The following is a 72,089-nucleotide window of genomic DNA, read 5'->3' as shown; positions in this document are numbered from 1 at the left end:
AATTATAAGGTACAATTGTGGTCAGTAAATGTGCTTCAAATGTTATCAAGAAATCAATTAACAGGACCTTATTAGTTCGTGGTTTCCTTATACAACGTTCAAACATAGTATTATGCGATCCTAATAACCCTTTTGATCTGCTCACACCCGAATTTCATGTTATAATTTATTGAGATACTGCAACAAATTGTGAAGATTACAAACTGCAACATTTTTTATCACAATTAAATTCTTATTTCAGGTAAATTTCAAGAACGTTGATCTTCATAATCGAGCACCAAGATACACCGAACAACAGTGATGCACGCCGCCGCCGGACGCCGCCGCGCCGGCACATTTTCACACGCCGCCACGCCGATACCTCTCAAGTCGGCGTGGCGTGAAAGGAAATAGAAAGAGTACGGAGCCAGTCGGGGTTGATTTTGAACTCTAGGAGATCCAAATTGTCCAACGACAATGTTAAGAATTTGATTTTTCTTAAATATAATTGTAAAAACCACCAAATATAATTGTAAAAACCACACTTATTACATCATTATTTCATGCACGCACGTACGCCACAATTTTTGTGGGCCTGGAAATTCAAACCTAAATTTTGACAAAATTATGTTCCACGCCGCCGAACGCCGCCACGCCGGGCCATTTTGGGCACGCCGCCGCCGGTTGGCGAAAAATGAACCGGCGTGCATCACTGCCGAACAAATTAAGTTGATTTTCAAGGGAACCAAGTTTTCCATTGAGAGGGGTTGGCAGTCAAAGGTCGATGATACCGCAGTGAGTAATTCAATATTTATTACAATTTTCTACAAATGTCAAGTGCTATAGTGTTAAATCAAAATTTGTGGGTTGCCACCTAGTCCCAAAATATTATTAATCAAGACTTTCGTACAAAATTCAAAATTGTGAATAACAGGCTTTCCCAAATCTCATAAAATATTAACCTGCAAATGGTAAACTTACCAGGTTCAAATTCCCTACATTAAACATTATAACAACGGAGATACGGTTGAAATCATCAACAATGGTCAACTTGAAATAAGGCTGCACAACAAGGACAGAAATCCGTCCGTGCGTCTGCGTGCTACCAACGGTGGTTCTTATATCAACGCTGAAATGTGGCTCCACGAATCTTGTGCAAACACAACGGAGGGTATGTGTGGGAACTGGAACGGGGACCCTAACGATGATCTGACGGGAGGAAGTGCAAACAGCTTGGGAATAATGCACCAGGAGTCTGATGAGAACTGTCCTGCTCCTCCTCCCGAACTAGATGTTTGCACGGAAAACGGGAACCTGCACAACGAAGCTGAGGCTATATGTTCTGCTCTCCTGAGTAAGCAGTCTCAATTATAATTTTCATAAAATTCACTGGACAAGGTATTAGGACAGTGAATTGTGTCTTAATCTCTGATAATATTCCCGAACTTAAAAACTGGACCTGTTTGACCCCGTTAACGGTTCAGAGAACAACTTATCAAACCAATCTCTCCTAGATGACCCGTTCAAGCAATGTAATGACGCAGTACCGGTTGGAGATAGAAACGGTGGTCCCATGAAGGACTGTATGATGGACGTGTGTCAATGTCATTTGGAAAAAGTTAGAGCACATTTATGCATTAATCGAATTCGTTTTAAGCTGTATACTTTTAGCCAAGCAAAGTACCCGGCAGTTGTTTTGACTTAAAGAATCAAATAGTCTCAATATGTTGTGTTGGTGGCATGATTCTGTCCAATGTTCCTTCTATATCCATACTAAAACACTTCCAGATTTACCTGTAATGATCTTTCTTCAGGCGTGTGCTTGTCCTCAATTTGACGTGTACGCCACGCAATGTCAAAATAACGGCTTTGATGCCGCCCATTGGAGAGAAAATGTAGCATTCTGTCGTAAGTTATTATTGGAAACCAGACGATGATATATTTGCAATGAAAAGTAATTTCTAAGTTCCAAAACCGGTTTTTTTTTCAAAAATCTTTTTCAAAAATTCAGGGAAAATATGCTGTTAAATGTTAAGTTGAACTTATTTATTCCGACATAATATTATGACAGAGCTTGGAACTGGGCCTATTTCTGGAATTAGATATCTTCAAAAACTGAACTGACTCTTATCTTTCCCTCAGCGTACGACTGTCCTGAACCAACAGTGTACCTACCTGACGGAGCCACCCCAGTACCAACTTGCCTCAACAGGGACCCGTCGAAGACCGGGACTGTTGCAGGGTGTTTCTGTCCAGAAGGCCAGTTCCTACAGGATGGACTTTGTGTGGAAGCTAGTGGGTGCAAGTGTCTCTACGAGGGACATATATACGATGTAAGTGACTATGGTCTATGACGACATTCAGTGACACGAGAAAATAACACATATTGAGAACCTTTTTCCAATTGCTTTTTAGAAATAAGAATTTATTCCTATTATAAAACCTATCAATATGTAGAACGGAGAAACTATAGAAAAGAAAGCAGAGTGCCAAACCTGTACCTGTCAAGATGCAGGGGAGATGACGTGTCAAGAAAAAGTGTGCCCAACTCTTAATTGTAAGGAAGACCAGCTAGAGGCTAGGAATGATGATGAGTGCTGTTCCTACTGTAAATCTATAAACTGTACTGCTGAAGATGGAACAGTCTACTCTGGAGGAGAGCAGTGGCCTGGAGAAGATGGAAAAACTTGTACTTGTTTTGAGGCGGGTATTAACTGTGTGTGTGGTGACGAAACTCTTGTCTGTCCGGGAAGCACTGAGAAATGGACAAATCCTGAGGATTGCGAGTCCACGTGTATTAAATGTAAGTTATAACTGATAACGGGGAGTAGAATATTGGGTTGGTAAGAAATGACAATTTTTTTCCTTTTCGAAAAAACAAAATAATTATATCATTTACCATCAATCAATTAATAATAATATAATAGCCAAATAAATTATTTCACTGGAGAGTGCCATATACTCATACTTTAAAAATTCCGTTCCATTAGTTGCATACTGGTTAATGTAAAAAGGCATAAATGATTTTTTTAAATCCGTTTTTATTCGATAGATACGACCACCTAAATACTGTTTAATTTCTGAATTAGTTTCATGATATGATATATCCAACACAGTTTATCGCAACTGTTAACAATTACAAATTCCATTTCGGTGACTTGTTCGATAGGGATACCATCAATTTCTAGACTCTCACTACTTTCCCTTTTATTTACATTTTTACGTTTCGTGGGCTAAAAGTACATGTAACAAGATTTTTTCATAACATTTAAACACAAAAGATTATGGCGCATATTAATTATTTTGATATACAACTTCAACAAAAATTTCATTTGCAATTCTATATGCCTGTCCTTGGTTTCAGCCGCTACTAAGATATTCGTATCGTCAGCAGACATGGTACAAATGCTCCGAGGACCTAATGTATTTTAAGATACTACATCTGTGAATGTTAATAATTTAATATAAATGAGAAATAATAAAGGACCCGACACAGATCCTTAAAAGACACGCTATGCTGATTTTATTTTTAACAGGTGGTACTCGTAAAATATTTGTTCCGAACCTTCGACGAGTCCAACTCGGCGAACGTCTTGGCAGGTTATTAAACTACAATTGTAAAATGTTGATAAGGATTTATTACTACAGTAAATTAGTGCTCACCAAATTAATTTCAGTACCAGGATATATTTGGGAGCCAAATATATTCTAGTCCTGTTTTGATTTTTGTGATTATCTTGTTCATTCTCTTCAAATCACCAATAGTTGGACTTTGACCCAATAAAGAAAAGTTGAAGGCATCAAAAGATAAGTCAGGGCGTGACTGATGCGCAATCCAGTTCACTTTGCCTAACAACTTTTGATATACTTTCTTCTCTGTGTCACTCAACAGTTCAGTAATCTTTCTGTTTTTCATGTCAGACACTTTTTCCACATCTATTGAGTTGATGAACTTCTTCTGATCAATCTTGATGCCAGAATCCATCTGATCTATCTTCAGGCCAATGTAATCGAAAGATATATCATGACTTGAACTAATGTCATATTTTTGTATGATGTTATCAATAACATTGTTTTTAAACTTATCATCTCCACAACCTCCATAAAGAAAATCATCTACGTGACAAATAAATAGACCTTTCAGCTCCTCATTATAATAATAGCAATACACTGTTGGATCAAGGATTGATTCAACACATCCAAGAGCCAGAAGTTCTGTTTTCAATGAACAATACCAGTTCTTTGCTGAATCTTTGAGACCGTAGATTGGCTTCTTTATTCTCCACACAATGTTTTTCTTTCTGATATCCTTAGGAGGATTGAGATAGACTGTGCGATCTAATTGATGACTTTGAAGGAAAGCAGATTTGACATCTAAAGAAGAGCATTTCCATTTCTTCATATTTGCTATTGTCAGAATGATTCTTAAAGAAGTCTTGTCAACTGTTGGTGCATCAACAAACAACATTTCTCCTTCCTCATAACCACGAGCAACAATCCTGGCTTTGATTTTTCCACAATCTTTCTCCTGTATAATCCATCTGCTGCTGATAATTGATGTTCCTTGATCAATGTTGTCTTTAGGAATTTCTTCATAAACATCAAAATGCTTAAAGTTTTCCAATTCAGTTTTCTTTGCACACTCGATCTTCTTGACGATTTCAGCATCTGGGTATTTTGTGAAAAATACTTCTGAATCTTCTTGAATGCATAGAATATTTGTTGTTGTTTTCTTTTGTAAATCCAGCATTCGATCAGCATGAATAGAGAGATCTTTTCCACTTTCAGATTGGATATTGTATCTGTTTTTGTTAACTCCATTAACAGTTCCTGCTTTTCCAAGAACAGTACCCTCTTTCCACGGATCGTCTTGTTTTTCTTTGTATCTGATTTCATCACCACTTTTCAACACAAATCTGTCTTTTTTATCATCTTTGGTAACCATTTTCCATTCTTCAGATTCTTGAGATGTATTTTGCCTGGAAGACTGTTGTGAAGATGATATTTCTTGAATAGTTTGTTCTATCTCAGTAGATTGTTGAGGAATCATTTCTTCAATTATCTGTTCAGGGATACTTTGTTGGTTCTGATTCAACTGTGTCTCATCCTGTTTATCATCTTCCTCTTCTTCATCAGATGAACTATCACTGTCATTTGCTGAGTTGATTGTGTCTTGCTTCTTATATCTATCTTGAACAATTTGCTCCTCATTTTCAATTTCTTCTTGCTGTCTGTCACAATGATCAATGCTCTTTCGCTCATCATCATTTAGCATCTTGTCTGCATCTGTTTTCAGGATGAGTCTGTTAGGGTAAACTCTCACAAATAAACCCCCTGTTTTCACCAAAACAAGCTTTTTATATTGACCAATTACTGTCCCTGGTCCTTTCCAGTGCTTATCTCCTGTTTTATAATATACAGAATCTCCAATGAAATATTTTGTCTCATAGGCTTTGTATACTCTTCCTTTCAATGCCCTCTTGAGTCTCTCTGAATTTTGAGCTGTTAAGAAAGCTGATCTTGCTTCGTACATCGCATTCAGGTTATCTGCCACAATTTTGCTTGATGTCACGTTTTCAATCTGACTGACCGATATATGTTTGTCATCCAGACCTGGACAGTACGTATTATATCCCAATACTAATTGTTGTGGTGAAAATCCATGGACATTTGCCATGCTATTTTTAGCGTTCGTTGCCCAACAGATAGCTATTTCAGAGCTACATCCTGTGTCTTTCTTGATTTTCTCAATCATTTCTGCCAGCAAACCATTGTGTCGCTCAACCACACCATTTGACCATGGGGCGAAAGCAGCTGTAGTCTTCATGTCTATATTAAGATTTTGACACATAGACACAAAATCATCATTACAAAATTCTTTCCCGTTATCACAAAGCGTCTTTTCTGGTGGACCAAATATAGTGATCCATATCCTGAAGAACTTTTCCACTATTTCCTCCTTGGTTTTATTTCTGACAAGCATAGCAGCAGAGAATCTTGTCAATAGGTCTATCACATGCAGTAATATTTCTCCATTTTCCAAGAATTTCAAATCAAGAGCCACAGTCTGGTTGAATCTATCTGCCATAGGCAAACATGTCTTTGGTCTTGGAGCCTCTTTCTGGTACTTTTTACAGAGATTACAATCCAGATTACCTATTTCTTTCATTATCTCTTCTTTCTTTGGATGCTTTGATTGACTCACAAATTTCTTAAGCTTTTCTGGTGAAGCATGAGCAAAGTACCTGTGTACTTTTAGAGCCATCTTTTTTGGGTCCTCCATCTGATAAAATACTTCGTTGAGAATGCAAACATCACTATCCTTCATTTCATTCACTTTTTCCAGTGCATTCTCATTCCTTCCTATTGCAATAGCATAGTGATTTGATGGTAGAGTTATCAGATCTTGAGCATTACCATCCATCACAAGTTGATCAGAATCAAAATTCAAACTTGCTTTAGCATTTTTTAGTGTCACTTTGGAAATCAATAAAGGCACATCATTTTCTACAATATTTGCCCTGATATATACTTCTTTTCCACATATCTTGGTAGGAAACAGTTTGGCAATATCAGATTTCACTACAGCCCCATCACCAAATCTAAATGTACACTTACTATCTTCCTCTTCAATAAGTTCTTTTTCTTTGTCTTTTAGGCTGTTTTCATATACTTCGTACCATTTCTTACCGCACACTGTCTTTGCGGCGCCGGAGTCTATTATACCCAAGTTTTTCGTGTCTGAAAATGCATTGTAAATCAGATGTTCATCATCTATTACCAACTCATGATCCAGTTTCAGAATAGGAGCTGGCTGTTTGTTCTTGTCTGGACATTCTGAAGCCCAATGATATATTGATTTGCATATCGCACAAACTGATCCATACTTATTCAGTCTACGGACGCTTTCGTTCTGGCTTTGTGATGTATTGTTTGTTTGACTTTTACTGCTTTGTTGTTGATTTCTTGGATTAAATCTTGAGTCAGATCTTCCTCTTCTTGATTCAAATTGTTCATTCAAATGCTTAATTTGTTCATGGGATCTTCCTCTATAACCTCCACGAGATCTAAAGCTATTTCCTCTCTGCCCGGTAGGAAATCCACGGGGACGATATCTGTTGTATCCTTGGTTTTGGTAGTAGACAGTTTTATCCTCATCATCTTGGGGTTCGTCCCAATCACTATCATAGTACTCATCTTCATGATATTCCTGAGTTTCTTCTTGATACATGATAGGTTCTTCTTTAACTTTGATTTTAGGAGTAATTTTGGATTCACTAGATCCAATCTCCATGATACCATCAGACATTTTTATCAAAGTCTTTTTCATGCTTTCAAATGTCATACTGTCTACTGATGTTCTAGCCAACTTTTCTTCTTTTCCAAGATTAGCTCCTTTTAATAGGTTATAAGCCAACACCATGTCAGGAATCATAATTTTGTGCTTAGCCAGCTTTCTTGTAAGTGTCTCTGCTTTGATTATATAATCCTTCATAGACTCTTTACTCTTGTCCCTACAAAGATTGGCGTATTCCTCATAGTCTCTGAACATCTTTTCTTCCCTTTTTAGACCAAATTTCTCATGCAGAGCTGTTAGAATTGTGTTTAATCCAGGAATTATTCTTTCCTTGTTACCCACAGTAACTTTCTTCTCAGGAAACTCTTTCATTTGATCATCAAAATATTTCTTAATGGCTGCATCTCTATCTGCACCAGTAACTTCTTCTCCAACTCCTGCCATTATATCCAAATTAGGATAGAGTCTATCTTCATCCATGTCCAGTATTAAATCACAAGCCTGATTGTTATCTCCAGTTGCTTTATCCAATCCCAGAATTACTGCAGATACTATGTCACTATCCGTATTGGTCTCTTCGATTGTTCGGAGCCATATAATCAACATCTTTTTATATCTGTCATAGTCTCCATTCCACTTAGGAGCTTTTATCTGCTTGACCATACCTGTGGGAGAGGGTTACGTGACAATGAAAATGATGGTGTGTGACGTTACCAATGTTCCTGCTACCAATGTTTAATTTGTTCCTATTAGATTGACCGTGAAACACTTTAATCGAATACTGTTTAATCAAATGATAAATATAAATACAAACAATTAATAAAGATAAACAATTAGTTCTTGTATAACACCCTAAAGGAGACCAGGTCACTGTCTGATGTTGTAGCTGATGATGTAGCTGACTTTGCTGAGTAGGTATAAAACAAACATGCCTATTAGGAATAACAGGTTAGTTTATAGTGAACAACACGCTATGCTGATTTTATTTTTAACAGGTGGTACTCGTAAAATATTTGTTCCGAACCTTCGACGAGTCCAACTCGGCGAACGTCTTGGCAGGTTATTAAACTACAATTGTAAAATGTTGATAAGGATTTATTACTACAGTAAATTAGTGCTCACCAAATTAATTTCAGTACCAGGATATTGTTCCAGCTCCGGAGATCCTCACTACAGGTCGTTTGACGGAAAATACTATGATTTTCATGGAAAATGTACTTACCAGGCAGCCAGCTGTGGCGACTTTGTTGTAAGTTTTATTGTTTAGCTTCTTCTTTATCATTGAATTGTGATTATAAGGTACAATAATTTTGGTTGGTGGATGTGCTTCAAATGTTATCAAGAAATTAATTAACAGGACCTTATTAGTTCGTGGTGTCCTTATACAACATTCAAACATAGTATTATGCGATCCCAGTTACCCTTTTGATCTGCTCACACCCGAATTTCATGTTATAATTTAATGAGATACTGCAATAAATTGTGAATATTACAAACTGCAACATTTGTTATCACAATTCTTATTTCAGGTAAATTTCAAGAACGTTGATCTTCATAATCGAGCACCAAGATACACCGAACAAATTAAGTTGATTTTCAAGGGAACCAAGTTTTCCATTGAGAGGGGTTGGCAGTCAAAGGTCGATGATACCGCAGTGAGTAATTCAATATTTATTACAATTTTCTACAAATGTCAAGTGCTATAGTGTTAAATCAAAATTTGTGGGTTGCCACCTAGTCCCAAAATATTATTAATCAAGACTTTCGTACAAAATTCAAAATTGTGAATAACAGGCTTTCCCAAATCTCATAAAATATTAATCTGCAAATGGTAAACTTACCAGGTTCAAATTCCCTACATTAAACATTATAACAACGGAGATACGGTTGAAATCATCAACAATGGTCAACTTGAAATAAGGCTGCACAACAAGGACAGAAACCCGTCCGTGCGTCTGCGTGCTACCAACGGTGGTTCTTATATCAACGCTGAAATGTGGCTCCACGAATCTTGTGCAAACACAACGGAGGGTATGTGTGGGAACTGGAACGGGGACCCTAACGATGATCTGACGGGAGGAAGTGCAAACAGCTTGGGAATAATGCACCAGGAGTCTGATGAGAACTGTGATCCTGCTCCTCCTCCCGAACTAGATGTTTGCACGGAAAACGGGAACCTGCACAACGAAGCTGAGGCTATATGTTCTGCTCTCCTGAGTAAGCAGTCTCAATTATAATTTTCATAAAATTCACTGGACAAGGTATTAGGACAGTGAATTGTGTCTTAATCTCTGATAATATTCCCGAACTTAAAAACTGGACCTGTTTGACCCCGTTAACGGTTCAGAGAACAACTTATCAAACCAATCTCTCCTAGATGACCCGTTCAAGCAATGTAATGACGCAGTACCGGTTGGAGATAGAAACGGTGGTCCCATGAAGGACTGTATGATGGACGTGTGTCAATGTCATTTGGAAAAAGTTAGAGCACATTGATGCATTAATCGAATTCGTTTTAAGCTGTTTATTGTTAGCTCCGATCATTATTTGGTTCGGGGTCAATTTAGAGTCAAACTTATGGCAGTTCAAAAAATGAACGCCTCTCGTAGGATATCTCCAGCAATTGAGAATCTTAGAGATCAGTCCAAGGTTGAAGAGTACTGCATTGCTCTTCAAAATCGTTTTAGCTGCCTACCAATGGAGGAGAATCTTGATGGAGAATGGACATTAGTTAAGGATACTATTAAAGAAGTGTCTATGGAGGTACTGGGTGAGCGCCCCCGGCGCAGAAAGCAGCAGCATTTGTCTCAGGAGACAAAAAGCCTTATTGCAGAACGCAGTAAGATTAAACAGATGGCGCCTAGTGACAACAACAATAGGAGCGAGTATTCTCGGGCCAACAAACTTGTCAAAAAGAGCTGCAGGAAAGACGACGAGAATTGGGCTCTTAGAGTTGCAGCAGATCTGGAAACAGCTGCTGTTCATGGCCGGCAAAGGGAAGTCTGGCAACGGATAAAAACACTGTCCGGTAAGAAGAATCGAAAATCAACTGCTGTAAGAGACAAATCCGGGAAGTTGATTGCTGATCCCTCTGCTCAGAGAGAGAGATGGGGAGAACATTTTTCGGAGCTATTAAACCCTCCTCCCACGAATGCGGATCTGTCTGACCTGGACCATCTTGAAGTGGTTCCATGCTTTCCTTATCTTGGTGATGGTGATGGTCCCCCCACTAGACTTGAGATTTTAAACTGTCTCAAAAAATTGAAGAACCACAAAAGTGCTGGGATCGACGAAATCTCTAATGAGCAGTTAAAGTATGGGGCAAGTGGTCTTGTGGATAGGATGGAGAAATTGTTCTCTAAAGTTTGGAATTCAGAAGCAATGCCTGACGACTGGCTGAAAGGCATCGTGATAATTGTACCAAAGAAGGGTGATACCTCTCATTGCTCCAATAATAGGGGGATCACTCTAAGATCTACAGCATCTAAACTGTATCAAATCATCATATTACAACGCATGAGTGACGGTTTAGAAAGTTTGCTACGAGACAATCAGTGTGGGTTTAGAAAGAACAGATCATGCATTGATCAGATTTATTCACTCCGCACTATTATACATAACTGCATTGAATATAATCTCCCCCTGTATGTAAATTTTGTGGACTTCAAGGCAGCTTTTGATTCCATCGACAGGAATTATATTTGGGAAGCTTTCAGTCATTATGGCCTGCCATGTAAATACATTCGAATAATACAGGCATTCTTTAATGGAACTGTTAGTGCTGTTAGACACAATGGTGAACTATCAGAATGGTTTGAAGTAAGTTCAGGCAGTGGCCAAGGAGACATTCAGGGTCCCCCACTTTTTAATGTCTGCCTCAATGTGGCTGCTGAGAGAACAGAAAGCAACAAAGTGGTGTCCCACGGAGCGGTTCTTCAAAGATCTATCAGTCCGCTTGTTGATGATATCACTGTGTTAGATACAGATTATGCAGATGACATGGCTGTACTGGATAACAGCGAGGAAGGTCTTCAAGAAACAACTGACCTTTTGTGTATGTATGGTGCCCAGGGAGGTCTCAGAATCAATGGTAAAAAGACTGAGGCTATGGTCATTGGTAAAGCAACCTCTCAACGGCCATACACGAAAGAAGCCACAGTGAACATCACTGTTTGATTGGGAACTGGGTTTTACTACCCCAGTTAATGTTTACTAAAATAGATATTGAACAGCAATTTAATAAGATAAAAATCGTACCAGCGTACTTTAAAAGTACTGTTGAAGACACGCCAGTGCAGCAAGTTAGTGACTTTACGTACTTAGGTACAATTATTTCCAGCGACGGTACTATCGACCGTGAGCTGTCAGCCAGGATTCAGAAAGCTTCCGGAGCTTTCAATCAACTGAGTAATATATGGAAAAACCGCAACATCCAGTCTTATACAAAGATCAGGATTTATAAGGCAGCGGTTTTGACAATATTGTTATATGGTAGTGAGGTTTGGAACACAACCAAAAAGCAGCTACATCGCTTTGAAGTGTTCCATCAGCGTTGCTTGAGGAGAATACTTAGGATAAGATGGCTCGATCGGGTTAGAAACACTGAAGTGCTGGAGCGTGCAAAGATAAATCCAGTAGAGACGTACATAGGAGCAAACTGCCTGCGTTGGTTTGGCCATGTCACCAGAATGCCAGACACTAGGCTTCCTAAGTACCTGCTTAACTGGACCCCTGCCCATGGGAGAAGATCTAGGGGCCGTCCAAGAAAGAACTGGAGGAAATGTTTGCTGGAAGATGCTGCAGCGTTTACAGGAAACACTGACATAGACCTAGAAGGAGCGAGCGAGATGGCTAATGACCGCAAACTTTGGAGGGAGATGATACGTCACAAACGGGAGTTCATTGGTGCAGGCCACTCGAATGATTGAGGAGACCTAATCAAGTACAAGTAAGTAAGTATTGTTAGCCAAGCAAAGTACCCGGCAGTTGTTTTGACTTAAAGAATCAAATAGTCTCAATATGTTGTGTTGGTGGCATGATTCTGTCCAATGTTCCTTCTATATCCATACTAAAACACTTCCAGACTCCAGTTTTACCAGTAATGATCTTTCTTCAGGCGTGTGCTTGTCCTCAATTTGACGTGTACGCCACGCAATGTCAAAATAACGGCTTTGATGCCGCCCATTGGAGAGAAAATGTAGCATTCTGTCGTAAGTTATTATTGAAACCAGACGATGATATATTTGCAATGAAAAGTAATTTCTAAGTTCCAAAACCGTTTTTTTTTGAAAAATCTTTTTGAAAAATGCAGGGAAAATATGCTGTTAAATGTTCCGGTTGAACTTATTTATTCCGACATAATATTATGACAGGGCCTGTAACTGGGCCTATTTCTGGAATTAGATATCTTCAAAAACTGAACTGACCCTTATCTTTCCCTCAGCGTACGACTGTCCTGAACCAACAGTGTACCTACCTGACGGAGCCACCCCAGTACCAACTTGCCTCAACAGGGACCCGTCGAAGACCGGGACTGTTGCAGGGTGTTTCTGTCCAGAAGGCCAGTTCCTACAGGATGGACTTTGTGTGGAAGCTAGTGGGTGCAAGTGTCTCTACGAGGGACATATATACGATGTGAGTTACTATGACGACATTCAGTGACACGAGAAATAACACATTTTTAGAACCTTTTTCCAATTGCTTTTTAGAAATAAGAATTTATTCCTATTATAAAACCTATCAATATGTAGAACGGAGAAACTATAGAAAAGAAAGCAGAGTGCCAAACCTGTACCTGTCAAGATGCAGGGGAGATGACGTGTCAAGAAAAAGTGTGCCCAACTCTTAATTGTAAGGAAGACCAGCTGGAGGCTAGGAATGATGATGAGTGCTGTTCCTACTGTAAATCTATAAACTGTACTGCTGAAGATGGAACAGTCTACTCTGGAGGAGAGCAGTGGCCTGGAGAAGATGGAAAAACTTGTACTTGTTTTGAGGCGGGTATCAACTGTGTGTGTGGTGACGAAACTCTTGTCTGTCCGGGAAGCACTGAGAAATGGACAAATCCTGAGGATTGCAAGTCCACGTGTACTAAATGTAGGTTATAACTGATAACGGAGAGTAGAATATTGGGTTGGTACTAGAAATGACAATTTGTTTCCTTTTAGAAAAAAAAACAATTTTATCACTTATCATCAATCAATTAATAATAATATAACAACCAAATAAATTATTTCACTGGGTATTGCCATATTATACTCATATACTTCAAAAATTCCGTTCCGTTAGTTGCATAATGGTTAATGTAAAAAGGCATAAATGATAAAAAATAAGTCGTTTTTATTCCATAGATAAGACCACCTAAATACTGTTTAATTTCTTAATTAGTTTCTACTTTCTTGATAAGAGGTATCCAACACAGTTTATATCGTAAATGTTAACACTTACAAATTTCATTTCGGTGACTTGTTCGATCGGGATCTACTATCAATTTCTAGACTCTCACTACTTTCCCTTTTATTTACATTTTTACGTTTCGTGGGCTAAAAGTACATGTAACAAGATTTTTTCAACATTTAAGTGCAAAAGATTATGGCGCATATTATTTAATATACACCTTCAACAAAAATTCCATTTGCAATTCTATATGCCTGTTCCTTGTTTTCTGCCGCTACTATGATATTCGTATCTTCAGCAAACATGGTACAAATGCTTCGAGGACCTAATGTATTTTAAGATACTACATCTGTAAATGTTTATAATTTAATATAAATGAGAAAAAGTAAAGGACCCAACACAGATCCTTAAAAGACACGCTATGTTGATTTTAACAGGTGATACTCTTAAAATATTTGTTCCGAACCTTCGACTGGTCCAACTCGGCGTGCGTCTTGGCAGGTAATTAACCTACAATAGTACAATGTTGATAAGGATTTATTACTACAGTAAATTAGTCCTCACCAAATTAATTTCAGTACCAGGTTATTGTTCCAGCTCTAGTGATCCTCACTACAGGTCGTTTGACGGAAAATACTATGATTTTCATGGAAAATGTACTTACCAGGCAGCCAGCTGTGGCGACTTTGTTGTAAGTTTTATTGTTTAGCTTCTTCTTTATCATAGAATTGTGATTAGGTACAATTGTGGTCAGTAAATGTGCTTCAAATGTTATCAAGAAATTAATTAACAGGACCTTATTAGTTCGTGGTTTCCTTATACAACATTCAAACATAGTATTATGCGATCCCAGTTACCCTTTTGATCTGCTCATACCCGAATTTCATGTTATAATTTAATGAGATACTGCAATAAATTGTGAATATTACAAACTGCAACATTTGTTATCACAATTCTTATTTCACGTAAATTTCAAGAACGTTGATCTTCATAATCGAGCACCAAGATACACCGAACAAATTAAGTTGATTTTCAAGGGAACCAAGTTTTCCATTGAGAGGGGTTGGCAGTCAAAGGTCGATGATACCGCAGTGAGTAATTCAATATTTATTACAATTTTCTACAAATGTCAAGTGCTATAGTGTTAAATCAAAATTTGTGGGTTGCCACCTAGTCCCAAAATATTATTAATCAAGACTTTCGTACAAAATTCAAAATTGTGAATAACAGGCTTTCCCAAATCTCATAATATATTAATCTGCAAATGATAAACTTACCAGGTTCAAATTCCCTACATTAAACATTACAACAACGGAGATAAGGTTGAAATCATCAACAATGGTCAACTTGAAATAAGGCTGCACAACAAGGACAGAAACCCGTCCGTGCGTCTGCGTGCTACCAACGGTGGTTCTTATATCAACGCTGAAATGTGGCTCCACGGGTCGTGTGCTGCTATAACGGAGGGTATGTGTGGGAACTGGAACGGGGACCCTAACGATGATCTGACGGGAGGAAGTGCAAACAGCTTGGGAATAATGCACCAGGAGTCTGATGAGAACTGTGATCCTGCTCCTCCTCCCGAACTAGATGTTTGCACGGAAAACGGGAACCTGCACAACGAAGCTGAGGCTATATGTTCTGCTCTCCTGAGTAAGCAGTCTCAATTATAATTTTCATAAAATTCACTGGACAAGGTATTAGGACAGTGAATTGTGTCTTAATCTCTGATAATATTCCCGAACTTAAAAACTGGACCTGTTTGACCCCGTTAACGGTTCAGAGAACAACTTATCAAACCAATCTCTCCTAGATGACCCGTTCAAGCAATGTAATGACGCAGTACCGGTTGGAGATAGAAACGGTGGTCCCATGAAGGACTGTATGATGGACGTGTGTCAATGTCATTTGGAAAAAGTTAGAGCACATTAACGCATTAATCGAATTCGTTTTAAGCTGTATACTTTTAGCCAAGCAAAGTACCCGGCAGTTGTTTTGACTTAAAGAAACAAAAAGTCTCAATATTTTTTGTTGGTGGCATGATTCTGTCCAATGTTCCTTCTATATCCATACTAAAACACTTCCAGTTTTACCTGTAATGATCTTTCTTCAGGCGTGTGCTTGTCCTCAATTTGACGTGTACGCCACGCAATGTCAAAATAACGGCTTTGATGCCGCCCAATGGAGAGAAAATGTCGCATTCTGTCGTAAGTTATTAATATTATTGGAAACCATACGATGATACATTTGCAATTAAAAGTAATTCCTAAGTTCCAAAACTTTTTTTATTTTTCTACAAAAATGTTCCGGTTGAACTTATTTATTCCGACATAATATTATGACAGAGCTTGGAACTGGGCCTATTTCTGGTATAAGAAATCTAAAAAAACTGAGCTGACTCTTATCTTTTCCTCAGCGTACGATTGTCCTGAACCAACAGTGTACATACCTGACGGAGCCACCCCAGTACCAACTTGCCTCAACAGGGACCCGTCGAAGACCGGGACTGTTGCAGGGTGTTTCTGTCCAGAAGGCCAGTTCCTACAGGATGGACTTTGTGTGGAAGCTAGTGGGTGCAAGTGTCTCTACGAGGGATATATATGCGATGTAAGTGACTATGACGACATTCAGTGATACGAGAAATAACACATCTTGGGAACCTTTTTCCAATTGCTTTTTAGAAATAAGAATTTATTTCTATTATTATAAACCTTATCAATATGCAGAACGGAGAAATTATAGAAAAGAAAGCAGAGTGCCAAACCTGTACCTGTCAAGATGTAGGGGAGATGACGTGCCAAGAAAAAGTGTGTCCAACTCTTAATTGTAAGGAAGACCAGCTGGAGGCTAGGAATGATGATGAGTGTTGCTCCTACTGCTCATCTATAAGTTGTAAGTCCACTGATTTGAAACTTTTACAAATAGTACATATACAATATACAGCAATGAGAATAAAAAAGAATCGACACCATAAAGAAATACGTTGGGTGAAAGATTGTATATATTATCACAGTGCTGGCAAGCACGAGCGTTGCCTTTATTGGGGGTATACTATTTACCCCATTTACTATTATACCCCCTTTACTATTATATCCCCTTTACTGTTTACCCCCTTTACTAATATACCCCCTTTACTATTTACCCCCTTTACTATTATACCCCCTTAATTGTTTTCAGGCATTAAGACTCACCGAAAGTAGTTCAGCATGCATATTTTAAGTTTAAAACATTCTAATTCAATGTCAAATATGACAGAAATAAGAAATAGTTATGTGGAGGTTTTTAAGAAATTTGCGCAAAATACGCGCCAGCACTGTTATACGAAATACGGTAAAAAACCCAAAATCGCCATATTCAGGTGCCTTAAAAAACCTGTTAAAAATTAAGATTGAGTTAGAAATCTCTTTCATAAAGATATATGTAATATTCTCTGGTGTTGGGCCATCCCTTAAGTTGTAAAGCTCAAATTTGCTTCCTAAAGGTCTAAATGGTGTTATAGGCTAGTTTTAAAGTTGTAAATCAAAAAGTTGCACACGTGAGGACAAGCCCAAATTGATAGAAAATTGCTAAAATCATTGAAAATTGGTGTTTTCACGATTTTTATCAACTTTGGAGTCCCGTTGTGATCCAAGTTCTATTTGAAATTTTTTGAAACTTTGCACGCTTATCAAACAATGTATAAAATACCGCTATGCAAAAATTTACGGCCGTGATTCAATATTATATGCGCACGCAACGTCCGCTCAAAGTTTGCACGCGGCACGCGCGAAAGGTGAGAATTTTGCTCATTCGTTATTCGAATAAATTTTGCTTTCCCACGACATTTAAATGGCATTATATATGAATTTAATGCCAACTTGAATGAGTAAAAAGTGCCATATTCAGTCAGTGATCGACAGATTTGCTTACCTAAACACAAGAAAATGTTTTTTAAGGTAAATTTTCGAAATCATTGAAATAACCTCGTTATTAATGAAGTTATGAGTTTACATTTCGACTTAGTAAAGTACCCTGACATTATAATCAATAAGAGATGATATTTGACCAAAACCCATAATTATGGGTAGAGTGGACCGCTGCCAGTGTCTCTCTTTCCCAAACAAAAATAGATGATATTAATTTGAATGACCGTATGCAAATGCAAAATGATATCGAGAACCCAATTATGGGTTTTGGTCAAATCATTTATTATAAATCCTGAAAGTAACGTTTTATTGATATTGCAACTTGCAGTCGTGCATTCCTTAAGGAGTGCAAATTTTATTGTTAGGCTGTATGAATTTTCTGTCATGTATAATAAAAATATCCTCTACCACGAACCAAACAATTCAGATGTTACTTCGACTCCCAAGGATATCACCATCACTGTAGACCAGACATTGACTTGCAATATCGGAGGGCTCGACCCTAGTGGAACCCCTGCTACTGTAACTTGGAAGGATAATGATGGTGCTGAAGTTTTGACAGGGGATACCGACAACTATGGTTTCAGCCGAGGATCAGTAGATGGAAGCGGAAATCAGGTAGCAGAACTAACCATCAAAGCTGCGAAGCTGCCTGATTTTACTAGTCTATCATCAGTGACCTACAAGTGCTCAGTCCAGTCTGGCCAATACACAGATTCTCCTGCAACCAGCAACGTAGAAGTCGAAGCTACCATTCTAACACTGGGTGAGCGTAACATATCTAGGCTGACAGTTTTATCTGTCATACTGATGATCAAGTAAGCTAGAAGTTTAATGATTTTCGTGCAACAATTCATTCAATAAAGGGCCAAATTATTACGTATTATTGCAGCTCTTAGACACTGAGCTGGTGAAACGCTGTGGTCAGTTAGTTTATATCTAAGATAACTTGTTACATCCTACTGTTAAAACAAAATTAAACTCATCATAGGATCTAAGGATCCAGTGAGTTTAGTTTAGAAAGTTCAATGATTCAGTTCCTGTACAATACTGTTGATAGTTTTTATTGCGGGCTTATTTTAAACGACTGATTGTTTCAGATGTGAAAGCTAAGGGTAGCGAAGTGCTGACAAACACAGAAGCTACAATATCTTGTGTAGTAAGTGGTTTGAGTCAGCAGCTGGATGCAGTAACATGGAAGAAACCTAGTTCGGGTGGTGTTATAACGGACGGTACTGACAGCTATAATATTGATATTGGAACTTACGATCCTGGTTCAAACAGTCAAACTACAATTCTGACCGTACCTGCTGGTGAAAGCACGGCTGATGCTCTTTTCACCTGTGTCATTCAATCTGACGAGCATGCAAAAACATCAGCGTCTCCAGAAGAGACTGTTGTCAACTCTAACGTTTTCAGTGAGTAATCTTGATACATTTTGAGAACCACAATGTGTATAACGAGGGCTTATTCAAATTTTGCAGCAGTAATCTTTCTTAATTTAGGCTATTTTAGTTACAACTACATGTAATGATACTTTAACATACCAAATGTTTTGTGAGTTTGAAAGAATCAAATTATTTTAGCCGTCGTTCCGGAGACTCCTAAAAAAGCCACCACCCCTGTGGCTCAGACATTGACTTGTGATATCGGAGATGTGGTTACAGATGTCATTGTGTCGTGGAAGGATAATGCTGGGGCTGATATAACAAGTGATAGTGCAGGGTACACCATCGCACAGGGATCAGCTGACTCTGGTACCAAAATTCAGACATCAACTCTGACCATCGATGTTGCCACTCTTACAAGTGTAGCTGTCGCTGCAAATCCCGCGACATACAAATGTGCTGCGCAATCTGTAGAATATTCGGATTCAGCAACATCTACTTTCAAAGAGATTGTTGTCAACTTCCTTACTTTCGGTAAGTTTCTTAGGACTTGGTGGTATTTATAACTGCCCATAAATGATGCTCTGCTGTTTTAATTTTATATCTAAGATATAACTTGTTACATCCTACTGTAAAAACAAAATTAAACTCATCATAGGATCCAGTGAATTTAGTTGAGAAAGTTCAATGATTCAGTTCCTGTACAATGTGGGATCACCCTTTGCACACTCTAAGCCATATAACTTTGCTATCCCCTGTTGGCAGGTTGCCAGCTATCTGCTTGTGCTTGGCACATCTCCAAATGAGGTAACTTATAGTTAATAGGTCACAGACAGGGCCTGTGACTGCAAACCGGAACTGATTGTGACGCCAAAGGTTAACAAACAATTGGCTTCACAACGTAAAGGTGAATCATCTATAGGTGAATCATCTTATAGGGAAAAGTAATTAATGGAGTAATAGATGAGCGAGGGTTCTCATTGTTCTGTCCCGTTTGTCCAGTGCACGCTCATTGTTCATGATTTCGAAGTAGCGGAAACGATGACTAAGATAATCGTTTCCGTGATTGTAAACCCTACGTCAATGATACAACCTATAAAAACCCTAGACACACCCATAATTCCCCACTTCTTGAACGCCCACTCAACTTTAACAAAGACTTAAACGTAATCTACCATCGTCCTTTGGTTGCTTGTTAATTTGTTTATTACCCACATCCATTGTATTTTATTGTCTACACTACAAATACAAAGCCTAACTAAAACACAACGCAAACTTCCATCGTGGGAACAGACAGATAATCTGTTGGAACAAAGTCCTACATCTACTCAACATATCTCAAACCTAGACGATCTACCCCCTTTCTTTCTAACCCACAAGTGGTGCTGCGACTCTAAACCAAATTGGATTACTAATTACAAGGTTAGAGCTACAACACATTTCTTTTTGCCTTTTCTGCCAATTTTCGCTGTCGATTTTATCTGCCAATATGAGCCATCATTCGGCAGACGTAGATCTTGACATCGTTGTCACAAATCCTGCCACAACCGAAGCTCAAAATGTAGTTACTACAACTGCAGCAACAGAACCCATCCTTCAAAACAACACAAATCAATTGCAGAACACGACAAATATTCCACAACACACACCATACCAACCGCCTACTGGGTCAATTCCTTATAAACCAAATATGACAGCGCTTTACCATGACAACCTACATTATGACAACGACAAGTTTGACTACAACAATATGCCTGGCCTTGGAGATATAACACCTCCAAATCGAGATTCTTTTAAGCTTTTCGGGGGGAAGAAACCCCATGAATTCAATCACGGGGATGACGTACACGACTTCCTTATGGCATTCGACAACTACTGCACAGTCATCGGTCTTCCTCCGTCTGCTTCATTCAAAGTCTTCTGCACATTTCTGGATAACAAAAGCTTGTCAAGAGTTATGTCACTGAACCTAACAGATAAACAAACAACAAATTGGCATGCAGCCAAAGAGATGATCGTCAAGAAGCTCGACCCGAACTACAACAGCAGAATGTCGGTCGACGAACTGTTCAACATCAAACAAACTTCAGAAGAAACCATCCTCGATTTTGCGGAGCGACTCGAGAAAATGATCAATCTAATTCCTACTTGCAAGAAGATGCCTGGTAGCACTAAAGAAGAGCTACTCCAGGATGCATTCATCAATGGACTGAGATCTGAGCGAGTAGCATACTCGCTTCTCACAACATCTGGACTAGACCGATACGGGAAACTTGTTGAGCATAGCCAACATCTGGACAAAATCATCGGGAAACTGAAAAGCAGACCAATTGGAGGCGATGGGTTGTCTGACACAGCTGCGCTCTTGAACATCCAAGACCAAGAACAAGAAAAGTCTCCCAAATCTCAGCCTCCTGCTGTTCCTGTGCAGATTATGAAACGACCAGAAACGAGAACGTGCTATTCATGCAAAAAGATTGGACATTTGCGACGAGATTGCAGAATGGCAAAATTTTGCCAGTATTGCAAAATGAAGAATCATTGGACTCATGAATGTTTCAAAAAGGAACGCCGTGAAGATCAAGATAACAGAAACAATCGCATGCGGAGCGTCGAGAAAGGAAGAGCTCAACATTCTAATGGTTGGTATCCATCTGTGCCAAACAGCTTCGGCCGGTCGAGACCAAATTACTCGAGTCAACCGAGATACCAATATCAGCCTCAACAATACCAACGAGCTGATACCCCGGCTCGTCCACCCATGCCGAGACGGCCATATCCAAATTCTAGGGAAACCAATACAGGAGAAAGGAAGACAAGAGAAGGACAACAATCACCAAATTGGAAGCGTGAAGTACAACCAAATCAACAGAGGGTCACGTTTCAGAGCCGACCCCAAGTAAACACAATCCTAGAAGACGGAAGCGAATCGAGAACGACTATGGAAAATTATTCTCCATACATTGATGTATCCCAGCTCCTCTTGTCAGATGACGACGACACGCCAAAGTCTGAAAATTTTTAAGAGCCTCCGAGTCACAGAACATTAGCTCACTGCAACACACTACCAGCTCAAATGGACCGGTTTATGTACAAATACACATTATGAACTCAAATGTATACGCTCTCTTGGATACAGGAAGTGTATACACCATTATAGACAGCAAATATGTGCCTGAAATAAATAAACGGTCTATGGTTGCAGTTAACATTAAGCTAATGACAGCTAATGGATCATCTTTGTCAGTTTTAGGGAAAATAAAACTACCTATTGTAATTGGAAAGATGAAATACAATTGGCCTTTTTTGATTGTCGAAAAACTCCTACATATCGCTATTCTCGGAGGCGATTTTCTAAAAGAAAACAAAATGACAATTAATTATCACACCATGACTCTTCGAGGAAAATCAAAAAAGGACGTCACAGAGATAAAACAGTTCAACTCACCGCCAGTTTTTATGGCAATGCAAAAAGAAGCTGTAACTATATCACAATATGGAGTTATTGACGCTCAACTGGTGCAATCAAATGCCCCTTGTTCTGTATCTGGATATTTCCTTTATGTTCCGGATATCACGCTCTGGAAAACTAATGACCAACTGCCTGTAAACTTTGTGGTTTCTATTGTCGACGGAATATTTCAGATCGCAGTTGCGACCAACAGCGATGTACAATTATTCTTACCAGCTTCAACTATTTTGGGAAAACTTGTTCAACTACGAACAAATGTCAACTCCATTGAGCAACAATCGGAGGACGAGGTCGAAAAGATAATCAAACTTCTTAAAATTGACGAAAACCCCCATCTCTCAGAACAGAATAAGAACATTCTTAAACGGATGGTTACTAAATACTCTGATGTTTTCTCTACAGATGCACTGAATGTCACACCAACTGACCTTCTCACAGCGGAGATCCATCTTACTCCTGATGCACCCGAGGTAATTTTCGTTAAACCGAGACGTTTACCACTACATCTGGTCGAACAAACAGAGGAGGAAGTTCAAAAACTCTTGGATTCAGGTGTAATAACACCATCTCTCTCTCCTCATAACTCACCTGCTGTCATCGTTAAAAAACCAAACGGAAAGATTAGATTGGTTGTGGATTATCGTACTCTGAACTCCTATACTATAGGATATACGTGTCCAATTCAGTCCGTTGACGAGATCGTTCACTCAGTTGGAGGGAAAATGTTTTACTGCACTTTCGATATCAAAAGTGCGTACCACACTCTGCCGTTGAAAGAAGAACACCAGTCCCTCACGTCCTTCAGTGTCGGAAGTAAGACATACCAATGGACGCGTCTTGCAACAGGCATTAAAAATGCTCCTGCTTACTACTTAAAGTTTCTACAGGGAGTTTTCCAAGACCAGTTGCACCAGATATGTGTTTTCTTTGACGATCTATTGATATCAGATGACTCATTTGATGGAATCGTCAAGAAATTCGAAATTGTTCTAGAGCGATTGCACATGGCCAAAGTGAAATTAGCACCGGAAAAATGTGAAATATACCAGAAGAGAGTCAAATTTCTTGGAAGTTTCATTTCAAAGGAAGGTTTCACCATGTGCCATGATAGAATACGACACATATTGTCTTTAGAATTTCCAACAACACGTAAAGGATTGCAACGAGTCCTCGGTGTGTTTAACTTCGTAAGGAGGTTCATTCCAAAATTCAGCGAAGTGATCAAACCCTTAACCATGCTCTTGAGAGGGAACCAGGAAATCTCCAGAATCAAATCGACCCCTGAAGCTATTGCCGCATTCGAAGGTCTCAAGCAGTTAATTACCAATCCACCAGTTCTTGTTAATCCAGACAAAAACAAGACCATAACGGTAATGACTGACGGATCAAAGGTTGCAATTGCCTGTGTCATTGGTCATAGGGAGACAAACTCAAAGTTTCATCCCATCTTATACGATAGCAGAACATTGTCCGAAAGAGAATCTACGTGGGCTAGTTACAAAATCGAGTTTCTGGCAGTTTACCATTTTATACGGAAACATAACTACCTGCTACACGGAGCAAAGTTCATTGTCGAAACAGACTTAATGCTTCTTACTTACAAGAACTTACTGTCTAAAGGAGACGGTACCCTATTCCTCAGGTGGGCAATTCATCTTAGTCAGTATGATTTTAACATTATACACAGACCGGGTAAAGACAACCAAATCGCTGATGCCCTGTCACGTGTACAATCGGACGATCTGTATGCCTACTGGTCAAAGAAGATTAAAGAACAATCGCCGGACACGCATTCAAAGGTTATAGCCACAATAACTGATGAGCAGACTTGCTCTGCAGTCCGGGGAGACGATTCTACTTCTTATAACGGAACTGAGGACCGTCCTCTCCCTGCACCAAAGTTCTCAAACCCAGCAAGATTAATTCGTGGACAACAGCAAGACTCCAACCTCAAGCTTGTGTTAGACTGGCTAAATTCTGAGAAACCAAAACGGAAGGATGCACAAATGTTCAATCAAACTCTGAAAGCTCTATGGAATAAGCTTGACCAATGTACGGTTAATGTTCAGAAGATATTGTGCTACAAAAAGTTCCTCAAGAAATCTCAGAAATACAAGCTACTGCCCATCGTGCCACAAGCTTTGCAGGAAGAGTCAATTAAACTAGTCCATCGCTCGACATTATCTCCTCATCCCAGTGAAGGGAAAACGCTAGAAACACTCCAAGAAACTGCTTACTGGCCCCAAATGAAGCAATCAGTCATAAACTTCGTTCGAAACTGCGAGGAATGCTTCTTATTTAACTTGAAGTTCAAACGAAAGAACCGGTTTCCAATGCAATACTTTCCACAAGCTAGCTTCCCACTTCAGTGCGTACACTATGATATTGTTGGACCAATTACTGACCACAATAACCGCAAGTCGTATATCCTTGTTTTTGTCGATCGATTCTCGAAATTTCTGTATGCCGAAGTCTTGAATAGACAACAGGAAACAGATGTTCTCACATCATTTAATCGGTTTGCAATGAGTTACGGAATTCCACATACCCTGGTGTCTGACAATGCAGCAAATTTACACGGGTCACGAGTGCTCCAAACGTTCTTTGAATCCATAAACATGAAAAAGGTTGTTATCTCACCATACAGACCAAACGTTAATGGACTGTGTGAACGGTACAATGGAGTAATTGTCAAATGCCTCCGGAAGTTAATCGCTGCAAAGGTCCAAAACTGGAAGTCTATGCTCCCATTTGTCATTTATGGGCTAAATTCTATCAAAAACGACACAACAGGATTTACTCCGTCATATTTGTTCCTTGGACGAAATCTGAGAACACCGTATCAGATAGTAAATGGAGTTCAGTTGGAAACAACTCAAACGCCAGGTCAACACGCAATGTCTCAACAACAAGCACTTTCGGAAGCTTTCAGAACAGTACAAGAAGTTGCAAAAAAGAAAATGGAACAGAGCAAAAGACAATATGACGGATATGGTACACACATTGTGAAGTTCAATCCAAACGACATCGTGTTTATCCACTTTCCTCAGTTGAAAACAGATGATAAACCCTACGCTAAATTTAGAACTTACTACAGAGGACCATACATTGTTCTTTCAAAGTCCTCCGAATTTACCTTAAAAGTCTGCGACATTAAGACTGGTAAAGTGATCATGGTACATCACGACAGAACACGAAGGTCCCGTCTCAACTACAGCAAACACTAAATGCAAGATACAATCAAGAACTCAAGAAATTATGGAACAACATAATCTTCAATTGGAAAACTTGGAAGAAATACAAATCACTGGAGATTCACCTGAGCCAGGTCCGCAACCATCTACTACCTCGAGAAGATACGAGGATGATGATGAAATGCTCCTTTTACCATGCTCACGGTCAACACTTGTCCAGAACACCGATGCAGAAGCTGATGGCGAGTATCACACATCCTTGCCTCTCGGAAATGGCCATTCTGAGGGAAGACTTTCGTCACATAGGATGTCAACACCGCGCCACCAGACTTTTTCCAGAAGTTCTGACACTTTGTCCCGTCGGCAACAAAATGACAGAGCAAGCTCTATATCACCGCAACAAATCCAGGGCGGCCATCAAGCCGTTTCTAGATCAAGCTCTACAGCCAGCGGTAGAGTATCATCTCCTCAACCTTCTCACCATTCAATTCAAAGTCAATTCACGCCCGAAACATATCTAAGACGATCTGCCCGCGTGAGAAAAGCGCCGATTCGGTACTCACCTTAAATGTCCCATTATAATAAGATAATAGTACACAGCCGTAGGGTGGAGTCTTCCTACAGTTCAGAGTCATGGTTGTGCAATGTGTAGCTACACGTGAAACATTAAAATGATCCGGAGAATTATATAAGACTGTACACCTTATCACTGATTCCCAAAGGATGGATAGGTACCTTCGACTCAGAGAAACAATATTTCAGATGACACGATACGACACCGAAAGAATACTACTCCTCACATTGCTAATAACTTATTGCCAAAGTGCTATGATATGCGATACACAAAACCACCTCACCTTAATGAAATGGCCTGAACAAATTCAAAGCTGTGATACTACGGACCATAAAAATGTTACTATTATACTTGAGCGCACTAACAATCAGGAATACAAAACTAAAGCATTGTCTCTCCAAGTAAAGCTGCTGAGATGCACAACAAAGCAGCAATTTTTTGGATCCAAAGAGATAGAGAAAACAATCCAGAATAAGATTCTACCGAAAAGCCAATACCAAGACTTGATGAGGACCAAATCATGCATTGACGAAACTGGATCACTGACCCAGCAAACAAAAACAGATTTCGATTGTCCTATGAAATGGATGACAACTGTTCAGACGGACGTTATATTATGTAATTACAGGGAAGGTTACATCACAAAAACACACACTCACCAGCCTATTTCCAACCTTGCCGATATATCAGACTGCAATTATGATTCAGGATACTGCTTTGATCCAAAACAAGGGATTGCAGTAACATATGTGCCAGACCCAATGGTACAGTCCAAGTTCGTACAAGTTGGAACATTTAATGGCACAATAATCTCGTCTCATCTCATCATTCCTACACTAGGGTTATCGTTTGCCTTGGAAAACCCAAGTAAACTACCCGACAAAACGGAAATTGATGGATTCCGAATCACTGCACACCAACTGTTAGGACCAATGATGGCTGTTGATGATATCAAACCATTGTTGCAAGAGCTGACACATAAAATGCAATTCTTGCAAGATAGCATTCTGTTGAGAACAGCAAAAATTACAAACATGTGTGATGCACTTAAAATGATCAGCATGCTTGTAAGGTCTGCTGCAGCTCAAAATCCTACTGATATCCTCCGTCATCATTTCAATGATTCAACAATAATAGGAGTTGCTTCGAACTCGGAATACATTCTTGTCGGTCATTGCAAGCCAGTAGAGATAACATTTCGCCGCCCTAAACCAGGATTTTGCACAAACATGTTACCTGTAAGTTACAGAGGAAACACAACTTCCTGGAGGGAAGGGTATATGTCTCCAGACGACAAAGTACTGCATCAATACGCCGCTCGAATATCTTGCGAAGTCACGACAGTACACATCTTTATGCATAATCAGGTGCTATATAGATACCAACCTGGACATATGCCCACAAGGCTTCAACAACATCTTGCAGTTCCGTTGCCCCTGATTGTGTCAAATTATACATCAGAACTCATAACATTTCCGACCACTTGGGCAACAACTAATCGAGACGTCTCACATACCTCACAAAGTGAAGCATCAGTCGATTTTCTCGCAAGTCAGCTGGCCGAAATAGAACAAAGAATGAATCACTCCACAGATGAAACGCATGACACTGCAAGAGGATTATCATTTATTGGTCTTAAATCTCTGAAACCTGGACATTGGGTTGATTTAGCAATCACGTGGATTGTACGTGCTTTAGTATTATACTTATTTATTGCTCACATACACACACGTGGGTTGCCCCAAGTTTCTCTACCCAGAGTGTCTTTCAGGGTGATCAATACATCTGAGAGTGAAACAACGCTGTGATGATTCCCTACGTTATATTTATATTATTTGCCGCTGCATCGCCTGCCGCCACGATCGACAAATCTGGTGACTCTATCATGCTCGAATCTCAAGGAATAGTCCTATCACCAAAAAACTATATCATATCAGGATCTAGCAAAATCTTTGCCAGCATCTTCGTTCGGGTAAACAAACCACTCATCAATTCAACTGCACGGTCAACACTTTGCATGAATACCGAGTGTGACTTAGACCAAAACTTATTTGAAAAACACCTTTACTGGGTTAAAGATGAATGTGTAGGCAGAGGACAAAACACCAACGTTCAGCTCTAAGATCATACGATAACACTCACTTCAATTCTTGCGTCGCTCTTTGTTTCTCTGACCCAGAATGCCTCGGACTTCAAACTGTCAGAAAAGACGGTAAAAGCCAGTGCTTCCTAAGGAAAGACGAGCCCGATCTCGACAATTTACAGATGAACGAAGCATCAAACCCAGACATACACTGCAAACATTGTATGTGCAGAAAGATTTGCAACTAGAGCCGAGTTTTGCGGACAAAAAGATGCTGCACTGTATACCACGCTCAATAAAGCTCGAGACCAAGCTGTTGATCACATTTGGAAACGCAATATAAGACGATTTGAAGACCTGCGATCTGCATACGACATAACAATCACTAACAGCACCCCTTCTACAAGGGTAAAACGGGGAGTGCCCGTAGCAGTTGCTGCTATTCCTGTTGCTGGATTGTTAGCAAGTATGGCCTTCAATTTCTTCAATCGTCATGAGATTAAACGTTTAAAATCTCATATTGCTCACCTTGATCAGCAATTCTCTGAGTTCACCCAACAAGTTCATGATGAAATCGAACAACAACGGCAATTCAACAAAGAGGTTCTCTACTTAATCAAAGATTACCAAGAAAGCGTGGATGAAAGACTAAGTGAACTCCAATGTGCAATAACATCACTGTCCACATATGCTATCGAAAACCTGGTATTTGACGAGTACAGGGAAAAAGTTAACAACGTATTTCATGGAGTAAATAGAGGTGTGCTTACGCAACCAATTTCTCCAGCTATACTGTTAGCAGAAGACCTTGAGTACTTCGTCAATAACAATCCAATTTTCGCAAACAGCATATATGCAACAAACAGTCAACTACTTCTCAGAGCCGGGGACCTGACTCTAGTTCGAATTCAAAAAGAAGACAAAAGTTTTCTTATGCATTTCGTGCTGTCAACAATGTACGTGGAACCTAATGCTGTATTTCCTCACTTTGAGCCAGCTATAGTTCCTGTAAAAAGCAACGAAACTTGTCTTCGAATTAAACTTCCTAAACGGATCTACCTTAAAGCTGATCAGTTTTACTCCGCGGAACAGTCAGAGTGTGAAACTCGACCATCAGGACTGCTGGTCTGTCTCGATAACTTCGAAAAAGACAAAGACGCACCTGAGATTGCTTGTCTAAACAAAGCTTCTCAATGCGATACGGAAGAAGTGCACTGTAAACCTTATGTTGCACAAGTTTCAGCAGGAGCCCTGACGTTCCGAGACGGAAATCCAGTTTACGGGATTAACATAGGAAGCTCCCAAAAGATCAATAGGATAGACACTCCCGAAACTGAAACAAAACTTTACTCATGGAAAGAATATTCTCAAGTACAATTAAAGAGTAGAGTTTTGTACTCTATCCGACCAGAAGACATAACCAACACAGTTCATTGGAAGCCTTCTCTAGACGTTAACAAATGGGTTCAAGAACTCGCGACAAGTGCAAGAAAACATCAGAAGTCAAACTTCACACGGATTCATCAGCTTATCGAAAAACAGGACGAAACAATTCGATTATTGAAGTACAAACCGAGCAAACTGTTAACAGATTCTGCCTATAGCATCATTATACAGATCGCTTCATTCCTGTCTATTGCATTGTGGTGTTTCACAATAATTGCATTATGCGTGTTAAACTCAAAGAAAAGACATACCAAACATGGAAAGACGTTAATGCAACTAAAAAAGGAAATCCTAAAGCTTAGACGTGCTGACAAATCTACACCAGAGACAGATGAGATGTCATATCGTCACCTTGAGCAACAAGACGAACTACCATTACATTCGACTACTAGAGGTTCTGGAATACGACACAGAGGAACAAGTCGACCTGCTCCACCTCCACGACAAAATATTGTCGAAAAAAGTGACGAGGAACCAGAAGAGACATCAATCATCGTTCATCAAAACACCCCCGCAAATTCAGCATCAACATCATTCCATCCAAGCACTTCATCAACACCAAAACGTTCAACAAGATCGGTTAAGGCTCAAGCAAATATTGGATAAATCATTCACACAAACACATCAAAACATGAGCATGATATTGGCAGTATAAATTGGCAGCTGGCAAAATGACTTTAATGTCGACGTTTCACAACGTCCCCCTAATGACTTTAATGTCGACGTTTCACAACGTCCCCCTAATGACTTTAATGTCGACGTCTCACAACGTCCCCTAAATGACTTCAATGTCGACGTTTTTAACGTCCCCATAATGGCTAAATGCCCACCAGAGACTCAAAAAATGGACTCCTTTCTCAATTGGACATCGAATCACAAGAAATGCTTGATCCTAATCTACCTGACTGTTCAAGACCTGATACCTAAAAGAGACGCTCTCAACTTCATCTTCATGCAACATATATCAAACAGGGTACACGCTGTGCTACGAGTTTTAAAAAACAATACTGACTATGTTAAATTATCTGAAGCATTACATAGCTCAGAATCTAAAATATCAAGAAACTGTGGATATTATTTCAGTTCTTCCAAAAACAGATACCGAACTCTGGTACCTTTAGAAACGGTACCGCTACTTTTGCAATTTTTGAATGATGCGCTGTGTGTTAAAATATTTATTAAAATTACGGAAACTGTCAAATGCCAAATTTTAAATTATTCATCAAAATCAAGAAGAAACCGATTTTTAAATAAGCAAAGGCACCAATTTCAAAGAGCTCTTAAAAAGTACCCAGTGTCCGAGCCTCTCGATATCATACTTGGAGCTGCATCAACTAAGTATTTCAAAACCGTGAAATTCCGAATTTTGAACGACACCATTACAAAAAACAAATTGAATTCTTTGGTTGACATCAACAAAAACAAGATACGCCCATATCTGTTTTGTTGAGCCTTGTAACAAATCAGTTGTGCTATATTACAATTTCGTACCTAACTTCAGCATAAAAACAGCTAGCTAATTACCTCATTTTATCCTAGCAGGAAACATCTCTGACGCTGGCTCATCATATAATGATTTATGGCGTTCCTGCCTTGCCACATAGGGACTGAAAATTGGATATTGCACATAACCATAACAATAGTAAAACATGACCTTCACCAAAGAAAAATTCATCTATCAAACTGTAACACACATAAAGATCTAACCTCGAACGTGTATCCTGAGTATACAATAATGGCACAAGGGTAGCCGCTGACTACGCTCGACGAGATGGAATTTTGATTTATGCTTGCAATTCAAGCATAACTGGGAAGCTGGCCCGGGAAATAACCAGTCGCCCAGTTCGGCGAACTTCTGTTTGCCGAAATCAATAATTGCCCTACTGACGTGTAGCCATTGGTTTCCCCGGCAAAGCGCAATCTGCCGTATGATTGCCCCATACAACCGCTGTGCATGGAACATATGACCGGTTCCCGTTATAGCCGGCCTTAAACATTGCTGGAAATGAATTCGACCAGCTATACCAGCCACGGCGTCTTGAGCTTTGCACACCGTCACCCTAAAGCCGTCGCGACCACGTTCGAAGCCCTGAAATAAAGACTATTAAAAAAACTGCTCAATCCACGTCATTAACATCCTAAATGATCCAAAAACGAAATCACGACCAGCAAATAATAACAAAACCAACATACCCTGCTCTCGTGTCCTTTAAATCTGCTGTACTGGCGTACTGCACTCATGTAATGGTCCATGCAGTACGCCAGACCCCCATCTCTACTCCCGTGCACCAGCCTCATAGGGATCCATATATCCATCGAGGGCAGTTCTTCCACAATGGGAGTATCACAATCTCTAAAACAACACGGCATCACGACAGATTTTAAAACTTTTGAACTATGAAGCTTCTTTACACACAGTACCAGCATCCAAATTAACTCACTACAATAGAACAATGCCATCAACTCCGGGCACAAGAATCAGTTTTCCTGGAGGCCGGCCTGCTCTAACATCACTTATTGCATTGGTTCCTTCATTTCGCCATGTTTTCTTTGCTCCCCCAGGAAATCATACTCAATATAGCGCTATTGTTACACTTTGACGACCTCCTCCAATTAAGAGCTGTGAGCCGTACATTGCGACATCTGCTGGACCCGTATTTCCTCAACAAATGGGTGCAAATAAGCGAATCTAGCATCGCAACTCACTACTCACAATTCGATGTTACCCGAAAATCGTACAGTGCCCCATCCCTTCCTCGCCTCATAAAACTCAAAAATGAACTGACCCTTGCAGCCAAAACAAAATCTCCACAAAGTATCATCCAAACATCAAAGTTCATTTTCCAGCAGTTATATCAGAAATACCTTGTCAAAAAACCATTAATGTGTGTAATATCAGCTTACCTAGAACAACATAATAAAAGATTCTTCAAACGACTTTTACAAAACAGTGTAATATGCAAAAAGGCTCCTAAAAGGAAAAAATTTCATTTGCTAAAAGAACTAACAATAATCCTGGAAATTTATATTGAACTATCGTGCCTTTATAATACTAATAGTTACAATCATTTGCCAAGTGAACTTATGACTCACATTGATTACAAATTTATCTTCAATAGGAACAAAGCACTAAAATGGTTTAACCAAGATTAACCACAAATTTGAATCACCAACCAACGCTCTATTTTAAACCTTCAAGGTGTCGTTCAAAATTGAAAAACGTATGTAAAATATTGGAATTATATTAAATTGATTTATGTGTGAATTTATAAGTGGTCACAGACAATTTTAACGAGAAACGAATTTTGTTAAAACCAATTAAAAATACAATGCGGAAAGAAGTTTCAATTACCGATGTTTCTAGTTATTATTGATTGTGACAAACTATATAAAAATATTTATTCTTGTGTTTTAAGAGAAAAAGATAGAAATCCAAAAATAAATTATTATTTTCAAAATTAATTTTTCGTGTGATTTAAGTATTCGTGTATTTTATAGACAAATAAAAAGGGTAAAAGACTTCATTCAAGATATCTACTCATTACATTAAACTATTTCTTTTAAAAGATGGTAAATTGATTTATTACGATATTTATTTTTAAAACGATGGTAGGTTCCTAACAACATTTTGAAAAATTTTTTTTCTTCTTAAGGGGGGAAGGTTGTGGGATCACCCTTTGCACACTCTAAGCCATATAACTTTGCTATCCCCTGTTGGCAGGTTGCCAGCTATCTGCTTGTGCTTGGCACATCTCCAAATGAGGTAACTTATAGTTAATAGGTCACAGACAGGGCCTGTGACTGCAAACCGGAACTGATTGTGACGCCAGAGGTTAACAAACAATTGGCTTCACAACGTAAAGGTGAATCATCTATAGGTGAATCATCTTATAGGGAAAAGTAATTAATGGAGTAATAGATGAGCGAGGGTTCTCATTGTTCTGTCCCGTTTGTCCAGTGCACGCTCATTGTTCATGATTTCAAGTAGCGGAAACGATGACTAAGATAATCGTTTCCGTGATTGTAAACCCTACGTCAATGATACAACCTATAAAAACCCTAGACACACCCATAATTCCCCACTTCTTGAACGCCCACTCAACTTTAACAAAGACTTAAACGTAATCTACCATCGTCCTTTGGTTGCTTGTTAATTTGTTTATTACCCACATCCATTGTATTTTATTGTCTACACTACAAATACAAAGCCTAACTAAAACACAACGCAAACTTCCATCGTGGGAACAGACAGATAATCTGTTGGAACAAAGTCCTACATCTACTCAACATATCTCAAACCTAGACGATCTACCCCCTTTCTTTCTAACCCACAACAATACTGTTGATATTTTTATTGCGGGCTTACTTTAAATGACTGATTGTTTCAGATGTAAAAGCTAAGGGTAGCGAAGTGCTGAAAAACACAGAAGCTACAATATCTTGTGTAGTAAGTGGTTTGAGTAAGCAGCTGGAGGCGGTAACATGGAAGAAACCTTCGGGTGATGCTATAACTGACGGTACTGACAGCTATGCTATTGAGGTTGGAACTTACGTTTCTGGCACCAACATTCAAACTACAATTTTGACCGTACCTGCTGGTGAAAACACTGCTGATGCTCTTTTCACCTGTGTCATTCAATCTGACGAGCATGCAAAAACATCAGCGTCTCCAGAAGAGACTGATGTCAACTCGAACGTTTTCAGTGAGTAATCTTGATACATTTTGAGAACCACAATGTGTATAACGAGGTCTTATTCAAATTTTGCAGCAGTAATCTTTCTTAATTTAGGCTATTTTAGTTACAACTACATGTAATGATACTTTAACATATCAAATGTTTTGTGAGTTTGAAAGAATCAAATTATTTTAGCCGTCGTTCCGGAGACTCCTAAAAAAGCCACCACCGCTGTGGCTCAGACATTGACTTGTGATATCGGAGATGTGGTTACAGATGTCATTGTGTCGTGGAAGGATAATGCTGGGGCTGATATAACAAGTGATAGTGCAGGGTACACCATCGCACAGGGATCAGCTGACTCTGGTACCAAAATTCAGACATCAACTCTGACCATCGATGTTGCCACTCTTACAAGTGTAGCTGTCGCTGCAAATCCCGCGACATACAAATGTGCTGCGCAGTCTGTAGAATATTCGGATTCAGCAACATCTACTTTCAAAGAGATTGTTGTCAACTTCCTTACTTTCGGTAAGTTTCTTAGGACTTGGTGGTATTTATAACTGCCCATAAATGATGCTCTGCTGTTTTAATTTTATATCTAAGATATAACTTGTTACATCCTACTGTAAAAACAAAATTAAACTCATCATAGGATCCAGTGAATTTAGTTTAGAAAGTTCAATGATTCAGTTCCTGTACAATACTGTTGATATTTTTTATTGCGGGCTTACTTTAAATGACTGATTGTTTCAGATGTAAAAGCTAAGGGTAGCGAAGTGCTGAAAAACACAGAAGCTACGATATCTTGTGTAGTAAGTGGTTTGAGTAAGCAGCTGGAGGCGGTAACATGGAAGAAACCTTCGGGTGATGCTATAACTGACGGTACTGACAGCTATGCTATTGAAGTTGGAACTTACGTTTCTGGCACCAACAGTCAAACTACAATTCTGACCATACCTGCTGGTGAAAACACGGCTGATGCTCTTTTCACCTGTGTCATTCAATCTGACGAGCATGCAAAAACATCAGCGTCTCCAGAAGAGACTGATGTCAATTCTAACGTTTTCAGTGAGTAATCTTGATACATTTTGAAAACCACAATGTGTATAACGAGGTCTTATTCGAATTTTTCAGCAGTAATCTTTCTTAATTTAGGCTTTTTTTTTCCTTTTTTTAAGAGAGGTTGGGCCAAGATAGCCCACGAGAGGATAGCATTGAGATGCTCTGCCTACCTCTGAGGTGGGCAAAAAACACTTGTTTTTGCCCACGTTAACTTTTCTTCCTGGTCAGTAGACCAGGGTGAAAAAATTATAGCCATCTTCAAAAGTTTAAAAAGACTGAATGATTTATTTACATATAAGCATATACATCTTTCAGCTGTAGCGTCAGTGACTTATTCAGTCATTACTAGTGAGGATCAGACGTTGACCTGTGCAGTAGGAGAACTAGACGTAGGTGGAACCCCTGTTAATGTAGTCTGGAAGGCTCCTGATGGTACGACTGTATCTGTATCGGATATTACGAACTATGATGTCAGCAACGGTACAGTCAATGTAACCGGCATACAGGTGGCAGAACTCACCATCAAGGCTACCAAGCTTGCTGATTTTGCTAACCAGTCAACATTCACTTACAAATGCTCGGTAACATCAACACAGTACCCAAACTCACCTGTATCTACCCACGGAGTTGTGGTCAACGTTCTAGGTGATTTAATTAAGAATAATGTTCTACAAAAGTTTAAGGACGATTATTTGTGTATGATCTTGTTTCCATAATATTTTGATTCCCTTTTAGCTAATAGTCTTCTTATACGTTGCAGTAAACATACAACTGCAATAGTTTGATTCGCCCTTGAAGATGTTAGAGCTCACATAAAATAACTTTGACGGTCTCTCGTAATAAAACATAAAACTTTCTTTGTCCTCAAAATGTGGATTGTAAAATTAGAATTTATTTTTGAATCATGAGTAAGTCGCTACAAAGTGTATATATCTAAAATACTTTGAACTGTGGAAGCATTTTTTACCCTTAATCAGATTTTCCCTTTCAGCACCTTGTAGCATGCCCGTTATCGAACAAGGCATCATATCTCCATATTCGACGATTGATTCAGGCTCAACATACGAAATAAGGTGCGACAGCGGATTTGTCATAACTGGACCGTCGTCAATGGTGTGCACTGACGGTACCCTATCTGAATCCCCATCTTGTCCACCAGGTTAATCTACTAAATATGATTTGGAGACATTATGGTTTCCAAATGAAATTATCATTGATAAGGAATAAATTTCAATCGGGTTATCCTCAGTACTTGTTAATATTATTACACTTTCATATTTTGTATAGATCAATGTTCATTGAGAAATATTTTCCAAATTTCTGACTGCATATTTACCAACAGGGATTGGAAATTAATTTCTTTCTTCTGTCTGTGATAATTTATATTTTGTTGTCTTCAGTGGCTACTGTCACTTGTGATGGATACGGAATAAAGTTGTTCATTACCGAGAAAATTAGTTTTGATACAATATTGCTCAACGACAAAGGTATTTTATTTGATAATTTTTAGAGTTTGTTTGCATCTATTTTTGAATATCTGATAGAATTTTTATACCGTAAATCACGTTGTCAATACTTCATTACAGAGTGTGAGTTTAAGGGAGACTCTCAAGAAATCAGAACAGATTTAGACAAATGCGGTACGACGGTATTTTATAATAACAGTCATGTCATTTACAAAAACCAAGTAAGATGCTCTTCATTTACCGTTATATTTGTTAGTTATTAGCAGATTTTTGTCGTTTAATTTCGATTGAGCTGAAGAGACGGGTGGTAGAATAAATAAATTATAACTTAAAAAAAGATTATAAATCAAGTCTTGAAAATTACGTTTTTTTCCTTGTAAATTTTCCTATAAATTAATTTTTCAGATGATAGGAATTTCCAGTAAAATTGATTACAGTAACGGTATAACCAGAGGAGGAGAACTTAAGATATCATTTGAGTGCTCATTCAATAGAACAGGTGAAATATCATGGAAATTATTGAAATTAATCTAATTGAAAATGAAATGAAATGAAATGAAATAAAGCATTTTTATCCCGCTTATATCAACAATCCAAATAAAAATAAAGATTGCCGATGTCAAAGCGGCTGGCCTATGAATATACCCCAAACTAAGATATTCAGTGAATGAGTATGATATAAAAAATCCAAAACCAAATTACTTATTGACATTAAAAGTTAGTATAGCAACGGTTAAAAAAAACAACTCATGGATGTATATCATTAAACATTATTATAAATCGTTCACTCCACTACCTTGTCCTTACAACAAATTTTATCACTTCTGATATAATAATGTTTATCTGTGTCTTCTTTGGCAATCTGTTTCATCTTTAAGACCAACTGTTGATGGATAGTTCGTTCCTCAGGTGATCGGTCCGGAGAAATAAAAACAGTTTTATGACGTGGAATCAGTCTCAGTTCTTTGGCTTTCACTAATATCTGATGGACTGTACTTGAATTTTCAAAAGAAACTTTAACTGGTCTAATCTTTTCAGCTGACTTCTTCCCAACCCGGATAGCTTCGAAGTGTGGCTTTTCATCAATCTGCTGAAACATCTCGCTAACTTCATGACTCAGATTCTCTTCACTAGTCTCCTCGAAACCAAATATTAACACATTCTTAGTTCGATCCTCTTCTGATATAACATTCTGTACAACCTTTTTCAAGCTCTCTTCTGTGAGTACAGGTGCGGCTTTTAAAACAGCTTGACTGTATGTGATTATCCCAGCTTGAACAGTGTCCCGAACGCTGGTCTTGACGGTGGAGTGCACGGATTCCAACTGCTTCGATTTGCTTTCCAGAAGTTCAGCCTGCAGCTTGATAACAGTACTTTGCGATCGGATAAGATCGCTCTTCAACTCCTCCATATCTTTCTTGATATCCAAAACCATATTTACATGATTACTGGTAGTCCGATACGCAGAATACAAATGTTTGACTAAAACTGCCTTCACTGGCTTTTTGAACGTTTCAACTGAAAACTCTGATTCATACTCATTCATTGTCACAGTTCATCTAGCTCCCGCGAGTTCAGTGACCCAAGCGTTATAGACCTGATGGTGTAATGTAGGAAGAGTAATTTGACAATCTTTGAAGAGTATCCATTTCATCATCATCCATCGTGTACTTGTACTTGTATAAAGTAAAAACACAGTACCCGCACAATGGCAGTTATAATGTAGCGATAAAATAGAGATAAGAGAGCTAGATTATCAACAGTTAACAAAAACTGCACATTCACAAGTTTTTATTGTCTATGAACTATAATTATTATACTTTTTAAACACAATTCAAATTGCAATTTACGTTTTAAACGATAAAAGATAGTTTGACGGAGCAGTTTTGTCGGATCGAAAGTTGCTAGATTTATATAGAAAAAAAGCTAAAAGTTAAAAAATAAAAACTTGATAAATCTTAAATGTAACCACAATCATGATTGACACTTATTTAATTTCCCAGGTGCCACCAAGTATGCATCTTGGGAGGTAAAGGGTGCAGCCATTGTGGAAAAGGTGACGGGTGAAGGTTCGCTACGTTTCCTTCTAGATATCTACGAGGACGCAACATATGCCAACAAAGTGGTCAACTTTCCCTTTCAGCTAACACTTAACGCTAATATCAACATGCAGGTCTTGTGTGAAATTTGTAATCCACTGATTTGTAGTACTCATCGCCAACTTCATTTTGCAACTATACCATGGAATATAAAGACCTTGGATCAATATAAAGACCATGTATCATCTGAAATTTAAAGTCTTTAAACCAATTTAGGAGTTGATTGGGATGTGTTAATTAGGATGGAATAGAATTTCGATTCTTTACCACTTTATAGCAACTTATGATATTCCCAACGGTTGTATAATAATCACTTAAGCACTGAGAAGAATAGCTTTGATAAACTAAAACACATAACCAGGTCACACTGGATTCATTAGATCCAGACCAGTCTCTGGGTGTGGTCAGAATACAAGCAAAGGACAGTGAAACTGAGGAGGATGGAAACTTGTCCTACGACTTGGTGAAGGAAGGGTCAGTTCTTTAATTGGGAGGTGGAAGTCCAGTGGCCATACGACTGCCCCCGCTACCCCCGCATAGGGGGAGGTGAAACATGTTTTCACCTCCCCCTATGCGGGGGGGGGGGGGGGGTGAAAACATTTTGATTGGTCAACGCTGGAAGCTGATTGGATTATTGCTGTCTCAACGTGCCTTAAATAGTATTCATATTTCATATCACACAGTAGTGAGTGTGACTGAGTTAACCCATTAGGGACGATAGGGTCGTTTACGACCCACCTTTTCTAGAGGCTATAGAGGACAAACCATAATACTAAACGCAACGAATCTTTCGCACATATGCTCAAAATTTATTGGGCTACATTATTGACTTTCCAGTCGAGACCCAATTAATTACTAACAACTAAATAATTAGGCTAATTAGTCGTCATAATTGGAAAATATTTCACTTTACTTCTTGCCTTGATTGGGACATTAAAACTTTATGTAGGCTTATTTTGTTGAGGACAAAATAGTTGCGGGCAACGATTTCCTTGAGACATATGAAAAGCCCGTGATAATCAGATGTTCACAAACAGAGCTAGACGCTGTTTACTAACTGCGGTCGCATACGACCCACTCGTCCGGGTCGCAAACGACCCATCACGGTTTTTCGGCTTTAACTTCTGAAACAAAGACGTTAGGATAAAATAAAAACTGTAGCATAAGTTAAAAACATATGGTCAATACTGTGTAACTCTAACTTTTAAAAAATAAAGAATTTGGGTCATTAACGACCCACTCGGCTCACTTGCTTATTACTACATATGTCCATGTAACTTCTTGAATTCAGCCTAAAGCATGACATCATAAGTTCAAAATCGCCTCTCAGCAAGTGATAATCATCATAAACTGCGAAAAATCGGTTAAATGGGTCATTAGCGACCCACTAGGACCACAAAATTGATTAATTAAATATAATGTTGTCAAACTTTTACAAATATTAGTATAAAAACATGTTATATCTTGGTCATTACTCCTGTACTTTGATTTAACTTTTAAAATCGATCAACTGGGTCAATAACGACCCACTCGGAAGTTGAACCACCTCATTAATTATTATCAGTATCATGCTGTTCCACCATCAACAAAGACACTCGTAGGTCTTAATTCCACGCAAACCACGGGTGGCTGACTACTAGCCCTTCTGAGATCCAGGGCCAACTGAAGGGCCGTCATCACTCATCAAAGAGCTGCGAGAATAACACTACTGCATATGCCTGGAGTTGCGTCCTGACTAATACTATGGTGCGTGGAAATCTGTACCGAAAGGACCGTGGCCGTGCCGCAAAAGAAAAGGAATCGGCCCTCGTTCCTAACTTGCTAGGTATAGCCATGCTGTTGTTGTTGCTTATTAGATTCTGTTACCTTTTTCGTCAATTTCGAATCTTGGTAAACGACCTGCTACAACCCACTGCTTGAGACCCAGGGTCCCACGGTGATCAGATCATGTCACTCAAGAAAAATCCCCTGAACGAAGTATACGAGATATCATGTAACCTTGGGTAAATACTGAAAGACGAGTGGTCAAATTGCATATTCTAATCCAACATGCCAATCTGTTTTTTTTTCATTCCTAGAAAGTACGAGAATAACTAAACAACTGCTGCATTCAGATGGCTACATCTACAGCTCTGTGAAGAAGTACAAGGAAAAAGCCCCCCCCCCCCCCCCCCCCCCATTTGGCTGGCGGTGCTGCAACCTGCAATCTCTCAGACAACTACCTCGTTGTGGGTAACAAACCCCGCAACAACGAGGCAGCTTTCAAAACGAAAACAAGTATTACGTAATCGGCCGAGAGGGAGGGGAGTTTCCAAATGATTACGCTTGTGTAATTTTGACATAATAGCTATGCGGTGGGGGGGGGGGGGGCGTAAAAATTGTCCAATAAGTGATTACGTAATATATGAACGGCCCCTAAGAAGTAAAGAAAGGGAGCTGCGAAGAGAGTAGATGCAGCCATCTGAAATCTGAATCCAGCAGTTGTATAGTTCTTCTTGGACGTTATAGGAATCGGGAAAAGATAGGCATGTTGTTTGCTGTCTCACGGCATTACGGTCGTGTACTAACAGCTGATAAACTCACCTACCTATCAATCCAATTCTGCCCATTATTCGTCAGTCATCGGGTGACGTGATCTGCAGATTACCGTGAGACTCCAGATCTCAGAAGGGCTAGTAGTCAGCCACCCGTGGTTTGCGTGGAATTAAGACCTACGAGTGTCTTTCTTGATGGTAGAACAACATGATACTGATAATTAATGTCGTGGTTCAACTTCCGAGTGGGTCGTTATTGACCCAGTTGATCGATTTTAAAATTTAAATCAACGTACAGGAGTAATGACCAAGATATAACATGTATTTATACTAATATTTGTAAAAGTTTGACAACATTATATTTAATTAATCAATTTTGTGGTCCTAGTGGGTCGCTAATGACCCATTTAACCGATTTTTCGCAGTTTATGATGATTATCACTTGCTGAGAGGCGATTTTGAACTTATGATGTCATGCTTTAGGCTGAATTCAAGAAGTTACATGGACATATGTAGTAATAAGCAAGTGAGCCGAGTGGGTCGTTAATGACCCAAATTCTTTATTTTTAAAAAGTTAGAGTTACACAGTATTGACCATATGTTTTTAACTTATGCTACAGTTTTTATTTTATCCTAACGTCTTTGTTTCAGAAGTTAAAGCCGAAAAACCGTGATGGGTCGTTTGCGACCCGGACGAGTGGGTCGTATGCGACCATAGCTGTATCTTTTAAAGTAAACGAGATACAGATTAGCTTTTTTGGATATCTCATTTTTGCTGTAAAGTGACCTAGTGTGTTAAACGGTATCAAAATCGGCAAACTTTAAAACTCGTCGTCCCTAATGGGTTAAAATAGTGATAACGATGCTGTTTTCTTTTTAGAAAGCACGAAACTATTGCTTATAGTTATATCCATAATTTCAAAGCTTTTTTTTAAAGTGAAATATTAACGAAGGGAATTTAATTTCCATATAGCTAGATAAATATGTTTTTTTTTTATTGAAATCTTTCAAATCAGTCAATTACATACAAGTTTACACAATGAATTAGTTAAATATAATATTGTCCTCTAAGCATGGATTGTCAAAGTTGAAATTGTCTCGGACAAAATGTATGTAACCAAAGGACCTGAGGGTCACCAAAACACAGATATTGAGTGCAAATGCAGCTCCTGCACAAGCATGGGCCCTTATAAAATTGTAATAAGTTACTTTAAACAAAATCACACACCCATTCAATCAATTCATAAAATATTGTGCTGTGAGATGAAATTGAGAAATATGTGAATGCAGACAGCAAGAATAGATAATCTTGAATAAACTATTTTACGGATTTGTTTCTATTGAATAGTCAAGTTCAGAGTCCGAATCCACCGGGATAATTTTCCCCCACATGTAAGTGGAAAGTTTACTTTTAAAATCAGTGATACTCTCTATCTCACGGATATCTAGAGGAATGTGATTCCACTTAGTGTGGGTCCTATAGAAGAAATTCTTGGCAAAAGCGTTGGAGCTTGCTCGAGGTGAGATAGAGCTTACAAAACATAGAGAGTCCATGTGACTATTTCTGAGCCTTGAGTGGCCTTGAAATGGTTGCAAATATGAGGGTAAAGTGACAGGTATATGTTGCTTCACAATTTTAAAGAAGAAGATGAGATCCAAGAAGTCAAAGCGGTCTTCAATCGGCATAATCTTCAGCTGTCTGCATTTTTGAATGTATGTGGATGGTGGATAACTCATATACTCCTCGTGAAGAATCCACTTAATAGCACGCTTTTGGAGGCCCTCCAGCTTGCTTATCTGGGATTTTGTGACTGGTCTCCATATAACCGAGCAATGCTCAAATAGGCTCCTCACTAAAGTGAGATACAGTACTCTACGACGATTTACGTCTTGGACAAAATAACAATTTCTTCTCGCCATGCCTAATTTTTGGTTTGCCTTAGAAAGGACTTTGGAGCACTGATCTTTCCAATCGAGATTTGATGTCACAATTACACCCAGATCCTTTTCATGATCAACATAGTCAAGTGTGATTCTTCCCATGGAGTATACAAAGTTAAAGAGTGGTAGGACACTAAGGAGGGAAACTGTTTCGGATATCCTTCCTGCGACGGTGAGGACCTTACATTTGTCGGGATGAAATCTCATTTTATTAGAAAGTGACCAGTCATGGAGATAATCAATGTCCTTCTGCAGTCGCAGGATATCAGGATCGCAGGATATCAGACTCCGAAACAATCTTGTGACCTTTAGGTTTTACTTTTAATTAATTTAAATTCATTTCAGGTGCATCGTGGACTCCACCTTCAAGTTTATTGAAACAGACTCGAATTTGCAGCCTCATTCAGACCCCAAATCTAAACGATTTATCTTTAAAGCTTTTAGCTTTTTGGACAGCCAGACTCCGATCTACATTCACGCTGTTATAAAAGTCTGTAGTTTTTCGGATAACAGGTAATGGTATTATGATGTCATTATTGATTATATTCATTGAGCTATGTAGGCAGGCATCTTCATTGAGTGTAGTTGAACTCTTTTTGTAAACGTTAACACATTCAAAAACCATCTGTTTAAAGAATATTCAAAGTCGGCCTTCCTAAATTAATTTTCTTCCGTAAAAGTAAAATAAAATAGAACCTTTCCATTTCCCGGGAACTTAGCTCAAGGATTAATTTTTAGAATATGTGTTTACTTCATCAATCATTTAATTATCATTTTATATACTCATTTTATATAACTCGACTGTATCCAATCCTTATGACTTTATTCATAATTCATCAACACTTTCAGTTTTGGCTGTACAGACTTGTGCTTAAAAAACAGACGGAAGAGATTCGCTGAAGTATCAAGTGATCTGAACGGTTTACAGTTCCACATTTATCAAGGACCGATAGTGCCTAGTCATCCCGTTGAAATCAGAGGTGAGATAAAAATTACAATTCTGATCCTGAAATTATGGACAGAAAAGTGAATTAATGATGATCAGTTCTGGTGAAGTTTTGCCGGACTTTATGACACTATAAACTTATAAACTTCTAAAGCTATAACATTTCAGTTCCGATGACATTTACCAAAACTTTTGTTGAAGATCAGAAGTTAAACAATGGCGAGGAACTGATTTTAGATGTACATGTGATTGCTAAGCCGGTTCCAGAGAGAGTAACTTGGAAGCTTGATGACACTGACCTTGTGGATAATAAGTAAGTTTTGTCCGTTATCATGGTAATGAAATTCAATATCAAATTGGATCGAATTTTAATCAAATTGCACATATACAATTTTAAACTCAAAATAACATGATACATTTCATCAGTGCCTAGTTTTTGATGTTGCTTATATATCCAGCTTCCAGGGTACTACTTAAAAATTAAGTCTTATTATTGATACTCTTGAAGAAATTAAATTCCATTTATTATCAGGGCCACTATATTCATTGAGGAATCTTTCGACCCAGCAACCTACATCACAACGTACACACTGAAACTTGTAGACCTTAAAGTGGAACAATCAGGAGTGATAACCGTAGAACTGACTAGTGAACTGAACGAAACTATATCTGATTCTATGACTCTCACTGTGCTTGGTAATATTTCTGGACACTTCTTGAGAGACCAGTCAACAGTAGGAATATTCCGACGTTAACACCCGATAAAAGTTTAGATTAAAAATATAAGTACAAACTTTAAAAAGTAACTCCAAATTTACCTAAAGAATTCAGAGATTTAATCTACATATTTTCAGATGAGCTGGTTTTGGGAGTTGGTGTAAAATTAGTACCTGGAATTTTGACCTTCTTCCTCCTGCTGCAGGTTCTGCTGTAGCACAATAAGGTTTATCAAGATGACTATATCGTAAACTGAGCTAACGTTAGCTATTGTAAATACTAAATAGACTAATAGTCCAGTCATTTATGGAAATTTATGGAGGTGTACCTGCAAATTTTCAGATACTCACGAAACTTTGCACAGACCTTCCCAAAGGTATGAATAAACAATTTTCGGTTGGAGACATTTTTTTTACCGTGGGCAAAACCCAGGAGGGCCACGCCCATATTGACCCAATAACGTAACTGACCCCTTGCTTCTGAAGGTCGTAGAGACTTCAAAATAAGCTTAAACGAAGCCGCATATGCATGTTTATATAAGAGTTATTGATCAACACATGGCCTAAAATCCTTACTTTTCGAGAAATTCGCCAAAAACCATTTTGGGCGTGGCGCTGAGCCCATTTTACTAACTTTTGATAGGATTGTGATAGAGTCTTTGGATAGAGTGCAAAAGAACCGCAATTGGCATATTTATATATGACTTACGAAGAAACATATGCCTTAAAGTGCTTGCTTTTTCAGTTATTGGCGAAAAACTGATTTTCGGTTCCAGAAATCATGCAAAAATATGGGTATCTGGTATATTGGGCTATGAAGGCCCTAGAGATTTTTGAATAAGTGCAAATTGTGCAGAATGGCCATGTTTATATACAACTTATGAAGCAACATGCACCCTAAAATGCTTACTTTTCGAGTTTATATTTGGGGAAAAAACAGAGAAAATTTGCACAAAATAGAGCAAAATTGGTTATATCAGCCATTTTTGCCTCCCGTTCTATGTTAATAACTCGAAAAGTAAGTATTTTAGGGTGCATGTTGCTTCATAAGTTGTATATAAACATGGCTATTCTGCACAATTTGCACTTATTCAAAAATCTCTAGGGCCTTCATAGCCCAATATACCAGATACCCATATTTTTGCATGATTTCTGGAACCGAAAATCAGTTTTTCGCCAATAACTGAAAAAGCAAGCACTTTAAGGCATATGTTTCTTCGTAAGTCATATATAAATATGCCAATTGCGGTTCTTTTGCACTCTATCCAAAGACTCTATCACAATCCTATCAAAAGTTAGTAAAATGGGCTCAGCGCCACGCCCAAAATGGTTTTTGGCGAATTTCTCGAAAAGTAAGGATTTTAGGCCATGTGTTGATCAATAACTCTTATATAAACATGCATATGCGGCTTCGTTTAAGCTTATTTTGAAGTCTCTACGACCTTCAGAAGCAAGGGGTCAGTTACGTTATTGGGTCAATATGGGCGTGGCCCTCCTGGGTTTTGCCCACGGTAAAAAATGTCTCCAACCGAAAATTGTTTATTCATACCTTTGGGAAGGTCTGTGCAAAGTTTCGTGAGTATCTGAAGATTTGCAGGCAGCTGTCCTTAAATGACTGGACTATAATGGGTTATGAACTAAAGAGAGTTGTTCATTGGGAAATTTTTAAATTATATTCAAATAATCGCAGAAAGTGAGGTGATTTTCTTTAGTGTAATTAGGTTAACAACAATTGTGATTTATATCACAGTTTAAACATCATACAATCAACAACAACAATGATATAATATTTTTGTAAATGTTTTTGATGTGGTGTATCATGTTATGTTAACGATAACAATAATTTGTTTTCTATTTCAAACGCGTTACATTGATTGATTAATACAACAGTGTAGACTATAATTATGATATATAATTGTGATACAAATTTATATTATAATCGTGTATTTGACCAGTACAAAGTAACTTTATAGAGATATTACGTTTTACAGAATGCAGCTATTTCGTTTTCCTCTGAATTTCAGGAATCAACTAATCAACTAATCGACTAATCAACTAATCAAATAATCAACTAATCAACTAATCAACTAATCGACTAATCAACTAATCAACTAATCAACTAATCAACTAATCAACTAATCAACTAATCAACTAATCAAGCTGAAATTGGTCTATTCAGCGAACAATTTGACAGCCGACTCCGATCCTATCTATTAATTTCGCCAACGCTTGGATGCCATTGGCATATCAACGGAAACTAAATCGTAACAATCTAAAAACAGTTTACAATAAAATCGAATTTAAAAATTAGTGTATAGTAGAAGTTTAGATTAAATTTACATTGAACTTGATTAAACATAGACAAAGGACATTCGCCAACAAAATCTTCTGAAAAGGTCAACACTCATAACAAAATAAACGTTTTAGTTAACAATACAAAACCATTAAAAACGTGCCATTTAAGGAAGATTAATTCTGACGTTTATTCGCTTCACGGCAATCTGTAAGAAACTAAAAATATGATGAACCAATCCCGGTGTTTCAAGATAATTAGGGAAATAATTTCTCGTGACTAGATATACTCAGTGAATATAAATATGTTGTCTTAGATTAAGGCGACAGTCTCATGCCACCTAATAATATATTCCAAGAAAGGCGGGGTGGATTCAATTCCTGGACAACTTAATTCAGTTAAAACTTAACAGTTACCCACATATTAATTATCATGTTTGGCTGACAGGAATCCCAATCCTCTGACACTTTTATTTTAGACATTAAGTTATTTGTTCCACATCAATACAGAATTTAATTGATCGAACGTCCCGGGTTCACCTCAATTTCCAGTCCATTATTAACTTGTCCATTCTCACTAGTGCTCACATAATCATCAGGGCTGAGTAACTCATCATCGTCTACTTCTTGCTGGTCTTCTTGAAGAAGTTCGGGGTCCATGTGGTCCGGCTCACCCTGCAGTCGTGCTAACCAACCGTCCCATCTGAACACGTGTTAATTAGGTGTTAATTAGGTATTAATTAAATATGTGGATAATGAGATGGACCCTTGAAATACCCCCAAGAGATATCGGCAGTTTTTGATTTTGAGATTTTAAATGGGAGTGCTTAAAAGACAAAATCAGAGAAATGAAACTGATGACACTGCACGCAACCGTGGGAGAATAATATGAGCTTACAGAGTGAGTACAAGAGCAACTGCCTCCAATACGACGAGAATGGTAAACGCAAATCCCGGGAACCACTTCCTGGTATACAAATAAACTTGATATAATCCTACTGATGATATCAGAGTGGCCAGGGACTCGAAACAGTTCAGCAACATAAACAACTGAAATGAGAATTTGATAAAATATGTTCTGTTGAGGAAAAATATGAGATTTTGAATCTCTCCCAGGCCACGTACCTCCGAATTAGTTATTAGTTACCAATTAGTCAGCTAATCATATTCCTAATTACCGTAAAACTAACACATTCTTTCTCGTATATAAAAGACTACAAAACATGGCACTCTGACAAGTTTTACAAGTTTAATTGACAAGTTTTACAAACCTGACCATACTGGGTCGGTTTCACAACTTTAGATAGTCGAGATCTGTACAAAGCCAGCGCTACACCACTGCCCCCTTTCAACAGGTTCGCTGGAGATACAATGATCTGTCGTGATATGTCATAATTAATCAATTAATATATTAATCTATAGATAACTAATTTCTATTATTTATACCACACTTCGTTAATAAAAACATACTAAAAAACGATATATCCGAGCTATTCAATGCTTGACCTATCATGGAAAAAAAGAATTATGCACCTTATTATAAATTCAATTTTAACTACTCACTATATTTATTATATAATATGTATATGTATTATATATTATCAATTAATATAGCTGCTGCTACCTACCAAGTTATATAAACCCATTTTAAAAAGATGTCTCCAAACAAGATATGATTCCGTTAAAAATTGTTTTTTACCGGACAAAATTTAAATTTTAACTTTATTCAGCGCTTAGAATTAAGACTAACTCAGTTATCAACAATATCAGCATCGATAAAATTATCTTTAGTCGTGAATTCTGGCGGGGAGGTGAGGCATATTTTTTACTCGTGACAGCAATTAACCAATCAGCTTCCACTATTGACCAATAAAACCGGGCAGAATCACTCTCACGTGTAAAACAAATATGCCTCACTTCCTCACCAGAATCCGCATCCATAGATACGAAAACTATACTTAAGTCGAAGATAATATAATTATAGATTAAAAGAGAAGAGCACAGTACCCACCAACAGTCATGAGGGTAAAGCTCCTAGCAATCGTGACCACTCCAAAACCCAAACAACACATTCCGCAGGAGATAGAGGCGATCAGGGTCTCAGGTATTCTTGCCATCTTCATGAAGGGAACTAGTATCACCATCAGGAAGTTAGCTATACTTGATACTGAAAATAAGAAATGATTATGAATAGACTTTCAGATCCTGAGGGCGATATCACGAGATTTAATTTGTTGAAACTTGAATAAATTGTGATATGGTTGAAGATGATAACTTTCTTTGAACAACGGATTTTATTTTAGATATTTTTTGTAATTCCGCCGAGAACTCCACAGAATACTTGTAGTTTTGGAAGGTGATCCAATTAAAACTTGTTTCATACTCACTGGAGGAGATGAGACCAATTTTGTCGGCAGGCCAGTTGAATGGAGGCAACAACAAGTAGTTAACAAAGAATCCTGCGTAAGAGAGGAATGCGGTGAAGTGGAGCAAATATGCAGCCGAGAGAATGTAAATTCTGGCACGATATCTGGATGGTCCTGTATAAACGTCTACCATCTGTGAAAACGCCTGTAAAAGTAACGGTCAGATGAAGGAGATGGAGATACGGGTCTGATGTTTAGGATATCCTCATTTTAACATTTTATTATTATTATTAATTATGATTTAACAGGATTGTGCACACAATACATTAATGCCGAATGCGGTAATCCTTATTAAATTCATTTAACGTAGTGAGTGTTCATTCTAAGATGGTATTTAATACACATTTATTCCTCCCTAGTCTCCCAATCAACATCCTTTCAGATTCAGTACCTAATGATTTATTCGAGACCTCCCTAGTCTCCCAATTAACATCCTTTCAGATTCACCACATAATGATTTCGATCCTCCAGTATTAGTATAATGATCATCCCCTTCAAGTAAATTTTTTGTTTAAAATGGTCCTTAAATGCTTAATGAATGAAGCTGCCACCATGCGTCGAATAATTTAATCGATCCAGCTCAAAATTGATAGAAGATCAACTTGTTCCAAAGGATTTGTGGCCAGAAGAAGGCCGGTAATACTTATGTTCGGAACATTAGTTCATAACATAAGTGTTACCGATATGGTTTACAGATCCAGTCTTAATTTAAAACTTTTAATCATAAAAAATCATCGCTATTTAAACGAATTCGTAGCGCTTATAGAACTACTATTTAAACGGCACAGACTACAGAAGCATGCAATACACTAATACAGTAAGGTGATCCAATAAGAAGGCGCTTCACCCCTTGCAAAGGCTTATAAAGTGGAGTTGTTACAGAGGTGTTCCCTCTTACTGTCGAGGTGGTACAGGTATCCGTAGAGCAGTATGTTGGCACCTCCTTTCCGTACTTGGATGAAATCGATAGTTTGAGAAGACGGGGAAAAGTAAAAAGTAACTCTGTCTACAACTAATTAGCTGATCGACTTATTAACTAATTAACCAAAACGTAATCACTTGGTTTAAATCAATCGATACTTGATTCGCAGCATAAGATGGCGTTCGAATGATTATCTCGAATAGCGCGACAATCTTTAAAAACACGAGCCTGTAAATATGCACACGTGGGGTGAGTCTGTGAAGGTCATTTAATTCGCAAGACGATATTAAACTGCTAAATGCTAAGAGAAAAGTTGGCATTAACTTACTTCCTTGAAACTGACGGATTCGGATCTTGGTTTCTTCGCTCGTTGAGGATCTCTGATGACAAAAAGCACGTAGAAACCCAGGCACAACTGCGAATAAAATCGAATTATTGAAAAATTTTAATCTGAATATTTGTTACAATGAACTTATAATCTACGAGGCCCTCCTTGCTCGCCAACTTTTGAATTATAAATATAATGTACAATATCAGACTGCAGATAACCGGATTGTTCAATGATGAAACTGAATTAATTGAAAATGTATCCAATTATGACTTATGAGTGCAGAAGTTCGACAGAATTTTTTGTCGAACTTTTGTACGTATCCAAGAACTGTCTGTGTAGTGCGTGGAATTAATCCTCAGGGTGCGTTGAACCTAAGCACGTGTCGAACAGTATGTATACCCTCCACACTCCTAAAGTCCTAATTAGTATTACAGTTTAACACTATCGTTGTGCGGTTTATTATGTTCAGTGAAATAAATACCTCTCCCTGGGATTATTAAAACTGTGCATGTGCAGAGATCATTTATTGAGCGGGATGGATAAAAATAACGCCACCCCTTTCTTTCTATCCCGTCCCTTTGCAGTATTCCGTAAGTTTTCAAAAAGGAGCAAAGGTATTAGCAGTTAGTACCTTACCACCTCACATGTAAATGAATAAGCTCGTTATGCTTCATATCTCGGTCATATGAGAAGCTAGAAATTATTTTTGAATCTGAGAAATTCAGGATGGTTTCTTATTAAGTTATAAAAGTACATTATCAACCTACAATCTATAATTTACCTAGACTGAACACCGTGTCGTGAGGGAGGGACTAAAACCATCCTTTCCATGTGACAGTCTTTAAGCTTTTCGTTCAATAACTCCAACAGCCCAACAACTAATAACTATTTTTTCATGTACACTGTACAGTAAAACCCCCTATGCCGGGCATGTCGGATGAAACGAAAAATAAATGATACAGAAAGAACTAAAGAACTTGGTATAAGAAAGATGACGCTAATCCCCAGTATCTGTCAAGCGTCGAGCGTATTATTAGTTTAGTGCACGTGTATTGTGGTTACAGTGTCGTATTAAGGGGGGGGGGGGGGGGGGGGGGGGGGGGGGGGGGGGGGAGGGGAAGGGGGTTCACATTATAGAGATAAACACGGTATAATAGAGGTTTACTGCTCTCTAAAATCTAAATTACTATTAACTACTAAAACAGTAAAAGGGCATAATATATAATTAATCGGCGCTATCTTGGTCCAGCTTTGTAGGTTTATAACCTACCAGGACGCGCGCCGAGTTGGACTCGTCGACGGTCCTGTCGAAACAAATATTTTACGAGTATCACCCGTTAAGGTCCAGCTTTACGGTAAATCTCGATGATGTCTTAAACGAATTATTTTTGCTCTAAAAAAGTTCCAAAACACTCATAGAAATTATAGTCCAAAGTGTCTAGAGATTATCCTTGTCAAAAACATCGTTGAAACTTTAATTTTAAATGAGTCATGAGTGAAAAATGTCAAATGATCTGATCTGTTTAACACACCCTGTATGTAAATTGTAAATGTTAGACTAAATTTGTTAACACCAGAAAATTTGCAGGCCAATCTTTTGGCAGTAAATTAACTTTTTCGTCTGTTCGTTCAACACTCAGGGGACTTCTGAGGAGCGGAGTTGTCATTTACTAATAACTGTTTTGAGTTCTGTGCGGACGAGAAGAAGATCTAGACTAACGGTGTAGCACCATCTGGGTACTGAGGTTACTGTCCGCTTCAATATATATATTTACGTGAGCAACTACGTTGTTAAGCGAAGAGAGTCGTTTGTTACTTAGTAAACTATGATATTGAATTACAAATTTGACCATCGAAGGAGGTATTTTACCTCTTACCAGAAGTAAAATTCTTATTCTCCATGAGGTAGCCCATTGTTTAAACTTCAAACATCCAATGAGCCGCGTTCAAAGCAGTATATAAAGCTACCATCATTTGATATTTTTATCTATTCACATCGTTCAAGCTGAAAATGAAGCAACAACTTTCTCAACTCCTGTTCCTGGGTCTCCTGGCCGCACAAGCTCTCTCTGTCCACTACCAGCTGGATGTCGTTACTGGATCTCGGAAGTACGACGGCACTGACGGTAGCTTTGTAGCAAAGGTAAAAGGAAGCAATGGCGAGGTAGTGTTTGGTGTACTAGACGACCCATCGAAGAATGATTTCCAGTTGGGAGCAACTGACAACTTTGCAGCCGATTCCGACATTGACATCGGTAAAGTGAAGTGCGTGGAAATCGAAGCTAAATCAGATGACGCGTGGATGGTGGACTACATAACAGTGACTGCTGGCTCGGAGAAGACATACGTGTACAACACTGACGGGAGCTATCTGTCCTCAGATACAAGTGAAGGAATGGATAAGATGAGCTTTTGCAAGCAGGGGGATGCAACCTACGTTCTCGCGATCACGACTAAAAATGAGAATCACGCCGGCACGGACAACATCCACGCTAGACTGACAATTAGCAGCACTAAAAGCAGGAAGGGGAACACCACCACAGGGATTCTGGACAATAAAGGTAAAGACGACTTTATTGCCGGAGCAACAGACACCTTCATCCTGCCCAACCTAAAGAACATTGGAAAAACTGGCTGTATCTTCATCACTGCTGCTCAAGATGATGCCTGGCTGTTTGACGAGATTAAAGTTACACGAGGTAAATCTTCCCGGACTTTCAAGAACAAGGAGAGCACGTGGCTGTCATCAGACTTACGAGAGGGGAAAGACGAACTTGAGATTTGTTATTAAGTGTTTAAGTAATGAACAGTGGACTAGTAGTATGCATTTAAGCATTTGGTTAATTCCATGTTAGCTTTAATTGAGTTAAGAATACATTTTCAAAAATTTTACCAAGAATTTCAAAATCATGCAACTTCGCAGTTTGAATTGTCATCGAATTGATAAAATCTTTTAATGCAGCACCATATCTCAGATATGCACATATAAAAACATAGAAATAAATCAGCAATGCGCGCTAGGACAGTAACCCTTATAACAAAAAGAATGTGTGAAAAAGTGGAAAGTCTAGATTTTAAAGAATCAATAAATCTAACACTCAGCTCCGTTTTCTTTCACTTTCGGTGAATCTACAATATGATCCACCATAAAGTTCGATTCTTGAACTTCTCTCCGCTCACACACGGACTACTACAAAATGTTACATTTGAGCTCAACTTGGCGCCCTTCTTCCATCCCATACAAAGATGGCGACCATTATTTCTGAATTCGTTATAATCGTTAATTTTTCATGATATGCTAAATGTTTATCTCTGTCACCTACACTGTTTTATGGGTAATCTGGGAAGTGCTCAATAGTCTTCATCAGCTGCGGTCGGCGTCAGAAGTTTTAACGGGTGATACTCGTAAAATATTTGTTCCATATATTACCGTCGACGAGTCCAACTCGGCGCTCGTCCTGGTAGGTTATAAACCTACAACAGAAGTTATACAAATCATGTGGCCCATGATCGTATTGATATATTTAAGGGTCTCACGTGAATTTGAAGGGATTTAGTGAGGTGGCAACGTTCGATATTTCGTCTTGGTAAGAACTGTAAATATTTGCAAATTTCCAGTTCGGCTTATACCAGGCACGTAGACAGGGGGGCTAGGGGGGGCGGCAGCCCCCCCCCCCCCCCCCCCCCCCCGGAAAAAATCGAACCCCAGAAAAAAGATAAGCCCCCTAGTCCCCATGGTCGCCTGGTAACTGGGCTGTGTTTATGACTGCAGCCAGTCAAAGATTTGAACTGTGGATTAGTAAATATCTGTCATAACATCCAAGCAAACATTCTAAGATTCTAGAAGACTTCTATAAATAGTCAATAGTGTCCCCTAGACCGTAGGAAATGAAAAATCTTAAGACGATGAGGCCTGAGTAAGTCGTAAATTCCGATTGGAGAATGCAGATTGCTGTTGTGGAGTTACCCCCTAGCCCCCGCCAAAGAAAAATCCTGGCTACGTCCCTGGCTTATACTTGTCAGACTACGGTACCTTTAACCTTAGGAGAGATATATATACATGGTGTGAGAACCGAAGTGGCCAGTGATGGAGGTGTAAATTGTGGGAGCATAAGCACAAAGTGGAAAGATAAAATTGATGTAAGCAGTGAATGAGGTAAGGGACGAAAATATAGAGTGTCACCCAAAAAGGTACGTAAACATATGGCCAGACCAGAAATAAATCAGCAATGCGCGCTAAAAACGCGTGCGTGCTAAGTAAGCCCTGTTGCTTCGTTTGAACATTAAAAAGATAACAATACTTCGCGTGCTCCGTAACAAATGTCGCGTGTAAAATGAAACTCGGGACTGCAAGGTTTGACGTCCTTGATTGTTCACAACTCACAAGTGACCAGATGTTCGGTGCTATGATAAATCAAAATATTTAAATGTTTAAGAGGTTAGTCGAGTAAATATGATAGAGCTAGTTTATGAATTACCCTAACACCAGTAGGCAGTAAGATTATACACTCTCCAGTCTCCACCATGTTCCCTATCAAATTACTCAATCACCTGATCCAATTTCTAAGTAATTTCCTAGCTCCTTTTCGATTTAAAAGTTGACGAACAGGGGGAACTAATTGGAATTATCAAAAACCACGTACCAATTTCAACGACTTGTCTGACGTCTTTACATCAATAATTTATGAAAACCAAATATCTAAGCCTCTACATCAATTATACATAATAATTACTTACTTACTTTAGGTTACTTTAGGTTACTTTAGGTTACTTTAGGTAGGTTCGGCAGGGATCTAAAATAACAGAGGAAATAATTAATAAAGCTCACGTTAACAGAAACGCAAAGTAGTGGTGTGCTGTACCAGGTAGCATGGGACATCAACAGACCGCTTACAAACGTACCTACAATAAGAGGTTATCTTTCAATACTTATTACTGATAAAGTACAGCTTTATTATATATAATAACATGGCATGTATGGTGTTTCACTGGTAACTTCCATTCATATCAGATTGAGATAAAGTAATTTACTGTCATAAAGCAACTATTCCTCACAGTTAACAATGCCGCATTAATTTTTAAAGTGCATTCTTACAATCAGTAAGAGATTGACGTTGTACTAGTCATCTAACAAATTCAATCTCTCAATGTACATGCCCTTTACATAACGTAGTATCTCCGATGTTTTTTATTGACCTACTTAGTACTTATAAATAGTTTGCTAGATATGACATGTACTTACATTCCCGATATAAGGAACTAACGTCTTATCAAGGCAATGAGTTTAGTGGCTCAACTCACCAAACATGGCCCCAAGTTGCAACATGCCATCTGCTATTGCAATCCGAGATGTCCTGCTGTTCTTATCCGCAATATCCGAGATGTACGCCATTGCTGTCCTGAAAATAGAAAACATGAGAATGGTGTGAGAGGTGACATTGCTGTCCTGAAAATAGAAATCATGAGAATGGTGTGAGAGGTAACATTGCTGTCCTGAAAATAGAAAACATGAGAATGGTGTGAGAGGTGACATTGCTGTCCTGAAAATAGAAATCATGAGAATGGTGTGAGTGGTAACATTGCTGTCCTGAAAATAGAAATCATGAGAATGCTGTGAGAGGTAACATTGCTGACCTGAAAATATTAATCATGAGAATGGTGTGAGAGGTAACATTGCTGTCCTGAAAATAGAAATCATGAGAATGGTGTGAGAGGTAATATTTCTGTCCTGAAAATAGAAATCGTGAGAATGGTGTGAGAGATAACATTGCTGTCCTGAAAATAGAAATCATGAAAATGGTGTGAGAGGTAACATTGCTGTCCTGAAAATAGAAATCATGAGAATGGTGTGAGAGGTAACATTGCTGTCCTGAAAATAGAAATCATGAGAATGGTGTGAGAGGTAACATTGCTGTCCTGAAAATAGAAATCATGAGAATGGTGTGAGAGGTAACATTGCTACATCCTGAAAATAGAAATCATGAGAATGGTGTGAGAGGTAACATTGCTGTCCTGAAAATAGAAATCATGAGAATGGTCTGAGAGGTAACATTGCTGTCCTGAAAATAGAAATCATGAAAATGGTGTGAGAGGTAACATTGCTGTCCTGAAAATAGAAATCATGAGAATGGTGTGAGTGGTAACATTGCTGTCCTGAAAATATAAATCATGAGAATGGTGTGAGAGGTAATATTTCTGTCCTGAAAATAGAAATCGTGAGAATGGTGTGAGAGATAACATTGCTGTCCTGAAAATAGAAATCATGAGAATGGTGTGAGAGGTAACATTGCTGTCCTGAAAATAGAAATCATGAGAATGGTGTGAGAGGTAACATTGCTGTCCTGAAAATAGAAATCATGAGAATGGTGTGAGAGGTAACATTGCTGTCCTGAAAATAGAAATCATGAGAATGGTCTGAAAGGTAACATTGCTACATCCTAAAAATAGAAATCATGAGAATGGTGTGAGAGGTAACATTGCTGTCCTGAAAATAGAAATCATGAGAATGGTGTGAGAGCTAACATTGCTGTCCTGAAAATAGAAATCATGAGAATGGTCTGAGAGGTAACATTGCTGTCCTGAAAATAGAAATCATGAGAATGGTGTGAGAGGTAACATTGCTGTCCTGAAAATAGAAATCATAAGAATGGTGTGAGAGGTAACATTGCTGTCCTGAAAATAGAAATCATGAGAATGGTCTGAGAGGTAACATTGCTGTCCTGAAAATAGAAATCATGAAAATGGTGTGAGAGGTAACATTGCTGTCCTGAAAATAGAAATCATGAGAATGGTGTGAGTGGTAACATTGCTGTCCTGAAAATATAAATCATGAGAATGGTGTGAGAGGTAATATTTCTGTCCTGAAAATAGAAATCGTGAGAATGGTGTGAGAGATAACATTGCTGTCCTGAAAATAGAAATCATGAAAATGGTGTGAGAGGTAACATTGCTGTCCTGAAAATAGAAATCATGAGAATGGTGTGAGAGGTAACATTGCTGTCCTGAAAATAGAAATCATGAGAATGGTGTGAGAGGTAACATTGCTGTCCTGAAAATAGAAATCATGAGAATGGTGTGAGAGGTAACATTGCTACATCCTGAAAATAGAAATCATGAGAATGGTGTGAGAGGTAACATTGCTGTCCTGAAAATAGAAATCATGAGAATGGTCTGAGAGGTAACATTGCTGTCCTGAAAATAGAAATCATGAAAATGGTGTGAGAGGTAACATTGCTGTCCTGAAAATAGAAATCATGAGAATGGTGTGAGTGGTAACATTGCTGTCCTGAAAATATAAATCATGAGAATGGTGTGAGAGGTAATATTTCTGTCCTGAAAATAGAAATCGTGAGAATGGTGTGAGAGATAACATTGCTGTCCTGAAAATAGAAATCATGAGAATGGTGTGAGAGGTAACATTGCTGTCCTGAAAATAGAAATCATGAGAATGGTGTGAGAGGTAACATTGCTGTCCTGAAAATAGAAATCATGAGAATGGTGTGAGAGGTAACATTGCTGTCCTGAAAATAGAAATCATGAGAATGGTCTGAGAGGTAACATTGCTACATCCTAAAAATAGAAATCATGAGAATGGTGTGAGAGGTAACATTGCTGTCCTGAAAATAGAAATCATGAGAATGGTGTGAGAGCTAACATTGCTGTCCTGAAAATAGAAATCATGAGAATGGTCTGAGAGGTAACATTGCTGTCCTGAAAATAGAAATCATGAGAATGGTGTGAGAGGTAACATTGCTGTCCTGAAAATAGAAATCATAAGAATGGTGTGAGAGGTAACATTGCTGTCCTGAAAATAGAAATCATGAGAATGGTCTGAGAGGTAACATTGCTGTCCTGAAAATAGAAATCATGAAAATGGTGTGAGAGGTAACATTGCTGTCCTGAAAATAGAAATCATGAGAATGGTGTGAGTGGTAACATTGCTGTCCTGAAAATATAAATCATGAGAATGGTGTGAGAGGTAATATTTCTGTCCTGAAAATAGAAATCGTGAGAATGGTGTGAGAGATAACATTGCTGTCCTGAAAATAGAAATCATGAGAATGGTGTGAGAGGTAACATTGCTGTCCTGAAAATAGAAATCATGAGAATGGTGTGAGAGGTAACATTGCTGTCCTGAAAATAGAAATCATGAGAATGGTGTGAGAGGTAACATTGCTGTCCTGAAAATAGAAATCATGAGAATGGTGTGAGAGGTAACATTGCTGTCCTGAAAATAGAAATCATGAGAATGGTCTGAGAGGTAACATTGCTACATCCTAAAAATAGAAATCATGAGAATGGTGTGAGAGATAACATTGCTGTCCTGAAAATAGAAATCATGAGAATGGTGTGAGAGGTAACATTGCTGTCCTGAAAATAGAAATCATGAGAATGGTGTGAGAGATAACATTGCTGTCCTGAAAATAGAAATCATGAGAATGGTGTGAGAGGTAATATTTCTGTCCTGAAAATAGAAATCGTGAGAATGGTGTGAGAGATAACATTGCTGTCCTGAAAATAGAAATCATGAGAATGGTGTGAGAGGTAACATTGCTGTCCTGAAAATAGAAATCATGAGAATGGTGTGAGAGGTAACATTGCTGTCCTGAAAATAGAAATCATGAGAATGGTGTGAGAGGTAACATTGCTGTCCTGAAAATAGAAATCATGAGAATGGTGTGAGAGGTAACATTGCTGTCCTGAAAATAGAAATCATGAGAATGGTCTGAGAGGTAACATTGCTACATCCTAAAAATAGAAATCATGAGAATGGTGTGAGAGGTAACATTGCTGTCCTGAAAATAGAAATCATGAGAATGGTGTGAGAGCTAACATTGCTGTCCTGAAAATAGAAATCATGAGAATGGTCTGAGAGGTAACATTGCTGTCCTGAAAATAGAAATCATGAGAATGGTGTGAGAGGTAACATTGCTGTCCTGAAAATAGAAATCATGAGAATGGTGTGAGAGGTAACATTGCTGTCCTGAAAATAGAAATCATGAGAATGGTGTGAGAGGTAACATTGCTGTCCTGAAAATAGAAATCATGAGAATGGTGTGAGAGATAATATTTCTATCCTGAAAATAGAAATCATGAGAATGGTGTGCAAGAGGTAACTTTTACTCTTTTATATCATGAGGTAACCAAGGTAACCAGGGTAACCAAGGTAACCACTAATCCTTAGTGACCGTGTAACTAAGAAGGTGAAAAAATTATGGTGGATTTTGACATTTTTGGAATAGTTGTGATAAAGTTACTATCTGCCAAAACTGGTTTTTCACTATCTTTAATGTCCAATGAACGATTCTCAAATCTAAGCAGTATAAGTGAGCGTCAAGCATGCCTGCTCTGTAACACTGATATAAAGGATCTTGATAAAGTGACATCAGACTATAATGAATTATTGGACAGTTAAACTTTTTGCAGTATCAAGTATTGTGAATTTAAAACTTGATTACTGTACGCTTGAATTCTCATTACAGATTGTAATATCTTAATATGCTTGCAAGATGCGACATATTTAAATTCATCAACTACGGATAAATAAGTGAGTTATACTTGAGTTGCTTCATAAGAATGAACTATAACTTCATAAGAATGAACTTTATAAGAATGAACTATATAAAACAAGAATTTCGCCGCGGTTACACCACGCACGATTAATTTTCCCTGCTTAAACCGTTAACATTTGCAACTAAACGAAAAGATAATTTTATCGATTAATAAAAATTAGATATTGTATTATTTTGTTGTTAAAAAGTTGCAATATTTTCATCGTAATTTGTCATTGCGCGCGTGCAGGATAATCGAATATTTAGTACGCCGCGCACAAACTTTGGGCTAATTTAATTTGAACGGCATCGTTTGACAATTGAAATTCGCGTTGGATACTGCAATTAACTAACACATGCCGAGCGTCGCGCGCAGCATAACAGACGCTTCCTATACTCATAATTATAGGGGAGTGGTCTATATTGCGAAGGAGCAGATTTTTGTCGTCAACGTAGGACCGTCGGGCCACCTCATATATCCAAACCCGATTACTTATTCCCTACGATCTTTTTGCCTTCGGCAAGAGCAGGGAAAAAAATTCCCACCGAACTGTATCTACAGATGCTGTGGTGATGGCCAAATTATCACTAGAAAATCTCCACAGTCTTTTTAACCCTAACTTGGAACAAATTTTATGATTATTATCTTCTCAAATTGCAACCGTTTCTTTGTGACCGTGTGATGTGAAGCCTTGCAAACAGGATTATATTATTACTATTTCTACAGATATCAGGAACTGTAAGATAAAACTGATATCATGTTCAAGGTAAGGAATTTGAATTATTGTAAGAGAAAACTAACACGTACACACACACACACACACACGCTTTGTGGTAACTAAAAGACGCGTACTGTACCATTACAGTGGTGTTATGTACAGTGCTGTGTGTGTGTAATTAAGTACCTTTTGTAACTTGTCATGAGGTTGCAGATGGACACTACTAAGAGTTGTTATTGATCAAACTAATTTGTTTAAATTACAGAACTGAATTTAAAAGTTAGTCTAATTAAATATGATTATAAACATTTATCTAAACATTAATAAGAAGATTACTCTCGTCTCTTACCCCATAAAAGCCCCAAATCCTCCACCAAAGTAAGCTATGAAGACTGCTATGTAGTAAATATATTTCGGCATCTGCATTACCAAGGAGTTCACCAGCAGAACTGTAATGAAACTGTAGTCAATATTGTGTAATCCTATTAGTACAATATATTAAACGTATTATAAGTACATACTTTTTGTACTTGTACTTGTTTACACATAAAACTAGTAATTATTTAATTTAAGGGACATCAGGTCCGGAAATACACTGTCGCCAATACATTTGGTCACAACTAAATAGCCATTATATATTATTATCAACTCTATGTCATTATTGTCGTCCCTAACTTTTTAAATACCACTCGGTTTTCAGTTAGATCAAACATATAATGACTACGACTAATTTACTTCCTCAAATGTACACAAAAACACTCTTCCGGTGTACTTTAAACAACACAGACCCACCCGTGTTTAGTACAATTACTATTGGTGGACAGTGTGACTTAAAGGATGTACAATGTATTATTATTACATCTACAATATCACACCAAATCAAGGAGGGTTTAAAGAGTGCACCAGGCATCTGCATTCCATAAACTAGATAAACTAGATACCATTCTATAAACAAGATACCATTCCATAAACTAGATAAACTAGATACCATTCTATAAACAAGATACCATTCCATAAACTAGATAAACTAGATACCATTCTATAAACAAGATACCATTCCATAAACTAGATAAACTAGATACCATTCTATAAACAAGATACCATTCCATAAACTAGATACCATTCTATAAACTAGATACCATTCTATAAACTAGATACCATTCTATAAACTAGATACCATTCTATAAACTAGATACCATTCTATAAACTAGATACCATTCTATAAACAAGATACCATTCTATAAACTAGATACCATTCTATAAACAAGATACCATTCTATAAACTAAATACCATTCTTTAAACAAGATACCATTCTATAAACTAGATACCATTCTATAAACTAGATACCATTCTATAAACTAGATACCATTCTATAAACTAGATACCATTCTATAAACTAGATACCATTCTATAAACTAGATACCATTCTATAAACTAGATACCATTCCATAAACAAGATACCATTCTATAAACTAGATACCATTCCATAAACAAGATACCATTCTATAAACTAGATACCATTCCATAAACAAGATACCATTCTATAAACTAGATACCATTCTATAAACTAATTACCATTCTATAAACAAGATACCATTCTATAAACTAGATACCATTCTATAAACAAGATACCATTCTATAAACTAGATACCATTCTATAAACAAGATACCATTCTATAAACTAGATACCATTCTATAAACAAGATACCATTCTATAAACAAGATACCATTCTATAAACTAGATACCATTCTATAAACTAGATACCATTCTATAAACTAGATACCATTCTATAAACTAGATACCATTCCATAAACAAGATACCATTCTATAATTTAGATACCATTCTATAAACTAATTACCATTCTATAATCTAGATACCATTTCATAAACTAGATACCATTCTATAAACTAGATACCATTCTATAAACTAGATACCATTCTATAAACAAGATACCATTCTATAATCTAGATACCATTCTATAAACTAATTACCATTCTATAATCTAGATACCATTCTATAACCTAGATACCATTCTATAAACTAGATAAACTAGATACCATTCTATAAACAAGATACCATTCTATAAACTAGATACCATTCTATAAACAAGATACCATTCTATAAACTAGATACCATTCTATAAACTAGATACCATTCTATAAACTAGATACCATTCTATAAACTAGATACCATTCTATAAACTAGATACCATTCTATAAACTAGATACCATTCCATAAACAAGATACCATTCTATAATTTAGATACCATTCTATAAACTAATTACCATTCTATAATCTAGATACCATTTCATAAACTAGATACCATTCTATAAACTAGATACCATTCTATAAACTAGATACCATTCTATAAACAAGATACCATTCTATAATCTAGATACCATTCTATAAACTAATTACCATTCTATAATCTAGATACCATTCTATAATCTAGATACCATTCCATAAACTAGATACCATTCCATAAACTAGATACCATTCTATAAACTAGATACCGTTCTATAAACTAGATACCATTCCATAAACTAGATACCATTCTATAAACTAAATACCGTTCCATAAACTAGATAACTGTCAGTAGTCTCCACGGCCCCTGAATATTAAGCTGAATACAGATGCAGAGGTAAACATTGTTGCATTATTAGAGTATAAGTACACACTAAATACACACTTATTTAAAACATATCCCCTTACCCGCAGAGCTGAATATTAAGGTTAATATTGTGTTACATTATCAGAGTAAATAAATAATAGTACACAATACATAATTGTATAACTACTAAAAACATAATATCCCCTTACCTGCAGAGCTGAATATAGAGGTGAAGACGGTGACTCTGAGGATAGTAGTCCTGGCAACCCTGTCTGCAATGTACCCCACTAGTAGGTTCACTACTATCCCCACCAGGCTGGACTCTATGCTAATGTACATGTTGAAGGTACTGAACTCTTGCGTGCCATTCTCTGATAGGTTCTGACAGATATCTTCTGATTTGTGGTAAAGACAGTGTCTGAATGGGCAGTGGTAATTAGCAGTGGTAATTAGCAGCACAATACATACAATATACACAATATACAGAACGAAAATAAAAGTAAAGTAAAGTAAAGAATATTAGCGATGAAAAGTGAAAACTTTACAATGCAAAAAACAGTGTTAAACCTGACAAGGGACTGGTTTTTGGTTTGTTCATACCAAACGTCAGCTTGGAAGATACCGGAATAGAATATGAGCTGCATGATGTAAGTGTACATGAAGAATAGCATCACTGGTTCAACCAGGTAGCGAGGAGAGTAAATCATGATAGCCCTAAGGGAGAATTGTGTCTTGTTTAAGTAGTTGTAGAATATTGTCATGGAAAATTATTGAGAGATAATAATATAAACTAATACAATTATTTATAGATGCGGATTCTCGTGGGGAGATGAGGCACATTTGTTTACTTTTAAGGGTAAGTTCTGTTCTGCACAAGACAGAGGTGATGCACATTTTGTATTTTCGAACACTTGTAACGCTTGTAACTCCTGCTACCCAGTACCCTGGCCCTCCTTGTAACACTTGTAACTCCTGCTACCCAGTACCCTGGCCCTCCTTGTACCCCTTTGGAAGTTTAGATTTATTTTCTGAACAAAGCTTGAAAATAACCGAGAAGTCAACCTTGTTATTAAGGTAAGGGGTCAACAAATTCGACAAAAATATTATTCACTAAATGGATTGATTTGTTGATGACTACAACATTGCTGCCATTCACATATTTGTAGCTGCTTAACTTTTTTTTATAAATGAGGTTAACTGGTTTTCAGAAAAATAACTATATAACATTGAGGTTAATAACATTGAGGTTAATATTTTATTAAACTGCAAGATTTTTTGTTATTTCGGTCAGCAAATGTAAACTCTAAATTCTAAGTCCATAATTTTCATAAAAAGTGATATCGCGATATCTCAGGAACGCAAGGTCAGATTTTGATCCGGTTTTTTCCTTCTTGTTTGTCTCCAGCAGCTATTATCAAATATTTGAACCTATAAAAGTGCCATTTCTTGCCTTAACTAATTTTGATGTCTGTTCCTAACCTAAAATGTCACGAGAAATCGATATAACTAAGAAGAACCTACAAACACTTCCTTATTCCTCAAAATTGATGTTTTACAGTTAATACAAGCAACCAGCAACATTATATATATTTTAACCCTTCGGTTCTACTCATGACCTAGATCGAGTCAATCGTCACCTTAACTGATCAAACCTGGATACTAACACAATTTTCAGCGAGAAATGTTTGTTGCAATATGTTAATTTGCAACTTTAAATGAAATAAACACAAAGTAGGTAACCAACAACACTAAACAATCATAATAAAACTGAATTAAATTTATTCTGAATGATGGGCAGCCATGTGCTCCGTGATCCTGAGCGACCAATAGTTATAAAGGCATAGTTGGTTCGTTAAAGTGCGTTATGGTTTGTTACTGCGTTAAGACTTAATATGTCATGTAATACTATTACTTTATAACATATTTTATAGTAATGTATCTTGGGCAAAATTTGTATTGATCAGGGAAGGAATTATTCAACGTTACGTTTAAATGTAACTACATCGCCGGAGGAGCGTGCAGTACATAAACAGCTGGTTCTAGATTTGAAGAAGAAGGTCAAGGAAAATCCTAATAAACGTTATTTTATCAGGACTGGTAAAATTTGTGAGATAGATGAGTGAGATATAATAGTTTATTTCTTATTCAATAATATAGATATTACATATTTCTTTGGCCATTTTACACTTTACATTTAATGGGAATATACATGCATTCTGGAGTTTAAATTATCACTTTGTCACCACGCCAGCCGCTTTGAAGTCGACAATTTTTATTTTAATAATATTGGTTGTTGATATAAGCGGGATATAAATGCTTTATTTCATTTCATTTCATTTCATTTCATTTCATTTGATGATCTCAAATTTTTAGTGTTAAAAGTATTTAATACTATAATAATAGCTTTTAAATTTTTTCAGGTTGAATTATCCAACAGCGTAGTGTACAACGCGACGTTGTCTTACAATTAGGTAACAAGGTGTCTTAAACTGAGTTTCATGACAATTCAAAATGTATAAATCTATAGAATTATCCTCATAGATGGTTTTACAATCTAGAAGACAGGTCCTAAAGTTTGGGGAAGACTACTCTTATACTGGTGATTCAGACCCACCCCTATCCCCCACAATCCCAGCACCCCTTGCCTCAGCCATAGACGCAGTTACATCAAAGTGCAGACTGACCCATAAGCCCAACTCCATCCTAATAAACTACTACCCTCCCTCAGTTGATACCACCACTAGTAGCAAGCTCCCTTTTCACTCTGACGATGAGTCTGAGATTATTGCTAACTCAGAAATTGCTACTATCAGCATAGGCGACGTCAGGAAGGTGTGCTTCAAGTGCATCCATGAGACCAGAAACGAAGCCTCAACTGAGTATGTTCATAGTGTGAGTCCAGAATCTAACTCAGTGTATGTGATGACACGATCGTCACAAGCCTGGTATCGTCACGGTATTGATGAAACAGGTCCTGCTGAAACTCAGTCTTCTGTGCAGACAGGAAGGTTCTCCATCACACTGAGAACTGTGAGCAAACAGTTTAGCCGGAGCTGCATCATCATGGGCGACTCTAACACCAAGCCCATCAAGTTCGGTGTCGGTACTGGAACCCTTGGACAGTCCTTCCCAGGTGAACGTGTTAAAGCCAACAAGGTCAGTGCAATAGACCCTAAGCTCTGCATTGGTTATAGCAACGTCATCTTAGTTTGTGGGACCAACGATCTACGAGTTGAAAATGTGCAGTCACCTGGTGATATACACCAGCTGGTAGACATTCTCCACCTGAAAATCCAGCAGATCCAGAAACTGTGCCCTAAGGCGAAGTTGTTTGTCACAGCAGTTTTACCGTCTAGACTCCCTAAGATGAATAAAAACATTATGGCATTCAACAGCTTGGTTGATGAAATGTTGTACTCTAGCTTTAACCAGACTGTATGGCACCTTGGTGTTGGCCACTTTTTAGACGGTAAAGGGTTGCTTGCTATAAAACTCACGAGAAATGGTGATGAAATCCATCTCGGAGAGCTTGGTATTGCTAAATTTGTGAGATGTCTGAAACAGTGGGTGTATGTGAGGGAGAGACAGGAGAGAGTAAGACAAAGGAAGGCCACCCGACCAGTGGGAGTTTATCCCACTTAGTTTATCATGATTATGAAACTTATTAAAGATGTGTGCGACCCCTGTAGTAAATACATTAATATTGGCCAGCCACTCTTAGAATGTGAAAATTGCAGCAAAGTTGTCCATACTAAGTGCTTCAGATCCGCGAAATTTACAAGCAAAAACGGTCTATGGATGTGTAGTGATTGCTGTAGTACAATAGAAGATAGGTATTGCCCATTTCCAAGCAGCCAAAGATATGATGATTCAGATAAATTCTATGATACAAACAACCAGGAAGATGTCACCATAGCTAAATTCTCTTCAATACTTGAAGACTGTAAGCGTTACACAAAACAAGAACTAACAAACTCAATCAGCAAACTTTTTCCTGACAAAAATAAAAATTCTGCTTATCTGCCCGCTCTGTTTTGCAATATAGATGGGTTTGCTAGTAATTTTGACAGCTTTTTAATAGAACATAAGACCCTCCCGTGTAATTTTGATGTCATTGGATTGGCTGAGACCAACATCGATCCAAGCCAACAAGGCTTATACCAAATCCCCTCCTATACAACATTTTGTCAAGTACCATTCCCTGATAAGAAAAAAGGAACAGGAGTATCCTTATATGTCTCTGATCGCCTGAATGCTGTAGTAATCGAAAATCTATCACACTGTACAAAAGATATTGAGTGCTTATTTGTTGAAATTACTCTTAGCTCGGGTGATAAACTGACATATGGGGTTGCTTATCGTCCTCCAAATGGCTGTAGTGAGACCTTTTGTCAAACTCTTGAGGATATATCTAAGCAGTTGGCTGGTAAAAAGTTCCATATTCTTGGCGATTTTAACTCTAACCTCCTCAATGTACAAACCTCCAGCCAGCTATTTGAGGACACGTTACTTCGTAACAATATGTATCCTACTATATCACTTGCTACCCACTTCCGTCCTAACTGTAAAAACTCATGTATTGACAATATCCTCACATCAGAGATAGATCATGTACTTCTCTCCGGTGTTTTGAATGATAGGATTGGTGACCATGCCTTTATATTCACCTTCACGTCAATTCCTACCGAAAACAGTACTGAAAAACTTAAACATGTTCGCTACTATGATTATTCAAGTTCCAAACTCACTAATTTTGTTAATGAACTCGAGGTGAAGGTGAATGACTTAACTCCCTCGGTAAACTTCAATGAGTTCTTGGACTGCTTCAATGAAACACTTGATAAACACTGTAAGCTTGATGTACCAAAAGTTACCAAAAGGACTCCCAAACTCAACCCGTGGATTACCGATGGAATCATTGTCTCAGTTGAAAGAAAACATGAACTCTGTAGAGACTGGTCAAGCACTGTAACAAATAGAAACCCTGAGGGTAATGTACTGCTCTATAAAGTCTTCAGTGACTACCGAAGAATGCTTAAAAGTATTATCAAGGTCGCCAAACGATCGTACTACTGCAATGAAATCTATAAAAATATAGAAAACAGCAAAAAAACGTGGCAGATAATCAATGAGCTCAGGGGCAAGAAAAAGAAGCAAACTAAGCCTCCCTTTATCATAAACAACGAACGAATCATGAATCGTAGAGCCATAGCCAATGGATTCAACTCTTACTTTGTTTCTATTGCCCCTAAGCTCAATGAAACACTTAGTAGCAGTGAGGCCTCTGGTTTACCAATTCTCCCTATAAAAACATTCTATGATTTTCTTGGAAAGACTAATGAAAAATCGATAATGTTAGAAGACTGTACACCTTATGAGATAACGGAAATAATAAAAGGATTTGAAAATGGAAAAGCAAGTGATATTCCTGTTAGTGTAATCAAAAGATCATCTCACGTAATTACACCGATCCTTAGTCGATACATCAACATCTTAATGTCCAATGGCACGTTCCCCGACGTTCTAAAGACTGGTAGAATAACTCCTGTATTTAAGAAGGGAAACCCTGAAGAGATAGAAAACTACCGCCCAATCTCTACTCTCTCTATATTTGGTAAAATCTTTGAAAAGATCATTTACTCAAGAATATATTCGTTTGCTAGCTCACAGGGTATAATATCTAAAACACAATTTGGCTTCAGGCAGTCACACTCTACTTCACATGCAGTTAATCACTCAGTAAACCTTATAACTGAATCTCTAAAACTTAAGCATCATGTCTTAGGCATATTCATAGACCTTAGCAAAGCTTTTGATACAATAGATCATGGTACATTACTTGTCAAATTACAGGGCTATGGGATACGTGGGGTGGCAAATGATCTTATAAAAAGTTACTTAACAAATAGATCACAATATACTGAAGTTGTTGGTGAGAAATCTGACGCCTTGAAAATACAGTTTGGAGTCCCTCAGGGTTCGATTCTTGGACCTCTCTTATTTCTCCTATATATTAATGATATCGCCAACAGCTCCAGTTTGGGATCATTTGTCACCTTCGCTGATGACACCAATATATTTGTGACTGGGAAATCTAAAAAGGAGGCATATATGCGTGGTAATTCTCTTTTAGCTAGTTTATATTCCTACATGCGAGCAAACAAACTCCATGTCAACATGTCTAAATGCTGTTTCATTCACTTTAAACCAGCATCGTCCTCCCAGACTGACAATAATTCTGAATATACTCTAACCATTGATAACTTTCCAATAAAACAAGTTGCATCTGCTAAGTTTCTGGGAGTCGTCATCGATGAAAAGCTAACCTGGGAAGAACATATAAAATCACTTAGGCGTTCTCTCAGCCATGCAACATCAACTCTCTGCCGCCTACGCTGCTCCCTCCCAGATTTCTTACACCGCCAGTTGTATTACACTCTATTTGAATCACACCTCTCCTATTGTATCACGGTTTGGGGTGGGGCAGCCAAAACTCGTATAAGTTCTGTATTCAAAGCACAAAAATATTGTCTCAGGGTACTGTTTGGCGACAGGGAGGCATACCTAGATAAATTTAAGACCTGTGCTCGTGCTCGACCGTTTGGCAACCAAAATCTGAACAAAAAATTTTTCTTGAAAGAGCACACGAAACCTTTGTTCAAGGAACACGGAATACTTGCCGTCCAAAACCTGTACACTTACCATTGTTTCCTTGAGCTCTATAAAATCATGAAATTCCGTGCTCCGATTTCCCTCCATGAAAATTTCACCTGCTCAAGTAGGAAACCCACCCTTATACTAAGCCAAGCAGACCCCCCTGACAACTTCAATAGCAGAACGACTCGTATTTGGAACGTAATTGTGCCTAAGCTTGGTATACGTGACTACTGTCTAAGTGTGGCCTGCCTGAAGTCTAGGATGAAGCAATCACTGCTCGTCAACCAGCATAACCATGCTGATCTTGATTGGACAAACAAAGATTTCGAATGCTCTAATCTAAATTTTGACATTAAGTCTACCCTAGGGTCCACACATCCAAAATGATTATCTTGAAATTGAAAATTAACTGGGTGTGCATTTTCCTTTGTCTTACTAACGTGTGTAAGCGCAGTGTAGTGAGAAAGTGTTTTTAACAGATTTATTATTAGACTTAGGATTATGATTTTTAATATATTACATTGATATAAGATTTATTTTTGATAGGTACTTAATAAAGTTGATGAATTTCCCTCCCTATTAAAATTTTAAACCCATTTAGTGAAAATTGATAAACGAAGATCTAGATATTGATACATATTATAACCAACATTGCTTATATTCTGCCTTGTAAACAAAGAGCAAATCTTCTTAATGCCTTCTTCCTGTCCTAAAACTAAAACTTCATCCTATTAAAGTAAAGGCCAGTTGTTACCACAAGCTATTATACCGTCCCTCTCAAAAACATGCCTCAGCCTCCATCAAAAACAATTTTAGTTTTCAGTCCTTCTAGTTTCCAAAAATCTACCGAGCTAGTGTTCTGGTGTGCACAAAAGCCCCTAAGCCCGTGCATTCCTTGCCCCGCTAGCTGCCAGTCCTTGACAAACTTCCAATAGCAAAGATCAACTAGTCATTTACAAATTGAGCACTATACAATTTTAATTGTTTTAAATATTTGACTTTGTAAAATGAGCTAAAACATTGATTTATTAGTTTCATTGATTTATTAGTTTCATTGGATGGGCAGGATGACTGGGGCTAGTTGAGCTGGTGTTGAGCTTACATTTAAATAAGATTGCAACAGGCTAGGTTGTGTGTATAAACGACTAACATGACTAGAATAAAGTGACTCAATTTCAATCTGTTGAGCGAAGGATCGGAACCGAGGCATCATACATTCATATCAAACTTCTTCAATATTAGCTGTTCACATTTTGCACCAATGAACAATTTTACATTCTATGTTTTAGCCACTCGTAATTTTCATCGACTTGTCAAAGAACAGTTATAAGAGAGCACAATTTTTAAATCGATATCTCAAATAAAAACTATATGGTATGATACATTGCACTTGATTCTTC

At 38.0% G+C, this 72,089-nt stretch overlaps 4 protein-coding genes across 4 annotated transcripts; 3 read left to right on the top strand and 1 right to left on the bottom strand.

Annotated features, from left to right (window-relative positions):
* The first annotated feature begins 11,964 nt into the window (after nt 1-11,964).
* On the top strand, nt 11,965-14,381 carry LOC134813175 (SCO-spondin-like). Its single transcript, XM_063820862.1, has 5 exons — nt 11,965-12,126; nt 12,393-12,486; nt 12,720-12,910; nt 13,027-13,372; nt 14,251-14,381. Exons 1-5 carry the CDS (start codon nt 11,965-11,967, stop codon nt 14,379-14,381), a joined length of 924 nt encoding a protein of 307 aa, XP_063676932.1.
* Nucleotides 14,382-15,245: 864 nt separating this feature from the next.
* Nucleotides 15,246-34,997, top strand: LOC134813174 (mucin-17-like). The gene is made up of 10 exons (XM_063820861.1): nt 15,246-15,325; nt 15,486-15,589; nt 15,786-15,879; nt 16,089-16,279; nt 16,399-16,564; nt 18,005-18,343; nt 18,678-18,988; nt 19,148-19,499; nt 34,123-34,437; nt 34,606-34,997. Exons 2-10 carry the CDS (start codon nt 15,545-15,547, stop codon nt 34,971-34,973), a joined length of 2,181 nt encoding a protein of 726 aa, XP_063676931.1. The 5' UTR covers nt 15,246-15,325; nt 15,486-15,544; the 3' UTR covers nt 34,974-34,997.
* Nucleotides 34,998-35,067: 70 nt separating this feature from the next.
* LOC134813172 (ZP domain-containing protein-like) lies at nt 35,068-45,451 on the top strand. Its single transcript, XM_063820860.1, has 11 exons — nt 35,068-36,634; nt 36,876-36,962; nt 37,062-37,162; nt 37,347-37,440; nt 38,945-39,114; nt 39,402-39,514; nt 43,861-44,028; nt 44,365-44,495; nt 44,630-44,774; nt 44,994-45,157; nt 45,316-45,451. Exons 1-11 carry the CDS (start codon nt 36,478-36,480, stop codon nt 45,393-45,395), a joined length of 1,410 nt encoding a protein of 469 aa, XP_063676930.1. The 5' UTR covers nt 35,068-36,477; the 3' UTR covers nt 45,396-45,451.
* A 2,442-nt stretch (nt 45,452-47,893) lies between these two features.
* Nucleotides 47,894-64,742, bottom strand: LOC134812290 (proton-coupled folate transporter-like). The gene is made up of 11 exons (XM_063819664.1): nt 64,600-64,742; nt 64,242-64,450; nt 61,768-61,867; nt 56,450-56,547; nt 55,977-56,050; nt 51,146-51,232; nt 49,857-50,040; nt 49,481-49,636; nt 48,741-48,829; nt 48,368-48,519; nt 47,894-48,172 (listed from the first exon to the last, which is right to left on the bottom strand). The coding sequence occupies exons 1-11, from the start codon at nt 64,737-64,739 to the stop codon at nt 47,983-47,985; spliced, it is 1,479 nt and encodes a 492-aa protein (XP_063675734.1). The 5' UTR covers nt 64,740-64,742; the 3' UTR covers nt 47,894-47,982.
* Nucleotides 64,743-72,089: the final 7,347 nt, after the last annotated feature.

The sequence above is a fragment of the Bolinopsis microptera genome, chromosome 3 (genome assembly GCF_026151205.1).
Source record: "Bolinopsis microptera isolate Bmic1 chromosome 3, MBARI_Bmic_1.0, whole genome shotgun sequence".
NCBI classification, from domain to species: domain Eukaryota; kingdom Metazoa; phylum Ctenophora; class Tentaculata; order Lobata; family Bolinopsidae; genus Bolinopsis; species Bolinopsis microptera.
The sequence above is the reverse complement of the archived record's forward strand: the minus strand, read 5'-3'. Positions and strand labels throughout refer to the sequence as shown.

Bases quoted from the DNA above. Each gene is read 5' to 3' on its own strand.
- LOC134813175 (XM_063820862.1), top strand. From the start codon at position 11,965: ATGCCAGACACTAGGCTTCCTAAGTACCTGCTTAACTGGACCCCTGCC. The intron at 12,487-12,719 runs GTAAGTTATTAT...TCTTTCCCTCAG, and splicing joins AGAAAATGTAGCATTCTGTC to CGTACGACTGTCCTGAACCA. The intron at 12,911-13,026 runs GTGAGTTACTAT...ATCAATATGTAG, and splicing joins ACGAGGGACATATATACGAT to AACGGAGAAACTATAGAAAA.
- LOC134812290 (XM_063819664.1), bottom strand. From the start codon at position 64,739: ATGATTTACTCTCCTCGCTACCTGGTTGAACCAGTGATGCTATTCTTC. The intron at 64,451-64,599 runs GTTTAACACTGT...CTGCCCATTCAG, and splicing joins AAAAACCAGTCCCTTGTCAG to ACACTGTCTTTACCACAAAT. The intron at 50,041-51,145 runs GTAAGTTAATGC...TTACTTTTACAG, and splicing joins AATCCGTCAGTTTCAAGGAA to GCGTTTTCACAGATGGTAGA.
- LOC134813174 (XM_063820861.1), top strand. From the start codon at position 15,545: ATGAAGGACTGTATGATGGACGTGTGTCAATGTCATTTGGAAAAA. The intron at 15,880-16,088 runs GTAAGTTATTAA...TCTTTTCCTCAG, and splicing joins AGAAAATGTCGCATTCTGTC to CGTACGATTGTCCTGAACCA. The intron at 16,565-18,004 runs GTAAGTCCACTG...CAAACAATTCAG, and splicing joins CTACTGCTCATCTATAAGTT to ATGTTACTTCGACTCCCAAG.
- LOC134813172 (XM_063820860.1), top strand. From the start codon at position 36,478: ATGCCCGTTATCGAACAAGGCATCATATCTCCATATTCGACGATTGAT. The intron at 37,163-37,346 runs GTAAGATGCTCT...TTAATTTTTCAG, and splicing joins ATGTCATTTACAAAAACCAA to ATGATAGGAATTTCCAGTAA. The intron at 39,115-39,401 runs GTCTTGTGTGAA...ACACATAACCAG, and splicing joins ACGCTAATATCAACATGCAG to GTCACACTGGATTCATTAGA.